The sequence below is a fragment of the Thunnus thynnus genome, chromosome 2, assembly GCF_963924715.1.
Source record: "Thunnus thynnus chromosome 2, fThuThy2.1, whole genome shotgun sequence".
Taxonomy (NCBI): domain Eukaryota; kingdom Metazoa; phylum Chordata; class Actinopteri; order Scombriformes; family Scombridae; genus Thunnus; species Thunnus thynnus.
The window spans coordinates 23,330,673-23,402,761 of record NC_089518.1 but is presented as its reverse complement, the minus strand read 5'-3'; the positions used below and the strand labels follow the sequence as shown (position 1 = coordinate 23,402,761).

Here is a 72,089-nt window from a genome sequence, read left to right as displayed (position 1 = left end):
AGCAGCTCTGCTATGAGTGTCAAGATAACTCAGGGGTACAAGAGACAGCTGAGAGTGTGTTTTTTCCCCCTTCTGAACAGCAATTTGTCACCTTTCCAAAAGGCCAAAATCTAATAAATCGTACTGATTGATTGATAGTGACTGTCAATTTTCCTGCCCTTTTCTCCCGTCCACCGTGACAAACTGACATGAGTCACAGTGACAGAGAACTCTGAAGAAGAAGCAAAGAGAGCGAAGAGAGGGAGGGGAAGAGGAAAGGAGCAGACATTCAATCTATTGAATCTATTTAGACAAATAATAATGTCAGCAAAAACATTCACAAAGATGGTAAACATGTCTGTATAATTCAGCCATGGCACTGATTGATATGTTTCATTTTAGATGTAAATCAGGTCTTTTCATATTTTTAGATAAATATGTTGAACAATCGAGCAAAACTGAGAGAGAAAAAAGAGCTTTGACACTGAGTTTGTTAAGAAAAACTTTTCTAGATAATAGCTTCTATCAAGATTTATTTAACCTTACAGTTACTGGAATATTTGACAAAATTATTGCTTTAACAGACGATGCACGGCATGGCAACGTAAGAAACATAGTTTTGGAGTGCCCCAGTAGCCCTCTGGTTAAGACACATGCCACATAACTGCAATGTCCGCGGTTCAAATCTGGCAGCGGACCTTTGTTGCATGTCGAACCCCCCCCCCTTCTTTCATGACCCCAGAGCTAGACCCCTCTGTTGAAAAGGTCAGAAATACATGATCCACATGGCCACAATTCATCTGTATTCTAAGTGCACAGAAAATGGACTTTTCATTGGTCTTTTTCCAAACACCAGATTAAATTTGGAATAACTAGTTATGCATGGCATCCAATTAAAGATGGGAAAAAAAGATTAAGGTCTCTTCTCTGTGGCTTTTCTTTTGTACTATCTCTGTGTGACGACACACAGCAACCCCCCCCTCCTCCTCCTCTTCTTCCTTCCTTTCACCCCACCTCAATAAAGCTAAGCGCCGAGGCTGTAGTCATGGCAACGGACGAAGGCAGTGGCGGTGAAGCCTCGGAGTTGTATCCAACGTTTCTCAGGAAGAAAAGTAATCAGGGAACTTCTGTTTAGTATGCCAAAGCAGTACTAGAGAAAGAGAGAGATGGAAGTGTGGGAGACCGAGGCAAGGAGGGTGGCAAAGACATGAAAGGAGAGAAAGAGCTGGAAAAGAGAGATGGAGGGAGCAGCAGGAAAGAGAGAGGGAGGGGAATAGAGTGGGAGGCCGGGGAGGGAGAAAACAAGACACGAATGAATATACAAAAAGGAGAAAAGGCAGTAATAGAGCGATAAAGGAACACACACATGCTGAGGAGGGAGAGGGCAGGTCTGGAGGCAAGGCAGCCTGTAGAGGAGACAGTGTACAGCGGAGTCAGTGAGAAACAGGCACATACTGGAGCTGCAGCTTTAGACAACCACAGAGCAGAATATCAGAGCAAGAAATGACAAAAAAAGACAGGGGTAGACAGACAGGGAGAAACAGCAAAGCAGAACAGAGGTACATGCAGGATGGTGGGAGGCAAGACACACTGATCCAGCCATGTTTCGTGTGTGTGTGCGTGTTAGGGAACCAGTCATGCTCTTGCGTCAGACAGGAGCAAAGATGACTCATAGAGGAATTGGAGCCCCCCCAGAGCTTATGTGTGTGTGTGTGTGTGTGTGTGTGTGTGTGTGTGTATGTGTGTATATGTGTGAGAAAATAGAAGCAGAGGTGTAGGACTGATGGGGCTGCGACGACGTCATCGAATCCCCCGTTACGCAATGAACCTGACAGATGATTCAGAAGAGAGACAGGATGCCTCCATTCAAACCTTGAGCCTTTCCATGCAGCCTTTTTTCAGTTTGTGTGTGTGTGTGTGTGGGCACGTGGGTGGGGCTGGACTTGCAGTTGGAGTTGGGGTAGGATGAATGCACATATACAGTATAATACAGCACATTTATGTCTTCTCCTCCTGAACAGTTTGTATGCACAAATGTGTAGGATGAAAGAGGATTTTAGTGTTTGAGCCTGCTGACACACAGACTGTGGCAGCAGGTGCTGGCAACAAAAGCAGAGCTAAACAATCTCTGCAGAGTAATTTGGCTGGCTGATGTGTGTGTGTGTGTGTGTGTGTGTGTGTGTGTGTGTGTGTGTGGTTGTTGTTTTGTTTTTTTCTTTGTTTTTTTACAATCCACCTCTGGGTCCCAACCAGCACAGACAAACAGTATCTTAATGGAGCACCTGGAGAGGCTAAAGTGGAGCAGAGCAGTTATCTGTCCAGGAGGAGTGTGCATGTGGACACACAATACGATGCTGCCAGTGCGACAAGATACACATCAACACAAAGATGATACTGGTCAACGCATATTAATATCTACCTTGTGGAGAAGCATCTCTACTCATAAGGAACTGTGAAAAAAAAATCATTTTACAAACTAACCTGATAATTCTAGATAATTCGTATCATCATATATACAGTACAGGACACACTTTCTCATTCACTTGAATTCTTACTGTGCCTTTTTAAATAATTCTATTATCATTATTATTATTATTTAAATACAAAACCATTTATCACAATTACATAAAGACACATAAACCTACCATACATAAAAGTGGACAACAAACACACAAACAAACAACCTAAATCATGATGCACATGTGACCGACATTCCACATATTCATCCATTAAATTCACATAGGCACAAGTGACATTTCACATATGAAATATAAAACTTCATAGTTAAAAACATGAATTGCAAACAAAATTCTCATATCAAGACACGTTGTCTCACAGTATCATTCTTCTGCCTTCACTATGCATGTGGATGCAGCTTTGCAGCCAGTCAACACACATCCAATAAAGGTTAAGAATGTGTCCGAAATCACTCCCTCATTCACTCATTCACTACTCGCTATGTAATAGACACTAATTTGTTTGCTCAGTAGTGAGCAGCACAGTTGCAAAACGGTAATTTTTGCAACTTAAAAATGTGGAGTATTGCATTGTGGGATTGTTAGCAGAAAGTAGTGTATAGTACATGCCATGGACACTACATTTTTCAATCTCGTGGAATTTTCTGGGCACTATATAGAGGATGATTTACACACTACTTGGATACTCACATAAAATTGCAGAGGGTACATTTATATACACTATATAGCCTAGTAAAGAGAGAATGATTTTGGACTCAGCCACAAAGTTGGTCTTTGATGTCTTTACTGGAAGTGATGTTCAGCATTGCTTCCAAAATAATATTCAGCAACAAATTTAATCATATAGCAATTAACAGAAAAAGATGCACATAAACAAGAATTAGACCAAAGTCGTTAAAAATAAACGTTAAACTAGTTGTCAAATGAGTTACTGCTGCCTTGACACTCATGCCACAAAGAAAGAAAGTAGGCCTATGATCAGAGAATTAGATCCATTCAGACAGCTAATATAATCACTAACTTGGTTAGTAGTAAACTGATTACAGGCTAACTAAATTAACAAATCACAAATCACCAATCACAAAACAGCTGTAATAAGGAGAGTTATAAGATAAAAGCCAGCTATCAATAGTTGCTTGGTCACAGAACTGATGAAAAGGCAGAATTTTACAATGTCAGTTAATCTGCTATGGAGCTGTGTCAATAGGGGTTGCTACTAGCAACTGAACACTCAACCGAAACCAAATGGCAGGATAGTTAATATCTACGTCAGAGGTGTTGCTATTTTTTTTTTTACAGTGGGCCATAGTGACAGATCTCAATCATCAGGGGGAGCGCAATGAACTGACATGACATGTATGTGTGCTGCAGATGACAAAAAACACTCCTTCAGTGTCTATGAACACCATCTTATGCTTTGAATCCATGCAATTTCGTATGTCGCTTCAGTTAATCTTTCATCTTTCATTTATTTATTGGTGTACTTTTAGTGGCAGTGTCACTTAAATAAACAACAGCACGTAGTGTAAACCTACAGTATTTGTCAACCATTTTGCTGTATCTGAACAGTAAAAGGAGAACAGGCTCATTACTCCAGGGAAAAAATAAAACCAACACACACACACGCACATGCACGCACACATACATACATACACACACACATACACCAGCATTCTTGGAAAGAGTTTTTGTTTCCATAGGAACACAGAGGGCAATTAAGGTACGATTCCTGTGTAACATAGAGTAGGCGGAGTTAGTCACATAAGCCCCGCCTACACCACATCCCATAATGCTTTCTTTTTAACTAGTCCAGTTGCCATGGATACCACAGCCTCCACGAGGTCACTACAGAGAGCCCACATCCCTCCTCTGCTTTATTGTACCTCTTTTTTTGTTGTTGTTGTTGTTAGGCTTTCCTGGAACACTCAGGCAGCGGTCTAGCTGAAATGATGCATATTTATAAGCCAGAGAGGGAGAGAGACAGACAGGCGGGCTGAGAGACAGTGAGAGAAGGTGAGAACGAGTGAGGGAGAGAGAGAGAGAAGGGTACAGCAGAGGAGACAAAGACAAAGAGGACAGAGCCACTTGACAGCAGAGAGAAAACAGAGAGAGAGAGAGAGAGCTGATGACAGAGAGAGATGCACCGTCTCTACCTCACTGAATATTTTTGAAAGTGTCAGGTGTTCAGACTGCTTCACTATAAACTTGACTGTCTTAATATTTGATGTCCTCAGGACGCAATAACATTTAATCTGAGGCTTTCATTTCTTGCTCCTCCATTCATTTTATTCCTTCTGTTTGTTTTTGGGTTGTTGTTTTTTTTTACCAAATTCTGAAAATACTGCCCCTTTCTCTTCTCCTCATTCCTTCCTCTCGTACACACTCGCTCAGATATGCACTCAGATAGCGTACACGCACACACACATCCACGGACAGTTAACAAACATTAAAAAAAAATGTAGCCCAGCAGTTCAAGAGCCCTGTATTAATATTTCAGACCATCAGGGGAAATGATCAGCCATGATGAATAAAACAAAAAGACTAATGGTTGTGAGCAGATCCAGACACATCAGTGAATAAATGCTGTCAGAAAACAAGAATAGAATACAATAGAACTTAGTAGTATAAACAATGAGTTTGCATTTGAAATCTTTAGAGATCAAAGCAAAAACATACTAATTAAGGATATCCAAACATGAAGAAAAAACACGTAATTCTGCCTGTAGGTGCACAGCTGAGCCTCAAGTGAGCCACACTTCCACTAAAGGTCGACAAACAGTTGGTCTTTACTGATTAGCAGAAGACTGATCACAGAAAAACTATATTAACAAAGCAACAATCACAAAACAACTAGTTCCAACTGAAAATACTTGATCAAGAGCATTTGGGGAGTAGATAAAAGGTGTCCGTCAGTATTTTCTTGGTCACAGATCTGGTAAAAGAACGATGTCATGGTTAAATTGGAGAAAACTGAAACTGCTATTGAATTGTCGGTAGTGGTTGCTACTAGCGACAGAACGCCCAACTGAAACCATCTATGTGTAGTAAAGCGTTACACTGTGTTTTGTGTAGTATACACAATACATAGTGTAGAAATGTGTAAACTATTTGTTTGTTTTTTATATTGCATTCTGAATGATCACTTTGTAGACCTTGTAGCACAATGCTTTTTCAACACTGTATTTCTTTATATTCATGCCGATTAAAAGCAAATGTGAATTTGAGAGAGACAGGGATAAAAAATGCAAATGAAAAGCACACAAGAGGAGGGAGACATGGTGTTACAGGGAGAAAAGCAAGGGGCTGGTTATGAAGAGTAAGAGCTGCAGAAATGAAGACAGATATGTTTCCCCAGACGTACCGGTGAACCTGATGGCTATCTGTGCGACTGTGCACATTTTATTACTCCATTAAATAACCCACTGACTAACATAGAAACAGGCCAAGTGTGGGTACCAAGACATTAATAACAGGCATAAACCACAGAAAATGGATTGCACTATCTTTGTGGAGCAATGGAGTCCAGATCACTGGGTAGATTCATGTTCAGAGAGGAAGTAAAGAGAGAGGGGAGGCACAGTGGAGGGGGCGGCAGGGTTAGGTTTCATTCACTTTCACGGCAGGTTTGACCCCTGAAAGGATGGGTTCACAATTTTTCAAGTTTGTCTTAAAGCAATAGTCAGGTGCCCAAATGGCCTTTCAAACAGAGTTTTCCTGCTGTGATCAGCCCTCCTGTTTATACTGGCCATAAAGAGATCCATTCCTAATGTACTCTCAATGTAAGTGATGGGGGACAAGTTCAGTCCTCCTTGTGTCCAAAAATGTATTTAAAAGTTTATCTGAAGCTAATTTGAAGCTTCAGCAGTCCAAATTTGTCAAATCAAGTGGATATCTTTCAAGTTAATGACTTTTTCGTGCCAAATTCACAGTTTTTGTTACTCTCCTTCCACTGCAGCTCAACAGTGGAAAAACTGTCCAGGGAAACAAGAAGAGAGAATTTTATTCTAAAAATAAGATAACTTTGGAAGGTATCCAGTAGACTTGAACAACTCAGACTGCAGAAGCCTCATATGAGCTTTTGATAAACTTTTAAGTACATTTTTGAACACAACCAGGACTGTGGATTTTGTCTCAAAACACTTACAGTGTGAGCACATATGAAAAGGATCTTTTAATAGCCAGTATTAACAGGAGGAGCGATTACAGCGAGCAAAACCTCTTTCAGTGTTCATATGGGCATCTCACTATAGTTTTAAGACACACTTAGAAGAATTGTAAATCTATCCTTCAAACCTCACTGGACTGAACCTAATTTTTAATAGTTGAGATCCAGTTTCCAAACACCAAATATATGAAGCTGCATTTTGAAAGAAATGTGCAAATGTGCATCAAGAATGTTTCCTTTTAATAAACATGAAATCCTTGGTATGAGTATTTCTAGGGCTGCAACTAATGACTATTTTCATTATCGATTAATCTGTCGATTATTGTCTCACTTACTTACTTACTCAATTCGTTATTTGATCCATAAAATGTCTGAAAATGGTGAAAAATGTTGATAATTGTCTCCCAAAAAATAAGGTGACATCTTCAAATGTCTAGTTTTGTACCGACCAACAGTTCATAACACAAAAATATTCACTTTACTGTCATAGATGACAAAAGAAACCAGAAAATTTCACATTTGAGTGGAAATTTTCTTTAAAAAAATTACTCAAAACAATGAATTCATTATCAAAATAGTTGGCAATTAATTTTAATAGTTGTCAATTAATCAATCAGTCGACTAACGGTTGCAGCTTTAAGTATTTCCCTCAGTGTAATCATCTTATAGCTTTAATTACAGTCTGAAATAAGTTGATACAAAATATATGATACTGTGTGGAATAAGGTGAATTTTCAACCATAAAGCTTCTTAGTGGGAAAGATCATCAGTTAAGGGATTAACAGAGGAACTGTTTGTTGTTATGGCTGAGTGACATTGCCAACAAATTAGCATGTGAACACATTATAGCTTTTATCCAAACATAATTACATGGCAGTGTGTGCTTGAGGACTGAGGTGCTCATTCACCTTTTGTCACTGATGAAGCATGAAAAGTTTTTCACGCTCTGACCTCTGCTGTTAGATTAACCTGCCTCTGGGCTGCAATCACGGTGAAATCGGTGAAAATCTCAGCAGAAACGAGCTGCCAGTGTATATGAGCGGTAAAAAAAAACAGAAAATGAATACAACGATCAAATAGGCTCCAAAGGCTCAGTTCAGATTAGAGCTTAATGAAATGACCAAATGTTTCTCTGAGCGCCTGGGTTCCTGTGTAGGATTAGCTGTTGATTTCTGCTCGCCAACAATTGCTGGAACTCACGGTGCTGTCTGATGCTACAATTTAAGTAATAATTAAATTATTCTTTATTCAATTAACTCTCCATCACATGGGACATCAGCAGTGTACATGTACATACTGTATCAGATATTTGCGCAAAAGACTGCTAACATTTTGCTGACTCACACAAACTGACTCATATATTATGGCATACAGGTGACTTTTTTCTGATACAGCAACTGAAAACATCACATTGATCAGCTTTTTGTGATCTGTACTCTATTGATTAGTGCGTCCCTCATGTGCTCAATGGTATACCTCCTTTATTGGAGGGAATATAAAACAACTTCTCCCCAATATACTTTTCTGTTGAAGGGGACATATTATGCATTTTGTGATTTTATGTTGGATAATGTTGGATGATGTTGGATATCTGTGTTATGTTATGTTATATCCAGGGCCTCAGCCTAACTCTGAACGCTTGGTTTCTGACATTTTTTTCTACTTTGCACATGCCCATACATGGCCGTCCGTTCCGTAGCCTTGGTTGCTAAGGTTGTTACTTAGGTTTTTCCATGTTTTGTTTACGTTGTCTGCTCTCAAATTTCGAATCCGGATTTGAGAAGTTGACATTTTGAGTAAAGAACAAGAAAAAGAAGTGGAAAAAAGTAGCCTCCATGGTGGCCAGAAGTCGGCCGTGACAGAAACTAACCAATCAGAACAGAATGGACTGGGGGGGCCTTAAAGAGACAGGAGCTGAAACAGCCTGATTCAGACAGAGGCTGAACTGAAATCAATAAGTTTTTTGTGAATCATGCAAAGATATTCCAGTAGAGCCAGAGATTAAAAATATAGACCTGGAAATGTGCATATAATGTTCCCTTTAAATCGAAGCATGCACTGATCAGGTGTGAAGTGTCCTACAGTCATGAAATGATGCAATCTACTGTGCCATACACATCAAACCTCACTCATTTAATGCCTCGGGCAGCAGTTTGGAGGAGTAAAATGTTTGCTACCTTAAAATATATTGAAATTCCTTACTGAACCTGGTGAGAAATCTGAAAAGCTGCGTGACCATGAATGCATTTGAAATGCATTATGTGCCAGAACAGAATAGAAGAGAATACAATAGAGTAGAACAGAGCTCTCTGGTGTACATGGTTGTCTGTCAGATTATGGACACCGAAGCCTACAGCTCCCTAAATCTTCATTTAATTTTCTCCTCAGTTCATTGCAATCAAAGCTGACTTTATTCTCTCTCTCTCTCCCTGCGTGTGTGTGTGTGTGTTTGTGTGTGCTTGGTGTGTTTGTGCTCAAAGGTCGGAGGTCATACCATGCTGCCAATCCGCTGGATGCCCCCTGAAAGCATCATGTACAGAAAGTTCACCACAGAGAGTGATGTTTGGAGTCTAGGGGTTGTTCTCTGGGAGATTTTCACCTATGGAAAACAGCCTTGGTACCAGCTCTCCAACAATGAGGTACGGCAATGTCATTTACATAATATAAATGTGTCTGTTTCCTCCTCTAAACACAACAACAGATAGGAGAGTTATGCTGTGAACAGGCGTCAACCTTGTGAAGGTAATTGATCCATCACATTGGAGTAATAGTCAAAAGTTCAAAGCTTTATGTTACTTTATATACAGTAAATGTTAGAAGCACCTTCAGCTTAATAAGTGATAACAAACAAGATCTTGCAGCCCTGAGATATGAGAAAACAGCCCTTCAGTTAAAAGTGAAACTAAATATTTGATCAGTTTTGTGTGTATATTTCCCACAGGCATACATTTTCTGAATTCTTTGGCCAGAGTCATCTCATTATACAAAGCTAAGGCAAATCACTTACAAACTCAATAAGTTGTTTATCATTTCATTGTGTCTTGAATTAATGGTGAGGCGGGGAACTCTGAGCAAGCTGTGCTTTATTCACAAGTGAAAAAAGAAGCATGACTGCAATGGAAGCTTTTGCTAGACTGCTGTGCTGGTTTTGCTCTGCACGCCATTCACAGTCTGGCAGGAGGGAAGATGCTTCTGTCAGGGCATCACCGTCAGAATGGTACAGGGGCAGATGTGTCTTTTTTTATTTTTCTAGAGGAGAGCAATTTGAAAACCCCTCAAAATATCCTGTATTTTTGTCGTGGATCAGACTGAATGTAGTAGTGGTGGCAACAATACAACAAAATATCCTGCTCTTTACTACCCTGTCTTCAGAGATACAATCAATAGATTCACTCTAAATAAGGATTTATACCAAGAATAAATGCTGCAACTCATGGTTGTTTCCATTATCAATTAATCCAAATATTATTTTCTCAATTACCTTTGTTGTTTTTTTTTAAAAAATCCTCAAGCCCTCACATTGTTTATTTTGTCCAACAAACCAAATGATACTCAGTTTGAAATCATCTAAAACAGAAAAAAACTGGGAATCATCACATTTTAGAGGCAACTGGAACCAGCAAATTTTCAGCATGACTGAATTGACTATTTAGAGTCTAAGAATAGAGGATGCTGTATACTGTACAGATCAGCCAACCCTGAATATTATTGGATCATGTGCGTGTAGCCTGTATCAGCAAAACATACACACAAAAAAACAAGTAAGCAAATAAATAAGTAAGTAAACAATTGGCTGTGTCTTCTGAATAATTAATAACTCTTACAAATCATCCCTGTACTAAGGGCTTGACCCAGTTTCCGGAAAACGCTGCTGTGTAGGAGCCCTTCAACCTTTCACCTCAACCTTAAACTCAACCACATTACGACCTCAACTCTGCTTACAGATTTCCTTTTTTCTCCAACTCACTCTGGTTACACCCAAAATTAACCTTTAGCCTCTTTTCTTTCCCATTTACATTTATTAAATCTCTCGTGAATTGCAGTTCACTCACCTCTTGACCAAAAGCTCAGATATCGTCTTAACAGGATATAGAGGTTTGTTCTAAAATGAGATATCTGTTATTTGTCTACTCTCACAAACTGATTGCTATCACGGAGTGAGAAAGTGTAGGCAACTGCTCGATTGGCATAATGATGACACTCTTACAGACTTGATACTTAATTATATAGAGATTGAATGATAATCTGCATGTATTGCATTTTCTTAAAGGACCAGTGTGTAAGATTTAGTGGCGTCTAGCAGTAAGGTTGCAGATTGCAACCAAATGACTATGCCTCTCCTCACCCTCCACTTTCAAGTATGTAGGAGAATCTACGGTGGCTGTGAAAAGCGCAAAAGGCCCTTGTTACGGCTGTGTGTGTTCCCTGTGCTGTTTGTCCTTTTTCCTCTCCTATCTCTTGCTCCGCCCAGATCTTCTACACCTGATCAGTCCTCAAAGAGGTGCACCTGGTCCAGGAAAAGAAGTGAATAAATGCTCCAGGTTCCTGTTGCAGGGAGAGGCTTCTGGTTTTTGGGCTGCAGGTCTTGCTGCCTCTCAGCCTGGGATTTTATTTAGTGTTGCTGTTGTCTTTTGAATGTCGTTTGTAGTCTTAATTTAGTGGCTTGGTTGTTTTGTATGTCTTTATGTTAATAAATCCCATGGTTTGGGTATTTTAAAAGGTGTTGTTAGAGTTTAACTTTCGGTCAAAGGTGGAGTGTTGTTCATCCCATAGGCCGACTAAGGTTGGGGTGTAACAGCCTTCTCTAGAGCCAGTGTTTAGTTTGTCCATTCTGGGCTACTGTAGAAACATGGCAGTGCAACATGTTTCCATAGAAGGGCACCCACTCCCCATGTAGATATAAAGGGCTCGTTCTAAGATAATGAAAACACAACAATTCTTATTTTCATAGGTATGTTTTAATTATACACTTATTAAAACATCCTGAATATTATATTCCATTTCTGCCACGTCCGTTCCGCTAGATGCCACTAAATTCTACACACTGGACCTTTAAATGGCTATAAAGCTATTTAGAAGACACAATTGTTTTTTGAAGCTTAATAGCAGCCATTAGTTCATTAATTAGCATTCCTTCTATGCACACAGCAGGGTGTATTTTAACGATTGAGGAAATTGTAAAAAGCTTAATTATTTTACAGGCTAATAATAGTATAGATATTCTCCAAACCGTTGTCAGAGAATGATAAGGGCTCCTTGTACTGACACCTGAGGGGAGCTCTCTTATGAATACAGTAGTTTAGGTTTCAAAAAGTCTCCTCTCCTTGATCCTCGTCCTCATCCTAAAGTAGATTTAAAGCTGAAATCTTTGCTTTACAAATTGACTGAGTGTGCTGAAACACTAAATTAATTGTATGGGTAGGTAAATGTATAGCTGGAGACTTTCCTCTTACACTGCTATCGAGAAATGTGTCAGATTTGTCTGGTTGACAGATCCAATGTTGCCCAACTTCATCACTTCAGTAAATAATTTATTCACAGTGACATTTTTATTGTATGCTGCTGCAGTGAGGTGAAGCAACTTTACTGAGCAGATGCTTCATCATCTTCGCTGGAGCTTGAAAGTGCAGAAAGTTGCCAATTTAAGCTTGGATTGATGGAGATGTTCCTGTTTCTTTGTTCTGCAACCTCTGACGGTTCATTTGATTTTCTGTCTTTCTTTCTGTTTCTTCCACTCCAGGTGATAGAGTGTATAACCCAGGGCAGGGTGCTGCAGCGCCCTAGGACCTGTCCTAAAGAAGTGTACGACCTGATGCTGGGCTGCTGGCAGAGAGAGCCGCACATGAGACTCAACATCAAAGAAATCCACGGTCTGCTCCTCAACCTGGCCAAAGCCTCGCCTGTGTACCTGGATATACTTGGCTGAACACCGGAGGAGGATGGAGGGGAGTTTTCGGACGTGTGTATGATGTCTGAGTCTGGATTGTATTGTATGTAAGCGTGTATGTGCATGGGTGTGTGTGTACAAGGACGGACCTGGTGATGAGGTGTGTGTGCGTGCGCTGTACAGGATGTGAAGCTATTATCAAACTCTTAAAGGCAATCAAAAAATTCCTCAACACATCCCCAACTCGCCTCTATCCCTTTCTCCTCCCAATTTCCTCTCCTTTGTGCATCTCTACTCCTTCCCCCTTCCGTCCCGAAGAGACATTTACTAAGAGTAATTTAACTTTGGAGAAAAAAGGCTTCTCTCTTCTTTTCAAATGCTTTAAACTGACTGGGGCTCAATTGATCAAACCTGATTAACAGGAATTTAGTGACTCATCGTGAGGACCGAGCAGTGGTTCCCTCCCTCGCTGCCTGTCGGACAACAAGACTCTTTTGAACATCCGGAAATTTCACCAGAGTAAACATGGAGACGCAGCTTGGGGAGGATTTCTGGAAGCTTCGATCCTTTGCGTGTAAATATGAGACTGTGCAACAGTGAGACGTTTCAGAGGAAATGGCTCTGTATGATGTCGAGCCATAAAGACACTGTGTTTTCCCCCTCTCACCCTGTCTGTCTATTTATCTGTCCGTCTGTCTTTCTGTCTGTCTCTCAGAACTGTACATGAATATTAATGTCAGCATTCATCCAACACAGCTTGTGGAAAAGACTGGACAGGTGATGATTAACACTAGACTAATGACCCCAAAAAATAGAGGGAAAGTAAACACAATCTGGTTTTCTTGCCTGTCAGATGAAATTAGGAGGTGGAGGTGACAAAAGAGGATTTCTGGTTGGCCAATTTCACAAACAATAGGGTGCCAACTGAGGCTGAACTGAACTGCTGTGATGAAAAAATAATTATCATGAGTGTTAAGGAAGAAGGCTGACTTGTGAATGCCGAAATGTAAAAAAAAAAAAAGCTTGATCTATCTGGCGCTGATCTACGATATATCAGATCATAATATGGATATATGCACTCATATCTACATACTACATTTCACCACTTTTTTCTGTTACATATTTACGTCATACAGCACAGGGTAACATGATGACTGCGTTTTTTTCCTCCTCAAAGTGACAGATGCTTCACTTGTGATGTCAAGCGATCATGTCAGAGGTCAATTGATCCATTTGTCCGCAGCTGTCTGACAATTGTGAGATCTTGGTGTTGGGGGGGGGGGGTGTAAAGGTTACTAAGGGATGCTGGGTTTTGAGTGGTCAGATCACGGTCAGATGTGTGGGCGGCGGCGCAGTAGAAGGTGTGGTTCATTTGGTAAACCCATATTAAATCATCAAGGCTCTCAGCACTCAGACATCCTTGAAAACCACATCTGTGCTGGAGGGGATGCATAAGAGAAACACACACACACACACACACACACACACACACACACACACACTTACACACTGTATACCTTATCCCGTCATGCTTCCATCTCCATACACACACACGCACTGAAAGACACTCAAAACGGTCCGAGAAGGAAATTGAATTGTGCATGTTTTATTATTTGAGCGGTGCAGTGCTTTAGCCAGGCCCTGTCCTCTGTAATGGTGTAATGTATATTTCATTACAGCCTAATGGGCTCCATTAGCGCAGTCTCCTCACAGACATTCAAGACTTATTGTTTTATGGCTGAGAAGGAAGGATGGAGGGATGGAGAGGAGAAGAAAACAGAGAGACAGAGGGGGGACTGGAATGAGTAGAGGAGCAGTGGAGAGGAGAGAAATAAGAGGAGAGGTAATAATGCATATTGGGTAGAAATGGAGAGAAAGGGAGAGAGTTCAGAACGGATGCAATGGAGTAGAAAGGAGAGGAAGGCGACGGGAGCGAAAAGGTACGAATGGGTTCATGTGGAGAAAGATGACAGAGGAAGAGAAGATTGTGGGGCCGGAGGGAGAAACTGAGGAGGTGTGAATGTCCTCAGGGAGAAAGTAAGAGTGAACATCCATCATTACTGTGGCCTGCAGATGTTCTGTAAGCCACAACTTCAACTTCACACTCCCATCACATTCCTACGGCTGCCCTCAACCACATACACACACAGACACATAAACACGCATTTTACTGGCAATCCACCGACAGATTACACCGAAAAATAAACTCAATAATGCACCAGACATCCCCATTATTGAGAACCACTTCACTCACTTACAGCTCACATACTGTATCTGGTAAAACGCTTACCGACATTTTGTATATACAACAGCTCACATGCATGCAAGGAGACACATTTAATGTTTTGTTTTTGCATTTTTACTGGGGCATATTTTACTATTTACAGACATATTAAAAGAACAAAAGTCATAATCACTGCGGTTCTCACTAACAGCCATTTTATTTAGATGTCCATATGAGAATATGATCTGGAATTATAAGTCTTACTTGTTTATTAACAACAGCACTTGATGGTATTGATGTTTGTGTACTTGAAAATTTTTGATTTTGTTGATTTATAGTCATTTAATTTATAAATTAAAAAGCATTTTGTACATTTCTTTCTATATCTAAGGTTGCCTTTTGCAACAACAAACTGAACTTGGTTTAATTATGTTTAAGCAAATGTGTAAGATAAGTATTTTTATGTCAGGCTCCCTCTTAACAGCTACTTAGCCTGTCCTCATGTACTGTACAGTGGACTCTACAACAGGGATGGATGTTTTTTACCAGTCTGTCACATTTGTAGATTTAGTTTGGCATATTGCATTATTGTCACCTGTCAGAACATGAACGCCAGGCTAATGGCTGCAGTATTGAAAGGGCAGGCTAACAGTTATCAAAATCCATCCCTGCTGTATAGCCAAGTAGAGTTTGCACTGAGTGAGCTCACTCAACTCGATTTCATAACTTTGCCACACAATAACTCTGTGCAATAACAGAGGGCAGGGTGTGTGAGGGCCTGTGTGTACGCTGGAAAAAACTGTGAGACACAAACACAGTGCATACGAACGCCTCAGATGTCAAAAGAGTAGAGTACGTTGAAGAAGCAACATCTCAGCTGGCTGCACTGTGTGTGTGCGTACCTGCTGTGTGTTTTTTTTTTTTCTTTTTTTAATTATGAACTGTGTCAAGCTGGACAGCGGTGATGTTTTGACAGTTATAGGAAGAGGATGTTAGAGGGATGCTTGTGATGAAGACATGTCGGCGCAACGCAGGAGCGTTCTGTGAAACTTTAATGTGACTGGCAAAAAAAAAAACAGCTGTCTTCGCGTTGATGCCTCAGATCAAAGAAACTGGTCAAACGAAGAAAAAGATGAGGACAAACAACAACTGCTGTATGAACGGGCACCTCAGAAAAAGGAGGGACTGACAATCACAGACTTCTCTCTTTCTCTCTCTTATTCAAGTGACCTACTGTAACATAGACTATTCAACCAACTTTCCTCTTCTATGCTGCCTATACTGTATGTGATAGTCTTAAACTTTGGTCTCTAGAAGTGCTACTTTTTCTTTTCTTTTTTTTGTAAAATGAAATAACATTGAGAGGAATGAACAAAAATACATGTACAAATGTGAATAAGCTGCTGAAAGAAATAAGCGTCGCTAACTGCTGTGTCCGAGACTGTGACAGTATCTAGATTGTACTTTTTTCTTCTTTTGTCTTAGAAGTGGAGGGCAGAGAAACTGGGTGGCTGCATTGGACTCACAAATACACAGAATGACATACAGCAGCCCCCGGGATGCAGAGCGGTATTTGCTCATACTCCCAGCTGTGTGTTTGTGTGTGTGTGTGTGTGTGTGTGTGTGTGTGTGTGTGTGTGTGACGAAGGCTGATTGATGCCAGAGTGAGTCAGAAGGGATGGGTAGGCCGCAGACTCTAGCCAAAATCCTAGTTCAAATGCAACGAGATTCAACAGAGGAATCAGGAATTGATTTGTTGTTGCAGTTCACCAATTCATGATAAATGACTTTACCCGGACTGAGGTCAGTATTATGGCAGCTAAGACTTATGGAATCACTCAATTGCTTTATTTATGACTCCAAAATCAGCTTTCTTTGCTATACAACTTACTAAAACCTGAGTTTTACAGAAGTATATCAGCAATATTAACAGATATTTTCCTTTGCCTATAGCCTCGCCACGAAATAAATATTGGGCTGAGTTTGGGCTAAACCATGTGACTCAGTGGACTGAAGCATATCCCACATACAGACAGATACACATCATGACTTTGAGTGTGTTATGATCCATATCACACTTAATCCCCTATTGCTCACAACCCTTACATCACAGGCTAAACTAATAGAGCTGAAATATCATAAAGGTCATCTTTAAGATTACCTTTGTGCTTGGACCCTTCTGGAGTCCCTTCGTCCTGAAGAATGTAATACCACAAAAACTGCTTCTCTGTTAAAAAAAAAAAAAAAAAGGAAAAATGAAATTGTGATTTGCTATATGCAGTCTCTTTGTTTTTCAGTATTTAAGTATGGTTCTGTGCTATTTGTCTCTGTGTTTTGAGGGATTCGCTGCTGCCACCCTGGTAGAAAAAAGGAGGCTTTTTGGATGTTTTGTGGATGTTTGGAATGTAAGAAGCTTAAAATAGGACAGAGAACAAAAAACGCTGTATGGTCTCACAACCCATTTATAAGGTTTCTGTTTGAAAGAGATGTTAAAATGTTTTTTCTCGGCCTCAAAAACGCTCTTGAAATTGTAAGAAAAACATCTGCATTGCAAAACACACAAGGTAATAAAAAGCTTAATGTCTGTCTTTGCAAGCAGGTTGTTATTCGGTGCCACAAAAGTTTTGACGCCACCCATCTGTGCTCTGCTGGTGGGTGAGACACACACACACGCACACACAGACCAGAGAGAACTTGTACAGTCATACAGTGCGTGGTGGAAATTATCATAGTGAGTCATGATGGTAATGATGATGATGAAATGATTTCTCTCTGAATGTGGACCAGTCTGTCGTGATACAATGTAATTAATAAAAAGTGTTATGTCACATCAAAGCTCCTCCAACTGAATATACTGAATGGTTAAGCATAAGTGTGTGTTTGTGTGTGTGTGTGAGTGTGTGTTTGTGTATAAACCGATGAAGTGCTCAGGCATGCTCAGGGCGGTGTGAAAAACAGACAAATATGCTAAATTGAATTGAGTGATAAAATTGGAGTGCTTGAGTGATGCTACGTCTCTCCCATTTCTATTAATACCAATATAAATCCAGTGTCTTTTAAGGTGGGAAAAAAAAACAAAAAAAAAACACTTGCTTGGTTTGCAGATTAGGAGCAGGCTGAGGGGTTTTGCGGGGAACTGTACGAGCAAATTGGACAGGAGAGTATGCCTAAATCCCTGATGTAATTAAGCAACAGCTGAATTAATAAGTTCTTTTTAAACAGAGCTCTGTCTACAATTTATCTTTTAATAAAAACGTCACTGGAAAGGAAATGAGAAATGCACATTGCGGCACAAAATTCACCTTGGTGTAAGAGTGTGTGTTAGAGTGTGTGTGTGTGTGTTTGTTTGTGTGGGTGTGTGGAAGAAGGGAAAGTAACTAGACTCAGCATATACTGTATGTGTGTTTGTGTTTGTATGTGTAAGAGTGAACAGAAAGTGAGTAGTAGTAGTTGTGCCCTTCTTGGTGTACAGTGGAGAATTCCTGTACTCAGCACTTCAACCTCATAAATAACACTGTTAATCAACTGACACACACACACACACACACACACACACACACACACACACACAGTTGTAAGGATGAGGGAGGCTATAAAAGCTGATCTACAGTATGGTGTGTCATGACAGGAAACAAACATAGACGAACCGCTTTCACTCTTGTAAGACTGAGGGGCATCTTGGCGTTTCATTTGGGGAAGTTTTAAATCCAGCTTTGTGACATCACCTCCTTTCCCCTCTGCCTGAAGACAATACCCAACACCCTTGATCTTAATTAATACATGCTTAACCTCAATATTTGTGGTCTAAAACTGTATTTCAAAAAGAAAAAAAAAGCAGGCCAGCACTTACTGTGTAGTAGGCCCCGACAACCAGAGGACACCACAAAATACAGTATATAAGTAATGTCCTGGAGTCGTTTTAATTAAGTGGAACTAATTTGCTTTTTGAGCAATAGTAATTTGCTTTTTTGGCAAGTTGTTCTGGCAGCTTGTAAAGGGTGAGTTTGGGGTTTAGAGAGCCTGTGCTTGACTTAAGTTAACGTCAAAGCTCACTCTACAGTAATTCTGACACTTCAAAACATGGACATACATCTATTTTGCATAACATTTTAAACAAATATATTGTAAAACTTATTGGAGGCATTTCCTCCCTGTCATTTCTTAATTGCATCTGTTAAGACGTCAAGTTTATTCATAAAGCACTTAATCAAGTGTAAATGACAATCCCAGCTTACATCCTTTATAGGAAGAGTTGATGCACTCCTACGAAGCCTTATCATAGAAAAGACAGAACAGACCTTTACTGACAGGGATCCCACCTTCTGGATGGTCAACAGCAGGAAAAGAAGGAATAAACATTTACAACTGAAGGAAACAAACCAAACACACAGAATAAACACAATGGAAATGCCCAGTTGGACATCATCAACGCTGACTTGGTCAATATTGTCGTCAACAAGGCCATCACAGGGATGTGAACTCAGCTGGTGCAGAGACATCCAAGAGAGGGATGAAAGGTTATCACAAAGGATGCTGACAATGCTTAATCTGATATGATAGCTGGAGAAAATATTGAAGAAGCAAAAAGCAGACATCATGTTTACTGTAAATGATCTTGGTTGAAGGTGATGCACAGGAGGAAAGGAAACTGTGTGATGCAATACCGGCAGTTAAAGTCCCCCTCCACTCAAAAATGTGTTTTTCTTCTTGGTACTTCAGTTGGATGTTTGAACTTCATTGTGTAGAATGATGTATGTGCAGAATTTGATGTTAGAAGGCTGTTTTCACATTTATCTGCTGAAGGGGGTAAGTTTCTCTGTGCTCATTAAAAATCAAGATTTTTGGAGGCGGGCCTATGAGCAGGATTTGTGACATCATGACTAGTTTGGAGCCAGTTATGGTCCAACACTGAGAAGGGACTTTACAGTAAAGTAGGAGACATCTTGTGTCCAACATTTAAACTTTTGTAATATTCATCGATTTTGGATTTTTCAATGAGGAGATTCTTTTTAAGGACTTTAATGAGGTAATTTGGCTTTTTTTTGTACAAAAAACATATAAGACACAAAGTATTATTCCAAGCAGAATATTTTTATATATTTTAAAACATGTGTGGAGGAGATGTTTAATCAATGTGGCCAATCAGTGCACTGATAAGCAGCAGTGACTTTAATCAAAATGTGATCACTGGCAGCCAAGATATTGTCCAATATACTGTAGGCTGAAAAAGGGCAAAAAAATTTTGAGAAAAAATATTAGGCAGAAATTTCTAATTTTGTCACTGAAATCTAATAGTTCTTTCTTTTAGCTGTGTATTCTGACAACAAAAAGCTTGAAAATGGTACCTTGAAGATGAAGTTCAAAGCCAGACAAAGCCTATCCGATGATTGGTGAAACATCCTAAAGGCTACATACAAAGTCGAGTTACTTTACTGCTGTAAGACATCAGCTGACCATGATGACTGAAACCCTAAGACCCTGACACCTTTCAACATTTTCCAGCCAAGGAAAAACCAAGCCAAGGCTCTATCAAGCATGCCGTACATCAAAGCCTCAATGATGCTGTTACTAACTATAGCCTGTCTCTGCCTTAATACTATATTATTTGCAGTGGCCTCATCCCCAAAGATCCAGAAGCAGCAGAGAAGAGCAAATGTTGCTTGGAGGAAATGTGTGATTATTACAGAAACACAGGCTTACAGAGAAAACACACAACAGAACAATGATTCAGTGGAGACAAAGACGTGGCAAGCCAAAGCTGCTTTGTAATGACGTGGACCAATTAGATATTTTTAAAGGAATGACAGCCAGTCATTAGTGGTTAATCCCTCGCTGCTGCACCTGGGTGGTGACATCATCACCACCAAAAGAAGGATGTGTTTCCCTATGAATGCGTGCATGTACATGTGAGTGAATTATGGTTGTTTTCAGCTACAAATAGCATTAACAAGCATAATGATGTGTTTTAAATGAACCTTTGTTCCTTCTAAATAGTATTATTTTGTTTTAAAAGAACCCTTACGTTTACTACTTTAACGTGAAAGTGTAAATACATTAAGCGAGAAATGTAATACCACCAGACTATATTTAATCAACATAATGAGGAAAAGTTTTTGATGGACGCATTTGCAAAACATTGACTGACAATGGTTTAACCAACAATATCTACTGGTAGAAAGTGAAGCATGATTAATGGTTTTTATGGTTATGTTTATGCACTTAGTTAAGGACGATGGAGTCTAAAATCTTTCTCTGTTGCTAACCTCAACAAATATTGTTATGCACTTCCAATCCATGTCTTCTTATTGAATGAAGGTTTAAATGAAACCAGATTTTTTTCCTAACCTGAATCAAGTGCTAACGACATGCTGGACTCGGGATGCGAACCAGGATCAAAGGCTAGCAGTGTGTACCCACCATCCACTCAGATCACCTCCCTACTACTAAAAACACAGCACTTCCTTCATTTGAAAAAACAATGCAGCTGAACATAATCATGGCAGTAATTACGTTTACTGTAAAACATCTTTGGCAAAACTTTTGTGAACGATTATTTATTATTATTTAAGTTTTAACAGTACATAACAGAATGCAAACATGAGAGATAAAGTGGAAATTGACAAATAAATTAATAAAAGAAAAGAATCCAAATTGAATAACAGACGCATATCATATGAAACAGAAATATACAACCAAAAGAAGCAAATAAATAAACAGTAAAAATGTTGTTTGTGAGGAAAGCATGTGTTGGTAATTAAAAAAGTAAAGACCAATTAATTGAAGTACAATTGTCTTAATTTTCCTTGACACACAGCTGCAGTTCGAACATTTTGGGCATTTTTACACTGACATACTGAAAAACACAATTTCCACTGTAATGGACCTTTAAGAAAAAGTGGAAAGAAAAAAAGAAAAAAACACAGCTATTAAAGTAAGAGCTGTATGTTAGTACAACCTAGGAATATAAGCAATAGCATGAGACCAGGTGGATAATGTCTCAAGTTTTGCACCATTAACCTTGGCTGATATCATAGAAGAAGTGCAGCCCAGACTCTATTCAAAGCAATACTCGGTTCAAACCCTTTTGAAACTTTTAACAATAGTCTTTTTGCAGCTGTTGAGGCAGCAAGAATTATTCGTTTCACTACATATGATAATGTAATGTTTGGGTTATGACCAAAAAGCCAGAAGGAATAGAAGCTATTTATCAAGTAAATTTACTCATGGTTCAACAACAGAGAGATTTCATGGTTAAAGAATCCTGAAACATATGCTTAAAGATTAGAAACACCTGTCGCATAGATCACTATCAGTAAGTTTCATTCTAAATCTGCACTCCAGTGTAAAGTAGACTGATGAGCAACGTTCTTGGAGGAGGAGAAAACATTACTCCATATCTTAGGCCAATCCATTTCAAATCTGAGCTCGTCAAGGTCTCTATCCCAGACCGATGTAACAGGTAGGGGGTTTAATGTTGTGTCTTGATAATCTACCATATATGAAGGATACAAACCCAGACATAAAAGCAGAGTGAAAAAGTTTTACAATGGGTGGATGCGTAACAGTGGGAGAGTCCCAAGGTACTCCATACGTCTTGAGGGCAGCACAAAGTTCGAGGTAGAAGAACCACAAGGAGCCTGGTAAAGAATAATACTCTTCAGCATCTGCAGAGCTGGAGAGGACAGAGTCGACTGATTCAGATGTATACTGGAAAGAGTTTTCTGAAAGAACGCCATCAACAGAAGATGTTTCCAGCTTCTTATCGTCCTCAATTGAAGTGGGCGATGGAGTGGAATTTCATCTTATTTTTGTTTCTTTTAGTCGAGGTATACATTTGATTTCATATCAGTGCCTTTAAAAAACATAACTCAAGAAACACTGTAGACTGTGTTGTAAAAGTTTGCAGAAGCAAGAGCTGAACCCCTGTTCCACCATGCTGCTCAGTGACATAGATGTTTCTAGTTGGCAAAACTAATTAGAAGTATATAAATATAATTTTGAAGAGACAGTGTTGTTTGCTGTCGGTGCCATATTAGAGAAAAGTTTGCTTTTTCACAGGTTTTGTGTTGGATAGTTTATTTACAGGTTCACGCATGAGGTTGTTGGAAAGCGACAAGACATAATGGCTCTCTTAAGACAAAAACAAATCTGATTAGAAACAGTTACAAATATTTGGAGCAAATACAAATACAATATTTGGACTAATACAAATGCAGATATGATTACAAACACCTCTGCAGATCCCTCGGATTAATTTCTGTGTAAATAATGAGCGGAAAAGCTGCTTTTAATACGCAAGAATGTTCTCTCCCAGAGGACACCATCAAAACAGCAAACACAGAAAAACAGGACAACCTTGTGAACAAGAGCCATATTCCTCATCTTCTGTCTCCTGCTGCTCCTGCAAGAGTTTCCTGTTCCACCGAAACGGAACAGCCAGTGGCTTTATCAAGATTTATGAGCTAAATCATCATTGGAAATATAAGACACTTGTTGGGGCACAAGGGGAGATGGGAGAGGAGGGGGAGCAGGTGAAGAGAGAGCGAGATGGTGCCGGCTGGGAAAATAAAGGAAAGAGGAGACAGAATGAGTGAAAACAAGACAGATAGACAAAGACAAAGAGAGAAAGACAAACACAGAGAGATAGGAGGATTTTGGTAAGAACAGATGTCTAGACTTGATCCAAAAACCATCCTCAGTACTATCTTTTATGCTCCTGCTGTTTTCCTCTCTAAATGTGCTGACATCCCATTTGAAAGCTGTTATCGAGTGAAACACTCTAAAAACAAGCAGAAGTGCAGCAGAGATAAAGGACTGGAGACAAATGGAAAATGAGGTGAATCTCAAAGTCCATCAGCCACAGTTGTTATATTAAACCACCCCTTCAGGTGATGCTCTTATTTGTCTTACTTCAGATATATTTTTTTTTTCTTCTGCAGGGAGAGAACAATAACACACATGAAAGACAGAGAGCTCAGACAGTAAATAGCACATAAATCATATAGGCTCTATTACACGTTTAGTTGGGTCAAAAGGCTCAGGAGCAGGAGTAAATTAAGCTTTTCAAATGTAGTGCGGCCTGGTATAAGGACTGGAAACTGCTAGCCTGGCTCTGTCTGCAGAAATATAAAAACAACAATTTTTGATTCTAGAGGGAGATATGTATTACAGATTGCAAAAACAGAATTTATTGTGTCACTTTATGAGCATTGAAGCTGTTCGTAGGCAACTTTGGACAGCACCAGGAGAGCTTTTATCGCTGTCAAACTGTGTGTTCAGAGAGAAAGCAAAGCAAATTTTAGAGGCAGATTGCAATCTGTAAACGGAAAGACGCATATTCGTCCGAGGTGGCACAAACTGATGCAAATACGTTTTCAAAAAATGTGTGTGTATGGTGCGGCTTTAAGAACCTGCTTCATAAATGTACAGAAGGGAAAAGAAAGAACCGAAGTTTCTGGTGAGTGCAGAGTTCAGTTTCAGTCAAACGGTCCAGGGTGGCGAACATTCACTTCCCTTTCTGTCTGAAGACGCAGTAAGTCTTCATGCTAAGCTAGGCTAACGGCGTCCTGACTCCAACCCTGAACTGAAACAACAACTTACTTACAACTTCTTACCTTGCTGCACTCATGTAGAAGTATACTCCAGGTTGTGGTCAGTACTCTTTCCATCTGCTAATAATACTCCCCTCCCATCCACAGTGCTCCGTCCTCCACCACATGATCGAGGTCATCAATCGCCATCATCGAGGATTTTCCAATCTCTTTAACGTGTCTCACAGCAGACAAGGAGCGAGGTGAGAGTAACTTCCAGGAGAGCTTAGAGCGAAGAACCACAGGTGTATGCACAAGTTTTTTACCAGTATAACAGCACCAACAATATGCGTAATGTAAAAATATTCCTTTGATGTATTATGTACAACAAAGATACAATTTATACATAATGCACAGACAGTTAACCAAACTCATTTCATCTAATTTGTCAAAATTAACTAATATTTGGGCAGTGCAGTCTGTTTCCATCCCTCATTTAAACCTTAAATCCTAAACCATCTGTCCTATAGGGATCTGCTGAACAATCAATTGAAATGATGTGGAAAAAAAACAACTTTAATCAAAATTCAAACTGTGAAGTGCTTGATAAATGCCAGCCCTCATTATTTTGCAGCCTGTCCCACCTTTAATGAGTTTAGCATCTGTCCACTGAACAACACTATAAAATGACTGCTGAGCTGTGTGCTTCTGCAAATTAGATCAAGTATGTCTGCAACTTAGTTTAGTTTCAGTTTATTCTCAAATCAATTAAAATATAAGTACAATCGTATAAGATATAGTGGAGATATGTGAAATGGGACACCCTGATAAGCTATCTGAAGCTTGAGAATAGGGCCCCAGACACTAAGCAGATAGTATTTAAAATATATGTTTACTAGATTTTAAAAAGTGCATGTATCATACAGTAACATTTACAATAAGTGGAAAGTGGAAAAAACAGTAGAATTTAAATGGATTTCAGTAAGTCTTCAGTACAGTAACTAGTTTAGAAGACCCTTGTTATTAAAGGCATTCAGGCTTTAACATATTCTGGCAACTGCTGCCTTAAGCTCTTTTTGAACACAGACGCAGATAATGACATTTTTATGGTGTTATCAAACTCATTCCACATCTGTGGACCTCTGCAAAACACACTAAAGCTCACACATTTAAGTTTATGTTTCTTACCCTTTGTAAGATTCTTTTTTTCTTGTCTTATATGTATATGAGGGAGGGTAAGTTGGAAAACTTACAACTGCCTGATTTTCATATGATTGACTAATGAATTTATGTTAGTGACGCAAACTAAACGAAATCAGTTTCATTTGCCCTTTCTGAGATTTTAATGATAACTGCTTATATATTTCCTGTTGTACACAGAGACGTGGGATTTTAGAGGTGGCGTAGGATGGCGGTGGTGATAAGGAGAAAGAGATTGTGGGTGGTAACTAAAAAAATGTAAGTAAATCATTTGCTTATAGGTTACAATAAATATACTGATGACAGAAGGACAAAAAAGGGGCAACAAAGAGAGAGAGGATGATCAGTCAAATAAAGGACAAATAGCAAAAGAGCAATAATAAGCAGAATGAAACAATGGGTTCAAACCAGGTGCAGACAGTGCAATTGAGCATCAGGAGACAACAAGAGAAAACACTTGGGAGCATGATGCAGAGAGAGCGATTGAGCCAGCAGCAGAAGAGAGCCAGTGAACGAGGGATGGGCTTTTGATGGAGTCTCATCTGGAGTGTTTATGACGAGGCAGCGCCAGCAACGTAATGAGTTGACTGATCAATCTCTCCTCCTTGCCCCGCTGGATCAATAGCACTGTTTTGACATCCTACATTAAGCTCTAACTAATTGCCAGATTGCTAAATGCTTTTAAGAAGGAGGGAAAAAAAACATATCCAGGGCAATCAATAACGCAATCACACCAGTGACTCTCCTGTACTGGCAAGGGAGGAGGGAGGTGCTGGTGTGTGTGTGTGTGTGTGTCTGTGTGTGTGTTTGTGTGTTAAAGGCCAAACTGTTACCTGGTTCATGAATTGTAGGACGTGTAGATGTATTTTATTTGGTTGTGTGTGGGTGTAATGGTGTTGGGGCAGCTGGGAGTTGTGGTCAGGTGATAAGAGCAGAGCAAAGCGGTGGTGTATTTGGGGTTCGAACCTCGGTGGCCTCAGCGGGACAGTTAGTTGGCTTGGCTCACAGCTCCGTGGCTAAACCGCCAAGACTTTAAACAGTGCTTATTGACAGGGAGATATGAGCGTTAATGGCTTTATCTAATGAAGGCTTTGTGTGAATACATGCTGAACAATCTTCAATCTTTACAAAGAAAAACTGTCAAACTACAGAGATATTTTTAGAATTTTACTTAAATAAGCGATCATAACTAGTTTCTGTGGCTCAATGCAATCTCTCATTGAGGGATTCATTCATTTTCCTACTATTTCTACTATGCATATTATAAGATAAATGAGCATCTACAACTGCATTTTCTATTAGAATTAGATCTGTGATTGTATTAGCTTACAAAACAGCTCCCATTACATTTACCAGCACAGCAGTGATTAAAAATATGTTGCTACATGATATCCATGAACACTCTCCTCTAATGTCATCTTTCCAACTTTTTAGTTTTTGTCTCTTCTGTCTAAAAATGTCTCCCTGATCTGTGATTGTTACATCCATGTTTGGGTTAACCACACCTGAACTGGTTGACCTACACATGTCTTGGGTTTGCAGGAAATGTTCTTAGTTAAAGGGGAACTCCACCCTGATTTTACACATCAAAGTCTGTTTACAGGTGTTGATTTGTACAATTGCATATGTGAAAAAAAAAAATTGCATAAATTTGTGGCTGTGCAAAGTCTGATAAATTGCCTCAAGTAACATCGCTGGAGTCAGCGTCAGTTGAGGTTTAAGACTACAAGTTTGAAAATGAAAATAATCTGGGAGTATGGAGTTAGAAAGACGTGATATTACCAGACCCTTACAGAAGCCCGCTCCTCATCTTTGCTTGAGGCTAGCATTTCAAGGCTACATTAGCCATTAGCTAGCAATAATACACCCAAATCTGTAAAGTCGAGCGAATCAAGATGAGTTGCATTGTGGCTAATGCAGGTGCAAGGTTTTGACAAGCAAGAGGAATGTGTGCGATAAAAAACAGAATATCTCTGGTTCTGCTGCATCGATTATCATCTTTAAAAAACAAAAAAAACCCAAAAAGAAACAGCAGTCATGAACTTGATAGTGTTATTATAGGAGCATAATGCTAAATTGGTGCAATATTCTTTTATTGCAGCTAGAACATTAAATAATCTCTCACTCTACTGGACAACTGCAGCAAGTCAAGGTCAAAATTAACCAGGAAAGTCTTCAAACAGTTAGATTTTTGGATGGATGGATGGTTTGGATAATAATTTTACCATTAACCTTTGTTTTCCCTTCCAAATCAATTTGACCAACGTGGAGGTTTGTTTAAAACCTGTCTGAGCTGTCTGACATCTTTTTGTTGTGTTTCCAAATCAGAGCAATACCTTTAGTGATAGACAACATGGCCCAAACTACGAAAATAAATGTTCACGCCCAAAAGACAGACATCTCTTCTCCCTTCTCTCTTTGTTTTTAGGACGACTACATGAGGAGTTGATAACACAGAGAGCAATGGGGTGAATCAGCACACAGTTTCTTTTGGCTATGTTTATACATACCTGTATGTGTGTGTGTGTGTGTGTGTGCTTAAAGGCTGTTTTTGTCCAGGACTAAAGGGGTCAGGGATGCACCGGTTGACGACACTGGATGCCAATATCCTCTTCTTATCCTCCTCCACAAAACAACGGGGGATAAAAACCTTTTTCATGAATTTTTCAGAGAAGCGGTGCTTCTCAGACTGGAGAGCCTCTCCTGTACAGTCGGTTCATGCATTTTTAACAAGGAGAAACACACCGGACAAAATGCCACAGATTTAAAGTGCAGGTATAAGGGTGGCTGACCTGGTGTCTAACTATTTTCACAATTCACATAATCCTTCTCACACAGCCTGTCTGAGGAGCCATTAATCATCAGAAGAATTCAAATGGAAGCCCGAAAGACAAGAACAAAGGACAAAACTGAGGATGCATACATACAGTATGTTCTATTCAGTATAAACAGCTATGAAGGATAAAAGATAATGATCAAAATAGCTATTTGAGAGCATATTGGTTTGGTAAAATTACACGGAAACAGCCAGTGCCTGTAATGATTTCCGTGCACTCCCCGACTTGAACTTTAAGCCATGTTGACATTAATTTCAGGGGTGCTGATTGTCAAATACTGAAGCAGATGCTAATTGCATGCAGATGATATCATGATGACAGCGTGATTAGGCACCATGGCTCTAATTGCTAAACAACTTAGTTTGATTTTTTAAATATCACTAATGAAGCGAATCCAAATTTCTATGCCAAAGAATGTATACTGATACATATGCATATAGAGCAGAAACAATTAGTTTATAAACTGATTACTTGACTGAAATCTTGATTTTCAAGCAAAAACACAGACCTTTCACTTGTTCCACCTTCTCCAAAGTAATGGTTTTCTGCTTTTGTCTGTTATAAATAATTGTAAACTGAATATTTTGGGGTCTTGACAAAACAAGATGTATGGACAAGTCACCATCATTAACTATTATCTGACATTTTATAGACCAAACAATTCAATCTAGTAGCTGAGAAAATAATTTGCAGACTATTCAATAATGAAATGATTCATAAGTTTTAGTCAGATGCATTATTTACCTAAACTTCATATTTTTTAAAATCATTTTTGTGATGTCTTCAGCTCATGTTTTTGCTGCTGCTCTGAGGCAAATTATATTCTTTTGACTGAGAATCAATCACAAATTTTCTCACAACTCCCAGCAGTGAAGCAGCTCCACTGAAACGCCTGAGGGAGAAGTGACTTGCTCAAGGGAACATCAGCGGCAGATGTTGTAAAAGGGATTATAATTTGTCTCTCATCGTCTCCATCCAGAGTTTAAGTCTGGGGATTTCTTTCAGCCTCCACAGGCTCATTTTTATTCTGTGCTCACTCCTCATCTACTCCCTGTTCTTCTTCTCCTTCTCCATTACGTCATCTCCATTTATCCCTCTTCCTCCTCCTCCTCCTCCTCCTCTGGCTCCACCCCTTTCCCTGACTATTCATCACCTCCCCTGCTTCCATATCTCTGCTATTAAAACAACTAAATTATTAAACCTATAGTGATAATCAATCGATACCACTCTTTCTTAGAGGGATAGACCGCTTAATAATTGACTATTCCTGAGGGGACCTCTGCCCTCCGTGAGTGTGTGTGTGTCTTTGTGAGTACGCATGCGTACACCCGGTGAACGGCCCTTGCCATTTGCATTTGTGTGCACCTGCATGTGCTTATTGTTCCCTTTGATTGAGACGAGTGTTATTGAGGTAGACTGGCTCTGATGAGGGTCATGGTGGACTAATTAAACCCTTAACTCTCATTTCTGGAGAAGCAGGAGAAGAAAGCCATCAATGGATATAATTAGAATGACTAAGCCACAGGTGCAAAAGGGCAAACAAACACACTGCATGCTACATCACACGACTCCAGTAGACTCTTATGGAAACAGTTTGGTGATTCATACAGTATATCTTTAAATCATCAAACTTTTATTTCACATATGTAGTATGAGTATGAAGGAATAAAGGAATCCCCGCAGGCATGCACGTCTCTCTGGATATTCCTGCTCTCTTCCTCTGTCTCTCCATCCAAAACTGTTTCTACTGTATATCAACCTCCAACAACACTGTCCTTATTTGACCTGTTAGTATGGAAACACAAATCTGACCTGCTTATTAAAGATTGCGCAAGCTACATCTGTTAAGTGAAAACAAACTTTCCAGATCTTGACCCATGACAGATGGAAGTCCTTTATGTGATGGAACTGATTGTATAATTTATCACTGATTGTATCATTTATTTTAATGTGCTGTTTCATTTGCAGCATGTGGTTTTATTGCCTGAGTTTGACCTGTTGAGAGATGAACAACTTTTTTTTTCAGGTGAATAGTTGCTGAGATTTATAGCTTATAAAACTAACTTTTACTTGGCACTTTTGTTGATAAACAACATGCATTCTCATGCTGTTACTATATTTTTTATGGACCTTTCAAATAAACTAAATAAATAAATAATAAATTTTATTATTGTGGACCAAAACTTTCATGTGCAATGGCTTGTAAATAAAGTAATTAAATTATGATCCAACTCTATGGAGACTTAAAATATTCAAAACTAAATGATTCCATAAGAATGTATGAGATAAAAATAAATTAAAAAATCAAAATTTTAATTAAATACAAAAATACCATACAACTGTGAAATAAAACAATACAATACTATAAACTCTGCTCATTATCGTGAATGTCATCCTGCTAATTTTAACAATAACAGAGTTTGTTGCAGGTGATTTTTAGTTCATTAAACCAGTTTTTTATTTCAAAATGTCCCTTTTCCAAAGTCTGTTTCGATTTCACAAAGCCATTTTTCACAAAAATCTTTTTATCACATTACGCTACTTATCACTAATCGGTCTTTTTCTTTCAGCTAAGACAAACAGCACCTAAAAACTGTTAGAATTAAAGCTGGAGTGCGGGACTTTTGTCCCCCCCGCCTCTGTCAGTGAGAGTAATTATAAAAACACTGCGGACACGTGATTACGTCATAGGCTCCACAGTAGCCTTCTCCATCGCTACTGTTGCAGCTGTAAAATTGTGGATAAATTGTTTTGAGTGTCACACAGAAATCATTTCACTATCAGAAATTGATCCATTTAGTCCGATGACATTTGGGAATTTTGGAAGTGCTGCATTATTAAATTATTTCATCCACATTCAAGTTAGCAGAGAGCTAAGTGGCCATCACGGGAATGTCAAACCCAACACCAGATTAAAAACTCCAGTATACTGTGAGATACAGAGAGATTTATCTGGCTGTGATAGGTTTAATCAGCATTGTGTGAACTTGTCTGGCAAGGGCTTGAATGTAACAGATGTTCATTTATATGTATAAGTTCCACACTGTAGGTTTAAATGAAAATGAACAATGTTATTGTGAATTTAATAACTATGAGCTGAGTTTTAAAAATGTTGTGAGATTATTTAACACACATTTTATGGTTACATCACATATTTTGTCTGTATTCATTCATATGATTATTTATTTCATGTCTTATTTATTCAACATTGAACATTTTAGGCTTCCATACAGCTCTGGATGTGTTGTTGTCAGGTTCATGTATTGTATTTCATGTTCAGTGGAGCTTGCTGTATGACACACACCCTGATGTATTTTGGCTATTGAGAGTCTTTGCTCTTAACATTCCAAAGAGCTTTGAAGCCAAGCTCTTTCAGTCAGGAATTCACCCCTCATCCCATCTCTGCCTTCTGCATCGATAACAACTCTCCTGTCAATTGCAACAGCCAAGTACCAGCTGCCTGTCCCAATCCTTAAATTACCTTCTAAATCTTGGAGGAGGGTCACACAACCACTCTTTCTTTGCTGATGGAATTGGAGACTACCTATTACCTTGACACGTGGCTCAACATTCGCTCAGTCAACTTTCGGGGTCATGCAGGAGGTCACATATTTTAGCCTTTGGTGGATTGTAGATGTTTTGATTGGCAGCTAATCGGAGAAGACATAGCATTAGCAGAAATGATATCATGTATCCCCATTGTTTGAAGAAAAACACAGGAGGAAACCATAATGTAACTACAGAACACCCACGTTAAAAAATCTGAAGAAAAAAAAAAACATGTGTTAAGACTTTGAAAAGCTGTTTTTGATTGATGTCAGGTCAGGGATGCTCAGGTCTTAAATAAGCCTGTCTGTCACCTGTCACACACCTGAATTGCCAGCAGTCTCCTTGTTGCAGCCTAACTATTGCCTGTTTAAGATTCCTACATTATCCATCTCTCCTTTGATAATTACCTATGTCAATTGAAGTAAGAGATGCATGTGTGTGCAAAAAAGGTAAAGGATGTTGTGAAAAGTACAATTCTAGGTTGTTTTTTTTAAATTGTTTGCACTACCGATGCAATTTCTTTAATCGACAGTTGACTGTGTTTATACGCAAGATCAAGTAATCATTAATCATTTATGAAATGCAGCGGTTATTCCTCCATAATATTATTTTGTCTAGTGATATGCTGCAAAATCATTCAGAGTATAGAGAACAGATTAAGTAAACACCAAGTTACTTGAATTATAAATTAAATAGCACAAAATAAGGACTCATTTAAAATTTCGGAGGTCTTGTCTGTCACTATTCAGGCATTGGCTTGACAAAATCAATATTATTAAACAATAAACAGCTGCACAACTTAAAGCTTCATTAGAGGATATAAATCAAATCAGACTAGATATGTTGGATATATCAAACAAAAGCGTTGCAGCCTTCAACGGTATAATAATCTGTAACTGTGTCAAGTAAATATAAAACAGGTCAAACCAATCTCCCCAATGGACTTCAGTCTTACTGGTTTTATATAAAATAATACACACACCTTATCTACATGATGGAATAATGTGCGTTGACTATAGCTAATGCTAGTCCAGCTGCTGGAAACAGCTGCCCAGCTGGGATAGATGTCCCATGGATGCACAAATCTCTTCTCCTGTGTTCTCCTTTGAGAAAAAATCAGAAACCAAAAGGGAGAAATTTAGATTTTAAATTCTTTGATTTCATGAATGTACCCCCTAGTTTTACATTATTTAAATTAAATACTGTTCTGTCGTGCTGACGTAGCTGGAGTCCTTATTTCAATACAGTGATAACGTGGCGTTCAATCAGCGGCAGAGCAAACAGTCACACTGAGCCTGATAGCATCCTGCTACCCAACACAAGAGCCAGCACATTAAACAGCATGTAAACGTACCTCAAAATGGCACTTTGGTCCAGTTAGACGCTGGTTTGGTTGTTGCTTTTCAAAATCCTGTTAGTGACACATTGTCTGTCCATGACTTGTGGCCAAGGGGGTAGGTCCCGTCTGAAAAATGAAGCCAATGTGGAAATACCTTAAACATGCATTCTCTCTAATGGCCAGCAGGGGGCGACCCCAATGGTTGGAAAAAGAAGTTAGATTTTATGGAAGTCTATGAGAAAATTATGCTACTTCTCACTTGATTTATTACCTCGGTAAAAACTTTCCTAATGAGTTCATGGTCTCAAACACTAGTTTCAAGCCTTCTTTGATACAGCATGATGTTCATTTCGTAAATTATGGTCCCATTTAGAGTAAAATAGACAATAAAGCAGGGTGTGCTTTAGGGCGTGGCTACCTCGTGATTGACAAGTCACTACCACAGCAAAGTTAATTACGTAAAGTAACCGTGGTGTAACTCCAGATTCACAGAGTATAGGCGTAGCTGTCACTATTTTCAAATTCAAGATGGCAACGGTCAAATCGCCAAACTCAAGGCTTCAAAACAGCAGTCCACAAACCAATGAGTGATGTTACAGTGACTACATCCATGTTTATTTTTTTTACAGTTTATGCTTGTAGCTATAGCAGTATGTTTACTTTGTCTCTGTTCTGTACAATGTAACACCAGTAGCCTGCCAGCTAACTGCAATCAAACAAGACTCCAATATGCCCCCCTCCAGCTGGCTAAGACAAAATTCTGATATTTCCCCGAAGACCTTTTTTCTTCCTTCTAATAACACAGAATTAACAAAAAGCCTGCATTTAAAAAAACATGATATTTTTGACTGCAAAGAGACGATTAAATGTGATTTCAGTTGGACTTGTACATGTGCACAATAGAGAGATGCATACAGTAAAGAGGTAAAACCTCTACACTCATTTCTATGGTGGACGTACATTAACTTACATATTAATTACACTCCTGAGACAGTGTGTGTGCCAGTCTGTCTGTGTGTTTCTCTCTCTAGATCTATCATCACTACTCACTCTCTGTTTCACCACGTTCATTATGTGTACTACTCTGTCTCTCCTCTGGCATCCCGTGAATTCATGAACATGCTGCTTGTCTTTTTATATTAAGTGTGTCTATGTGTTTTACGCATTTATCCAAATAGCTTATGTGTATGTGTGTAGTGTGTGTAGTAGGTCAATGTGTTAACCTGAAGGTTATAGGCTGTTCCTGACCTTCCTGGCGTCCATCCATTGACATCGCCTTGGTCTGGGGTCTGACTGGACGCTGACACAGGACTATCAGAGCTCAGTGTCTCTTCGTCTTTCTTTCCTTTAGTCTTCTCTCTCTTTGACAGAAAGCTGACACAATAGAACTCCTGTCGCTGTTCTCCATTCAACCTTCTAAATGTCCGATTCTTTATCTTCCCATTATTCCCCCTCTTTCCTCTCCACATTTTTTTCTGATATTTTTACACATGGATCTCTCTTTTATCCTCTTGTGTTTGTGTAATCAATCTTGCTATATTTTCTTCTGTTGTGCCATTAATTTTCAACAAAATTCTCAAGATTTAAATTAACAGTTGGGTCTTCAATGTGTGTTTGGCACAACACTACGGTTTACTATTGGGAGAGAGAAACATATTTCTTTGAACACACACTAAATTATTGAAAAGACTTTTGCAAGCTGGTCCTACATTTTATATATATTTCCACACTGTACAGAACAGTATGTTTGTTTGTTTTTTTCCATAGTTTGAATTAGAGATGTAATTATCACTGAGGTATTGCATTTCATTCAATCCTGTGTCTTTTTACCTCTGAATCTGATTCTCTCTATAATTGATATGCTGCTCTGGAGCTCCGACATACTTCTCTTTGCAGGAAGACAACACTTGTGCTCCAAAACAGAGAGAGCATTTGATCATCTATCTCCAGAGTTCTGTCTATGGGGCAATATATACTTCCTGTTTCCTGCTTTGTTGGCCAATGATAACCTGATACACCCTGGAGAGGACTGTGGGGGCGGCAAGGGGGGATGTTGGGGTAAGGGTTAGATTGGAAAGGAGGGAAGGATGGAAAGAAGTGGACAGGGACAGGGAAATGAAGCAATGCTGTTTTGGGGTTTCAAGTAAAGAAAAGAGTCAACCTATACAGATGAAATCATTAAAACAGTCTCTACTGTGCTGATAAAACACACACATAAGCAGGAGCTAATTTCCACCACAAGAAAAGAAACTAATTTAGATTTTTAGATCCCTTGCTTCACTGTCAGAAGTAAATTATACAGGCATTGTAACTGCTTAGATGTTGTGTCAGTGGGTCTCAGCCACTATCTGTGTCCAACTGCGGAGGACACAATGCTGTTCGTTATTCAATTCTTTTTAATTGGTTTCAAGTCTGCCTCGTTTGCATATGCATGCTAAGAGGGCATCTTATTGGTGGAGAGGTGGGAATGGAAATGGGTTGAAAAGCACCCAGAGAGAGAAGGAGAGCGTTGTATAAAGAACGGCTAAAAGGAGGAATGAATGAACAAACAAAGTGAATAACAGACGGGATGTGAGTAAGTGCTTCTAGAAAAATCAGTCTCTCTGGTTACCATGGCAACGAGAGGTGCAAGTTGGCTTTGCTCCCTACGTAACCAATTATGTGTGTGTGTGTGTGTGTGTGTGTGTGTGTGTTAGTGAGTGTGTATCTACTATCTGGCTCTATTGATATGCAAAAGAGAAAGTGGGTCCATGCGAGCTTCTGTGAAATGTTTGCAGGGCATTTGATTTGAACATAGTGTGTTTGCATCTGTTATTTGTGTCAAGCATTGACTGTATATAAAGATGAACGACGCGTCTCCACGTCCTACCACTGTGCAAGTGAAGCCAAAATATCTTGTTTCCAGGAGCTGCCATCTTGCTTGTGTGATGTCATTTGGAGCCAGTCTGTGCAGTAGAGTCGGGTGGTGGGATGTCGAGAAAGGTCTTTCTGCAGTCTTGCAGACCTACACGATACACCCCCCCATGTTGTCACCATAAGGGCATGCTACACGACACACACCCCTGACCCCTAACCATAGACTGTAAAAAATATGGACATTGTCACCGTGATGTCAACCATTGGTCAACGAACTGCCGTTTTAAAGCCTTGAGTTTAGCGATTTGACCATCACCATCTTAGATTTGACCATCTCCATGTTTGATTTTCGGAGCCAGAAGTGACCATATTTGGACAAGACCATATTTGTCCCATCCGCTAACATGGAGAGAGCAGGATTTATGACCTATACTGCAGCCAGCCACTAGGGGGGCGATCATGATATTTTGGCTTCACTTTTGGGGAGCTGTGATGTTGTCCACTTCAGATAAAGTCAATGGTGTCAAGCTGTCTTCTGTCAGTTTATCACCAGCCACAATTTCTGTCCTCTGCACGCACACACACACACACACACACACACACACACACACACACACACAGCGAAGAAAATGTTGTGTTCCCACTGTTGTGTTCATAGATTGTTTATAAAAACCTTTACAGGAACACAATCAGTGGTGGTTATAGTGACAGATACCTGTTACCTTGAAGTTATAGATTTTTATTCCAACCAGTGTCAATTTCTGCATTAATTACAGTGCAGCTAGGCAGAAAGCATTGATTAAAAACACCAGGAATTAGTTGGATCATTGAATGTTTTGATCAGCCATGCTCACCCTGCCATCGACAGGCATTTGACTCCTTTAATGAGAGTAATTGTTAAGTTAAATACATATTAACATATCACATAACTGCCATTTTAGCCTCTTTGCAATTGTTTCCAGTTGATTTTAGAATTGATTTTGAGGCTTTGTTGAAACTTATCTTACTACCTCAGTGATCTCCTTTGAATCTTAACTATATCTTCGCTCTTTATTAATTATATATCATTTTGCCGTTTTTCGTCGTCTAACTAGTCCTAAACAATCTGTCGTATCAACTTCATTTCAATGTCAAATTGTACATCCCCACAAGGAGATGTATGCGATTACTTTTCTCAGCTCTAACATGTTCCATTGATTTTATATATTTTTTAAAGCATTAAAATGTATAATGAAAAGTCAATGGGAGCAATGTTTGAAGGCTCATATCTCAAAAACTAAAAGAGCTAAAGTCTTCAAACTTGATTGACTGGTGGCCAATGTGGAAATACGTAACATATTTCAAAATGGGATTCATAGCGCCACCATGTGGTCAGTTATTACGTGTTTTACGTTTTGGCTTATAACTCATAAACCGTGAGGCCTATCCAAACAATTTTGCACAGTGTATTCCTTGGGTTGTACCAAGTAGACTGATATAGGCCACGCCCATTTGCGCCTAGAATATTTTCCGCTATTTTGAATTTTTTCAAAAACACATTTTTTGCTTCTTTTGGCACATTTCATCCAATCTTCACCAAACTTGGTACATACTATGTTTAGATGATCCTGAACAGAGCTTTTATCTTCATTTTTTGGTATCACTTACCGCTTGTCTGTAATTGGTTACCAAACTTTTAAGGCGTGGCCCGATGCATTTAACGAGCCATAACTTTTCAATGCTAATTTGAATCGACACTAAATTTGAGAATCTTGCACATATAATGACAGTGCACCATTATGTAAAATTTGATACAATTCTACACACAGGGGGCGCTACTGTAATATTATAACATGATATTTCTACAGTTCTGTAGTCTTCAGTGAAATGAAACTTGGTACACAAGTTCTCCATGTCAATGTGTACAAAATAGTGAAACACGGTGCTAATAGCTCCACCTTGTGGCCATTAGTGAAACACCACCATATTACTTATTAAGTTAAATATCTTTTAAATTCAACAATCCATGGTGACCAAATTCAGCAAAATTATACAAACGGGGATGTTTAAGAAGTGTGTGGTATTTGATACAATTTCACCTGTAGGTGGCACTAAAAAAATTTGAATAATAACTGCTGAAGCAGAAATTTGCAGCAACAGTAGCAATAACAGGAGTGGCAGCAGCCGGCAGCTGGCAGCGGCAGCGGTTTGCAGCTCCCACACGCAATTTCTTTAGAAATTGCAGACTTTTCTAGTATAAACTATTATTGTGGTCTTTCCGAGCATTGTCTCTTTTAACTTTAATGTTTAATTTGGGTCAATTGAACCGCTTCTTTGCTTTGTCCCAATAACATCTTTTATTATATTATTTTGACATGTGGTTTTGGGGAGTTGGGTGAAAAAAGCTTTTAAATACAATGAACAGAAGTATTAGCCAGAGATTTTGGTGAATGTAAGTCATTCGTAGTTAGATGTTTTCTAAATTTATTTAGAAACTCATTTATGCATCTTAACTGGATATTGTCTGCACTCTTTTGTAGCATGTGGCAGTTATATTAGTCTTTTTATGTTGTTTATGTTTATGTATGTTATGTTGTATTTATTGTTGTAGCTGAAAAAAGAGATTTTAATCTCAATGAGACTTTTAAATGGTTAATTATGAAGGGGAAAATTAAAAAAGAGAGAATGTTTTCTGGTAAAGCACTTTATAACTTAGTTTTGAAACATGCTATACAAACACAGCTTATTATAAGGAAAAACATATTGTAGGATTAGATGAAAATAAATACTGTGGTGGTTGTTGGGGTGAAATACCATGTGTGGGTTTGAATTTGGTACCTTCAGTGTTAGTGGCACCGTTTTTAACCATTCAACCATCTTCAGAACCACTTCTCCCAAAATCAAAATGTGTAACAGCTTATATTGCTTAACCCTTTATTGAGGACTTTTGATGATGAATGACAATGAGATCAAGCACACACACACATACACATACACACACACACAGGGTTACTCCAGCCTTGTGTGCTGCTGTGACATGCAGCCTATACACACACGTCTTTGTCAGGCCGTTCTTTGTGGACTTGTACCTTTTCAGAGGAGCCATTCTGTCCCTCAGTGGGACCACCAGTGAGTTAGACAAGCAGCCAAGTCGGACTCTGGCACTAATTGGCTACGCTATTAGAGGCCCACACAGCCACACTTAGACTACAGAAATAAGAGTCAGTGTGAGGATGGAAGCTGGGCACGGTGCCTGCGTGAATGCGTGAGACACAGAGAGACACACAGAGAGAGACGGAGAGAGATTCTAATTAGGGGTCTCTGATGAACATGAGAAACCTACAGAAGCAGTTCAAAACCCTTCACCCTGCAACACACACACAAACACACACACACACACACACACACTTTCTGACCAGAGCAGTTAATTGGTTGGTTGGTGCTGGTGTTTGTGGTGGTGGTTGGAGGTGTGTGTGTGTGTGTGTGTGTGTGTTGAGGGTTGTGGGGGGTGGGGTGGGGGGGTTGTCTTTTGTCTGATGCACTTCAGCTGATTGACAGCGGGGACAGGAAGTGAGGGCGTGGGGCTTAGAGAGGAAAAGAGCTTTTCTCAGCGCTGCCTTCCTCAGATTAACATTCTCCTCCACATCTGCAAATTCTTCTCTGCTTTTCTTCCGCTCTTTTTATTCCCTGCCATGTCTTACTCTCCTCCTCCTCCTCCTCCTCTGCATCCTTCTGTCCATTTATATCCATTCAGCATCATACAATATTTCTTTCAAAGACATTTGCGCTGGCTTTTTGTTGCCCCCTTCTCGCCTTGTTCATTTCCTCAGTTGCAAAAGATTAGGTTACATGGGGCACTCAAGCAACAGAGGTACATTGCTAAACAAATGCTTATACAACTGTGCCACTGACATGAGGTGATTGAGTGTCTACTTATGCTCTATTAGCCCAGAAATAAATCAAATCAAACTCAGTGGTTTTTTGGGGGTTTTTTTTACACTTAACCAGGTAGTGGTGCTGATAACGGAGATGTTGCACAGTGTTTCCAGGCCAAATTAACCTAGCTGTTGTAAGGTTCGTGTCATAGTGTTGATAGAAACTCAAAGAAGATAGATTTACCACTACTGATGTCTTCTGCGACAAAAATGCAATCATTTTTTTTAGCCCGCAAGACTTATTAGATTGAGAGCTGCTGCGCTTCAAGAGGTTGATTGAGGACAGACTTCCTCAGATTTTTAAGCTTCTCAAACTGTTGTATATATTTAAAACACTTCTTAAAACACAGTGCAATAGTTTTCCACATCTATATAAGAGGAACCTCTGGTGTTACTTCATGCATTTCCACATACATGATAACATCTAGATAGATAGATAACAGCAAGATAACATCTCGCAGCCTGACAAATCTAATCTGCGGTGAGTCGGTCATAAACAAGCCGTGTCATAGTAACAGTCAGGGATGGGCTGTAAAACTGGCTGCAGCAGGAATATCGTTTGTTGTTGCCCACCACAGATCTGAGAACTGATAGGCAGGCAAATAGGTGGAGTCCTTCAAGGCTGCCAGGAGAGGATTACCTGAATAAGTGTACTCTAAAATGACTATAGGCTTTGTTCACATCTTTTAACACTAAAGTTTAAGCACCAGCTGATAAAGGTTTTAGAGAAGAATAAGAATAAAACAAAACAATAAACATTATAATAATAAAAGAATTGCGGCACAATAGAAGAGGAGAGGTGGGTCTTCAGCAGCAGCTTAAAAGTTTCTAGGGTCTGAACAGTTCTTATATGAATAGGTAAGCTGTTCTACAGATTAGAGGCAGCCACCACAAAGACCTGGTCGCCTCTATTTTTGTGCCTGGATCTCAGAACATCAAAGAGCATCTGACTGGACAACCTCAGCGCTTAACTTAAAGTATGATGATGCAAGAGTTTTGCTAGATAAGGTGGCGCCAGCTCATTTAAAACCTTAAAAACAAGCAATAAAATCTTAAAATCAATCCTGAAACGGACAGGAAGCCAGTGGAGAGAGGCCAATACCGGTGTTGTGATCATGTTTTCATCTTCCAGTTAGAAGACGAGCAGCTGCATTTTGTACGAACTGCAGACGACATTCAAAGAATTACAATAGTCTAACCGAGAAGTTATAAAAGCATGAATAGCTCTCAAAATCTTTTGGAGAGAGAGAGGGCGTTATCTTGGCTAAAAGTCTTAACTGAAAATCTAGTTTTGAACTGAACTAATCCATTTATCAAATTAGAAGGAGCTGTCAAAAATCACACCAAGATTCTTCACAAAAGATTGGCTAAAGGGCCAAGATAACCATCAGACTCATCCAGGTCAGGTCATCCAAACATAATGATCTCAGTCTTATTTTCAGTAAGTTTAAATCCACCCAAGTTTTGATATCTTTTACGCAGTTCAGCCAAGGCTCCATTGAATCTTTTTGTTTTTATAGGCAGATAAATTTGTACATCATCAGCAAAACAATGAAAAGTAATATGATGATTCTTGAAAATAAACCCCAAGAGCAGCATATAAAATGAAGAGGAATATGTTCAAGAAGTGTGTTCAATGTTGATCTAGGAATAAAAAATTAAAAAGCAAGAAATAATGACAGACATGTTTCTTACTCCCTTCATCTCACTTATACTCTTCCCAGTTATATTTTTCTCACAAGATTACACGGCAACTACAGCCTTACAATATGAGCAATCAGGGTTTAACCTCAACCCAATTATCTAACATCTAGCATCTAGAAGGGAAATTGAAGGTGAAAAGAAATAAGACTGCTTACAGTTACTAGAGAAGGTTGAGAGGAAAGGTCTTCATGAGGACAAACATGGGCTGCTAATGTACAAGCGGTCAAGACTTATTGCAGTCTAAGTGTGACAAAGCACATAATCTCCTGTACTCTACAGTGCAGGTAAAACAAACAAACAAACAAACAAAAACAACTACAGCAGACAGTTTACCACATTCACATTTTATTTCCTTTATCTTCACTCTTAGCTTCAATTCTCAGCGTTACAATCAACTTAAAATGGGTTTCTATCTCTGCTTGTTTGCCCCCAAACAAAAATAAAACATAAGTAGCCCAGCATTGTGTTGACATTAACTGCTACGGACTAACATAGATACAACCACAACCACACACACACACTTCTCATATGGTATGGACATTATTTCACATACATTACACACATGTGCCCAGTACAGTGACCTCCCTGGGTTTTTAAGATGTTCATGAGTGACATTTAAAAGGAAGCAGAACCAAGAGAAAGATAGAAAAAGTGTGAATGAAAGAGGTTTTAGAGAGAAGGAGAAAGAGAGAGAAATGATTGGGGAGAGTGAAAGAGAGTGAGAGGGGATAATCAAATTTGAAAGAAGGAGCACACTGTAAGAGCATTAGCTGAGCTGAATAATGGAATAACTTAAACTTGTGCACGCACGCACGCACACACACACACACACCCATACACACACTTGCCTCATATACAAACTGGTTGCATCCCAGAAACAATACTTAATAAATTACAAAATAAAAAAGCCATGCGCTAGCTGCACAAATGCAACAGAAATGTACCATCTCTATAACCAGAGAAAGAAAATAGTTACTCTCAATACAAAGCACCATCTGTTTTTTTTTTAATGCATGGGTCTCTTCTAAGCAAATCCACAAAACGTACACACAGACTGGAGAATAAAAAGGAAAAAAGAAAAAGAAAAAAAAATTCCAGTATAATTTTTTAAAACATCACAGCAACATCACCATCAGCTTTGGGCTGGGCTCTGAGAACTTTAAAACTAATGAGGTGATTTAAGTTGAGGTTTGCAAACTGTGACATATAGTGATGTTTCTCTTTGTTTTGTGTGTATAGTGTATATCCAAAGTGCAAAAAGAGTTTTCTGCTCTCTGCAGCTCATGCTTTTTTTTGTTCATCACTGCTATACTTGCTAACATTATAATACTGTCTATCATTAAAAACAATGAAAACACCGACAGTGCGTGTGGATATTTTACATTCCATCTTTATGTTTTACTGCCGCACGTGACCCAAGAAACTCAAACCGGACTGTGTTAGTTTGTGGTGTGTTTATAACTGCATGTCATGTAGTGTACGCGGTTTGTCTTTATAAAGACGTGAACATTCTATATTTATGTGATATAAATAGTTTTGGATAAAGCAAGGCAAACAGCACTTGGACAGACTGGCCATGTGCACTACGGCCGAAGACAGAGGGGTTACAGAGTAGAGGAAGAGAGGTTATAACTCAAATGTAGTTAAATCTGAGGTTGCACTACATAGGATGCTTTGGGTGACCGATGTTAACCCACAGCTGATATAAGATAAGGACATATCTGGTCATCCTGGCATCCCATGTAGACACCGCTATCTTGGCTTGTCAGAAAGAAGGAAGGAGGCAGGGAAGGCCCAAAATGACAACAAAAGGAGTAAAAAGTTAAAGTGCAGCACAAGACTAGAGAAAGGGAAGAAAGGAAATATGAAGGCAGGTTGGTTAGATCTTTAAGTTGGTCATTTTGGGAGATCCAGTTTCCCTCAGGCCCCAAAATTTATTAGGGAAAACAGTACCTACACAGGCCACTAGCTCTAACACACTACCACAGCCTAGTCAGATAGCTGTGAAAGATGAGCAAGTGGGCGAGGGTTCAAGTTAAGGATCGGCGGTGCCTGCTGTTTGCTGCTCTGGCTAGCTATGTGAATCTCAGAGGCTATATGGTGTCTGAGGTCAAGGGTTACAGTTCATAGTTCATGAAGGTTATTGTGTGACAGTGATTTTTAGGTGAAAACATTCATTGAATTCCAATCTGTTTCTTACTGAAGGCTTATTTCTGAAGTGAAAGGAGGCAGGTGGAGTATGCACCTTCAGGGGCAGCACAGATGGCTCCAGTGGGCCAACAAAATCAATTTATCTGGGAAAAAAAGCACCCGAATGGTGCCATTTAAGCTACATACCATCATTTAGTGTGTATTTGATAGATTCAGGTGTATCTCTAAGCTATTTACTCACCAGTCTGAGTGAGAAGTGTAGGCTCTAAATGTTTACTATTTCACTGATTTTTTTTTAAAATTTAGGATCAGGTAGCAATTCAAGCATTGGCTGATTATATGCTCAAACTGCCTGATATGTACGAGATAAAGACCTCCGCTGTTAGTCCCTGTGATTTGTCTCAGAGTCAGACAGCTGCTCGAGGTGATCAGGATTCTCGTGGACTTCGCCGCTGTGCTCGTTCTCAGGTTCGGCGTCCTCATCGTTGCTCTCCGCACTGTAGTCTATCGCCTCCAGAAAGGACGGCTCATCCTCCTCCATCACATAGGTGGTGCAGCAGCTGCTGGATAACAAAATAGAGTATCATTAACATGGGAGCCATGGATGACGGACATTTCTCTGTAAGTCAATGATGTGAATAAGGCTGTCACAGCAAAGAGTGTGCATCTCCATTAAAGGACAGGTTCACAATTTTTCCAAATTGTCCTAAAACAATATTCAGGTGCATGAGGAATTCATACAAAATGCAGGATTTAGAGCTGCAAGGATTAGTTGATAATAGGCGATCGACAGAAAATTAATCTACAACTATTTTGGCAATCGAACAATCGTTTGTCATTTTTTTAAGCAAAAATGCCAAAAGTCAGTTTCTCAAATGTGATGATTTCATGCTTTTCTTTGTCGTACATGATGGTAAACTGAATATCTTTGAGTTTTTTGGACAGGTGGTCAGACAAAAACAGGGACATCTGAAGATGTCACCTTTGAATTTGTAACAATCATGTTTCACCATTTTATAGACCAAACAATTAATTAAAGAAATAATTGGCAGATTAATTCATATTGAAAATAATTGTTAGTTGCAGTCATAGTAGGATTATTATTATTATTATTGTGATTATGATTATGATTATGATTATTATTATTTTTTTAATTATTTATTTGGATTCTATATTTGGTTACTTTTTTGATCTGGTATTTAGATTTAAATGACAAGTTTGTAGTATTGCAATCTGCCATGTTTTGTGTAATTTGAATGTTATAATAGCAAAATGCAAAAAACATTTTCTAGATTAAAAATATAATATTTTAAAATCATAATCAAATAGCAGCTGCAATCAAATGGTGATTGTGTGCTCTGACTGGTGAGGCTGTTTTTTTTCCTGTGGGTCTTAATGGTTAAATGGTTGCTGGTTCTTTGAGGTTTTAGTGGCTTTAGTGGGTTTTTAATGGTGTTAATGGTCTGAAATGTGATCCCAGGGAGACAGTCGATCAGGGGGGCTCAGACAATGATCTCCCACCAAGCTCTCCAGTGTGTGAGTGCAAGAAAGAGAGAGAGAGAGAGAGAGAGAGAGATTGTGCATCAGTATATGTACAGTAAATGTGTATGTGTGTGATAATGTTTCTGTGTGTGTGTGTGTGTGTGTGTAATGATCTGGATGGACAGACTGTTGTCCAAACAGATAATGAGAGTTGTGAGTAAACGATTACAAGCCATTACAGAAATATCCCATCTCCCCTTTCTTTGGGTTACATTTTCTGTTCCCAACTACTGCAGTCATCTGTACCAATCCACACACAGTATGTACATCAAAACACTGACATTCACATATGGATAAACCTCCACTTCTCCAACCCTTACATAAACACCATCCCTCTCTGTCTTTCCTACACACACACACACAAACACACACACACACACAAATGCACCCATGTCCGTATCCACCCTTTTACACACTCCGAGACACTCACTTATTTGCAGACGCCTCCCAATGGCCACAATATCATTGTTGTGATGACCTATTAAATGGTAAGTGGTACCATACCAAGCCCCACGCATAAAACCATAAACCCTGGATGAGAGCAATCTCAAAGGATGCTCTCGCAAACACAAGCACCAGAACACTTTTGGAGTCCCTTAATGATCAAAGACATGAATGATGAATGAATATATCAATATGAGAGTAGAGCAGGTTATAGTAGGAGAGAGACCAGTAGAGACAGGGAGAGTAAGACACAGACAGAGGTGAGCATTAAGTGGTTTTGAGTATAAAGCCATTCTTCCTAATCAGCTGCTTTAACAAATCTTCGGAGGAAAGAACGCTGATGTTAAAAAAAAAAAAAAAGAAAAAAAAAAAAGAAAGAAACAACTTTGGTGGTCACAGCTTGGGTTTGGCCAAGTTTAATCATTTATTTGCGGTGTTGAAATGAAGTACAGTGTAATCTGTGTGGACCTCATATATCTGAACAGGGAATTTTAATAGAGGTGATTAAAGCCATGTGACCATTTGTTAGGATGTAGAAGAGAATAGAGCTGGCTCATGGTTTGAAGCCATTTCTTAAATTATGAAGAATAAAGTCTCAAAATTGACTTCAGTGCCACAACCATTTTTTGAGTAAGTCTTTATTCTAATTTGGTTCAGGACTTTTGAGTTGAAAACCTCCTTATCATCATCCTTTAACTGTTATGTATGTTCAAGGTCCTGGTGATCAGAGGCCTGATTTCACTGGAAAAGAGGCGGGTGATGACTTCACTACTTTTCCATTTATTGGATTCTTATAAGGTCAGAAGAAAATGAAAAACATATTTGAAGAAGGGCTTAAAAATGAGGAACTTATAAAAAAAAAAAAAAAAAACCTTATAAAAAAAATGTAATAGTCTGATCTAATAGTTTAATTGTTTCGTCTGTAAGTGTCAGAAAATAGGGAAAAATGTTGATCACAATTTCCCAACGCCCAAGAGGACGTCTTCAAATGTCTTATCTTATCCAAACCACAGTCTGAAACACCAAAATATTCAATCTACAGTCATACAAACCAAAGAAAAGCAGCAAATCCTCGTATCAGAGAAGCTAAAAGATTAACACATCAGCACTAATTTAGAAAGGAAAACATTGGCTGATTTTGCAGTTATTATTATTTTTACATATATAGCACAGGGGTCTGTTGGACCCCAACAATGAGGAAATAAATATAAAGTTAATTTTGGTTAGAGTAGGAGTTGTTTATGTGAATGCCAATACAGAGAAAACAGAGAGAGAGAGCAGAGCATTAAGTTGTGAACTCCAAGACAATAATCAAAGTGAAAGCAGTAATGAATCACAGCTGATAGTCTTGGACAAAGCAAAAGATGGGACAGGAAACAAAACGGGGACTATAAACACTGATAAAACTATAGTACTGGTTTAGCTAGGAGCAAGTCCAGTGAGATTTGGGTTTTTCACAGCTTAACAGATTCATGTCTGCCATTTCTTCTCTTCTTTCTCTGATATATTAAAGCTACAAGCGACTGTGCAGAATAGCACTAGTCTGTAGGTTTCATGTGCAGTCAAGCCACACGGTACCGTCCTGTACCATCGACTGCACACTGTGGCGCTGAAAAGCCCCACCGTGCAGGTGTAAGCAGTTTCAACAAAAACAGAAATCTTCTGGCTATTTTACGCTCCATCTTAGAGAAATAATGACACTGCTGACAATTATTCATACCCATTCTTCCCTCACTCCAGAGCTTTCATTATATTCATCACACATGATCATTGATAGAATTTCAATGATGCTCGCGGCAGCCCTGCATAAACGCCGGCCTTTATTTGTTTCTTGAGTAGTGCTTCACAGGAGGGCCAGAGTGACAGTCACACCGTTAAGTATTAGTTCCTAAGGGGCATCGTATCTGGCAGTAATGAGGTTGTTTTGTGCAGATAAAAAAAAGAAAAACAACGTCTGTAACAATTTTACTAATTTCCTGAATAGAATAGAAATTTGTTGAAAGTTGAAAAAACAGATATATGACAGCTGTAGTGTCAGCCTGGATTCTTGTTTCTATGAGATCACAGACTATATTCCTTAACTGTGCACTGAGGTTTGTTTATGAGCTGTGTTTCTGTAGAGATCACTCTAAAGCAACACTCTCCATCTCTTCTAAATATGTGTGTTTCTAACCTGGCCACTTTAGTATGTGTCCCAATGATATCGCTCTCCAGATCCAGAAGGTGTTGGTGGTTGCGGAGCCCCGTCAGCCTCTTCAGCCTCAGCAGGGCCACACAGAACTGGGCTCCCATCTCTTCTAGCTCTCTGGTGCCAATCTGAAGACCCTGGAGAGAGCATGGGCAAGGGCATGAAAGAGAAATAAAAAGGGTTTAGCAGAAGAAACTGTCACACATAAAAATGTTCATGACAGCTCAACTTGTATCACAAATACATGTATGAGAGCTCTTCCAATATACAGATATATTCAAAAAAAAAAAAAAAAATTTCAAAAGGCCAACATAAACTTTAAAATGGCTGCTGTGGTTTTTTTTATAGCTGCTCTGGAGCCTGGGGATGGAGCTGCTGTCCATCTTCAAACGCCCCAATTCTCAATGCTGGAAAGCACTTACTGACGAAACATTTCATGTAGGAAGAGGATAATGTATTTCATTTGCAGGAAGCACATATTCAAACACATATGCAATCTCATATGCAACCCTGACAATGTCTCCACAGAACTGTTCAATCATGAAAGTAAATGAACACTTGTGCAAAGACTCTCATACACAGCCGACCCTGACCCCGACCCAATCAAAAAAAAACTTTCATGTTCCTTTTTCCCCTGAGCAGAGCTAGGAACATCTAAGCTTGGCCTGGCCGCCGTGATATGCAGCCACAATTCAGTAGACATTAGTTCCTGCACATATGGACAAATACTTTTCCACAAATCAGTGGGGGAGCTGTTCAGTGCCAAAATGGCATCACAAGACTGCCTCTGGATTTGTTAGATGTTGATATTGGCAGAATTTAGGAGAAAGGAAATCAGATGGGGTGAAATGACAGAGAGAGAAGAAGAAAGGGGGGTAATGGGGTCAATAGAGAGGATGGGAAAGACAGAGGCAAAGCAAAAGGAGAGAGATGAAAGGACTGCTGTGCCACCTGGTGGACATTTGGAGGTCTATGGGGGCACCTCCCTCTCACTTACAGGGGGGTGGACACAATAAAAACATAATATAATGAAATCAGACACATCAAGCAATAAGTGAATGCATCATTTGTGAAGCGTAGTGCATAATGTGACTTGTTTGTTGAGATTCTGACAGGAAATAGATTTCTTCTGTTCGAATTTTGGCCCTTTTCTTCGACCCAATTACCTATAACACAAATTATGGCTTATAAGACGTGAACGATAAACACTGTCTTGACTCAATCTCAACAAAAGAACTAACATTAGAAGCTCCACAAAAGGTAGCATTTGATTGCAGGGCATGTTTTTTTTGTTTCTCCACACCCTGTAAAAACACACACCTTATATTTGCCCTGGTCACAGCCACAGAGTGTGCTCTCCATTGTATAGCTGCGTTGTACTCCGATCTCTCTCCAAACAACCACGCGGGCGGTAGACTCTTTGGAGCGCTCCACAACAAAACTGCAGCTGCCCATGCTGAAGGCTGGGGCAATCTGGGAGAGGATCTTAGGAAGCGCCTGAAAAACAAGGAAAATGTTTAGGATGTCTGAGGGTGTGCGTGCAGTGCATCGGGAGTGGGGGGGTGGACGACAAAGAACATTTTGTAGTAGGGACAAATAATTGTGTCCAACAAAGACTCACTTATGTATAGAGCAGTTGCTTGGTAAAGCTGCGGTATTGACTGCTGTAATCCAAACTGTTTGCTGAGGGCTTGTAGCCCGAAGCTACGTGTCCACTAGGATACTCTGTATTTCACTGGCCTCTTTATTAGCATTCCTCTCAGAGAAAACTTTTTTTTTTTTTTCATTCCCAAATGCAGAGAGAAACAACACACTGATCTTCACCTGACAAGCTCGACTGATGAATGGAGATAAAAAGGTTTTTCTACCACTGTTAAGTAAAATTCAAGGTGAATTATTGAAATTAAAGTCAAACATATATGAGCATGTTTTTCAAATAATCTGTTATTAGGCGAGGAGCAGGAATTGAATTTCAATGCGTATACTGGATACACGCGTACTGATATAACCTGCAATCTCTTGACTGAGGCTTTCCGCCTGAGTATAATTTAATAAAGGTGATCTCATTGAATTCAATGCAATTAATATTCACTGATGTGAGAATAGTAATTTAAAACATAGGAGAAGACAGAGAGTAGTAAGGAGGAGAGTCTGTTCATTTACTTATGTGTGTGTTACAGGCACAGTTTGTGTGTGTGTGCTCACCCTGTATCCAAGGTCCTCCTGTAGGTCACTGGATGTAGCACTGATACTAGACTGCCAGACTGTCTCCTTCACGCTGCAGCCGTACATGAACACATTCTTCTTTCTGGAATGACCGTGGTAGTCGCAAAACACCTGTGTATTCGCACACAAAACACAGACACACACACACACACACACACACACACACACACACACACAATTACGTACATAGAAAGTAAGTAGAGGGAGAAAGGAAAGCGTTTATGATGTATTCTGAAAATTTGCCCTCTCTCCTTTTCCAAACTGGTTTACTGAAGCAGTAAATATAATCAATAAAAATAATATGCTAAAATAATAAATACATAAAACACAATCAGGAGACACTTATCAGGAACAGTTAAAGTGGCTCCAATCAGTTTGTTCGTGCCATCATCAATTAAAACTAAAATTGTTGAATTTAATATTTAATTGCTGTAATAAATGACACAGTGTCGTGATGACTGTCTGATAGACTCGTGTCAGCGGAAGTATTCCTCAAAAGACATTTTCTGTGTGAACTTTAGGTCTGTTTGCAGAGGAAGAATTGCTGCCTCACTCTGCTTTGTGCCTTTAAGCTGTCACCCTTTTGCACAGTAAACAAATCTTCCACAAAAGGAATATCCCATTATATTAACTTGCTGACACAGTGTAGTACAGAGGCCAGCAGAGGCCGTTGTTTATTGTAACTGCGTTAATGTGTTAAATCTAATGTAGTGATTTATTGACGTGAAATTTAGTGGACTGTGGTGAACATGCAGTCAAATATAATGTGCAGCTGAAAAGGCAAAAATGGAGCCAGCATTAACAAGAAGTTAGGAAAAGATTCTATAGATTTTCTAAATGATGAAGCGTAAGTTATTGATGTCCAGTTAATTAGAGGTCATACCAGTGGTGCCCTTTGTATGTGTGCAAGGTACTGCAGCAGGCTCTTAGTGTGGAAGATGGTGGGGTGGAGCTCAGGATTGGGGTTCTGCCACTGGCGATTCAAATCCTCTCCACTCAGAGAACAACGATGACTACAGCAGAAAGGAGGAGGCGGAGGAGGGGAAGGATACAGAGAAGAGGAGAACAGAGCTAGAGAATCAAGAGTGTGTTTTAATACATGTAAAGCTGTGACCATCGTGCAGGCCCACGTTTAGCTGATGTGTGGTCGAAAGCTGTGAATGTGTGTGTTTTCATTTCTGCCCATCTCTCGACTCTTTTTACTCACCTTCCATTTATAACTCCATCAGGGTTGAGCATGGGGACTATCTTGAAGATGTAGGCCTCTCTAAGGCTGGCTGCCAGTGGACTGGTGCCCATCAGAAACTCCAGTGTGCCCTTCATTACCCAGCTGGCGTTGGTCTCCCCTGGGTGCACTCTGGCCGACAGGAAGATCAATGGACGATTCCCTAAAGAGGGAGAGTACAGTGCCAACGCAAATACAAGAAAAAAAAAGATTCTTCAATTTAAAGTTTTTCACAGATGAGAAACAGCATCAGTGAACTACAGAGAACTGTAAACCTATTTGGGAAGAACTGGCATGTCCTGATCCCCCAGGGTTGTTTTCATGTTGTACTATTCTCCTTAATGTTCTTGTGAATATAAGCGAAGAAGACTGTGGATGCAGTTGAAAGCTCTGAAAAGACTATATTAACCTTTAATCTTAAGATTATTTTGTTACATTTAGAGTTACCAAAGGTCAAGAATGAACTTCCAAGATCAAAACAACAGATTAGATTTGTCAGAAAGTCTGTTTGTCTAAGATGACAACACACCCGGCTGAAAGCTGCCAGCTGTTTTTAAAAACACATTTTGACACCTACGTGAGTTTTCATAACAATGTGATCATGATTTTGTTGCACAGTCACCAATTCTTCAGGACAACTGAAAGTTTTCTGGGACATTTAAGCCAATTTTGTATAATTTTCATCATTTTGCACTTAGTTCCAGTACTGATTTAAAGGGAGTCCTCGGTATATAACAAACAAAACATATCAAGCAGTAATAGTATACAGTCTGTCAATCAGTTGTACTATTGTTCAGATTTTAGTTTAAATTTAAAAGCCTGAGGATTAGTTTGTTCCCTTGTAGACATGTCCAGCTGATTCCAGATGGTGGCACTATGATTGGAGAAGCTTAATCAATATTTTTTCCATTTTTTCAAGATGTATGAGAACCCCACAGATGAGATTGTTCTGTGCCAGTATGAGCAAAAAAGATATATGCAGACAGACATTAAGGTATACTTACTAAACTGACAGATATGATCATTGGAGTTGGACTCTGGCATGGCGGTGATGGTGAGAAGGGGGCAGCTGTTTCCCCCCAGGGTTTCACACAAAACGTCCTGTCTCAGGTAGATCTGAGGGGTCCTCAGAGCCTCCAGCTTAGACAGGTGCATCTAAGGGGACAATAACAATGACTTCCATTTGAGCCCCATTCCTCTTGAGTTGTCAATACATTATTGTTGTATTGTTATACTGGCTGCTTACTAGGTCACTTGTGACTGAGTAATTCAGACATTGGCCTTTCCTATTGTTGCCTGTATTATAAACAATTTCTGCATAGTCACTCGAGATAAAGGGAGACAAAATGTAATTAGAATAATATAACGATTGACTTTATGAGTGTATAAAAGTTTGAGAGCACAGTAGATATCAGAGCTCATATAGATTACAAAACAGTGGAGTTAATCAAGAGGCAGGTGTCTCTGGGGTCACACTGGGGGTGTGGGAGGTGTAGCAATAGGAGAATAGAGTAATTATTACTGCAGGAACGCATGCAAATGTACAGGATGAAGTACTGCAGCACCAAAACAACAGTTAAACATTCTGTTTAAGAGCATAATAAAAATATTATTACTACATAGTGGGTATCATGAGAATTTATAGGACAGAACAAAAGCACAACAACTAGACAACATGGTCAAGAGAGTGGATAAAATCTAGAAACATGTACATTACTAAATGCTAATATTGTCTAGAGCAGTGGTTCTCAAATTTTTTCCACATCAAGGACCCCTAAACTGACACAAATTAGTCCTGCATCTGAAAAGATGCAAAATTGTTTTCATTCATTCTGTCACTGTGTCACTTATGGATGGAATTATAGTAAAAATAAATTGTTCCTCGTTTTGCTGGGGACCGCTGGAACCCCACTATGAGAACCACTGATCTAAACGACAACAACCCGTGATAATGTAATACTACCTTAAGAGAAGAGTATGTATATGGGTAGTGGTAGGCAAAGTAGCAGACATCATCCTTATGGCTGAAGTTTGTACTGAAGGTCAGTGTATAATAGGACTTCCCTTTCTGACCACCAGCTGCAATGGAGCTCCTGGCAAAATGGTTCCTGTGAGGAAGGACGAACACTTCATGAGAACATGCTTTTTTTTTTTTTTTTTTAAACTTTTGGTGTTGTTATGTGTCACCCTTTCTCCCATAAAGAATGCTTTTAAAAAAATCGAACAGTGCTAAGTACATTAATGTGATCTCAAAACCACTTCACTTCGGTGGAGCAATCTGTAAAGTACTTTGTAGAGAGTACTTGTCTTATATGTCTTTTACATTTAAACTCCTTCAACTGTAGCTGTAACACACATTCAAATTGTTAATCATGCTTTTCACATTAATATATCCCCCAGGTGCGGTGCAATCTGAGAACTGGTGAGTCTACTTACTTGTAGTAACAGATGTCTGTTCCTGTTCTGACCCAGCGAGGCCTGCCACTGATCGCTTCCTGCACAGAGTACATCAGCACCTGCATGCCTGCACATAGACACACACACACACGCACACGCACACACACACACGCACGCACACACACACACACACACACACACACACACACACACACAAACATACACAAACACACACACAAATGCTAAGAATGTTTGAGACTTTGTCTAATTTAATGTAATAGTTACAAAAAATACAAATTTTCTGTAGCTCAGACAGAGAATGAAAAACTGTGGGTCTTTCTTTTGGTTTTCATCTGATGTTCTGTAATCTCACCGTAGTTGAACTGGCTGTTGGACTTCTCACAGTTGATGATGTTGAAACGATAGGACGTTCCCACACGCATGCCGCTCACTTCAAAGTAGAACCACTGGTGGTAGTGATTACTGTTAATGTCCGAGTTCAGCACGAGGTCATACTCATATCTGGAAAAATACCACAATACCACAACTTTTTATCTTATTTCTAATTTAGGTAAGAGGTTGGTTAAATCTTGCAAGACTACTTCACTACAGCCTTAACTGTTGATACAATTAAAGCTGTTTTATTACAACTCTACATCTAATTTTGGAGCATCTATTAATTCCAGTGCAACTGATGTGACAATAAATGCTTACTTTCTAACTTGAACTGCCTTTCTGAGGTTGCCAGACTCGAACTGAGAGTTGAACTTCAGTGATTCGCCATCATCTTCAATTACAGGACAACTGAAACGCAACACAAAATACAATATTTAGGAGGGACAAATAAGTCATTGCCATTTATGTAAATGCTGAATAATATGAATGATGAGTTGAGCTAATCTGCTTTGTGAATGTCACAGCTTTCAACATTTTCAGAAAAAGGACAAACTATAGTTTTGGTCATTGGGGTAGCACTTTAACAAAAATGCTGAATCACCAGTGAGGGCTTCTTCCTGATAAATGCAATGCTTTACATTAGTAGATCTGATCAGAAGGACTCACCTGGGAATGTCCAGATCATAAACTACTTTATCCAAGATGTCGTTAGGGTGAATCAGCCTCTCAATATCCTGGAATATCTTAGACCTGCGAGGTTAGAAGTGCAGGACAAGCTAATGGTTAACACAAAGGATGGAAAAGATGGTCGACAAATGGAAGTTTTTCCTCCCACACTGTAGATCACATTCTGTGGCCAAGGCTCACCGACTGCATAGTGACTTTTGATTGTCTTGCAGCACCTCAGAATGAGACCACATGATAGCAATTTGTAAATTTATGCAAATAATGCCTGACAATTCTAAAACCTACTTATTAAAAAGGTCTGTCTGGAGCCCTGAAAGTCAAGTTTTAAATAGTGCAGCTAAAAAATCTTGTACAGCTTCAAACTATTCCAAATACAAAATATTTTCACTAAATCTGGTTATATATATATATATTTTCTGGCATGGAAAAAATGGTAATACATTGTAGTTTATTCCCTTTTTCAGTTTTATTCTCTTCCTTTTAAAGGTTCTATATATAAGAATTGTGAAGCAATTTACATGTATTAATTGTTTTTCATTGCCAGTGAGTGAACGGGTAACATAACTTAAAAAATGACACCTTCCCCGACTTTCTCAGTTGCCTATGTCAGCCTGTGGAATAATTTCTATGTGAGGGACTCTGGACTTTTTGTTCATGAAAATCCAAAGGATGTGAAGTTTTTGCATGCTCCCGAGTGCCTTGCCTCTCTCCCGCTAATGTCAACAAACGACTGGCAACCACAACAAAAACTGTGTTAACTTATCCGACTAGAAACACCCTGCAGATATTGGCTCTCCAGCTCTGTTACCCACCAGGTTGGATGGTGGCTAGCCGCCTAACCATGCCAGCTACAGTACCTTGTTTTTTGGGAAGTTGAGATGGCTCGCTGCCTCCGTCGACCACCACACATTTCACAACAAAATGGCAGCGTGTTGCTCCCTGGGCCACAGCATGCTGAGCCTACCAGTGCTTAGTAAACACAGTTGGTGGTTTGTGGGTCAGGTCTGAGTGGTTGATTAACGCATATTTTTGCAGGTTGGGTGGTGCGGATTGGCTCTCATAATGCGTCGGGTGGGTGCGGGTATTAAAAAACCCTGACCGCATCACTACTGGCCAGTGGCCACAGCACAGCAGGAGCCTCTGTGTGAGTGTTGGTGTGTGAGCCAGTGTGTGCACGTACAGCAGGGGGGAGGGACTGACTGGTACATTTTTACTCAGAAAAATCATGTTACCATGTGCATCCCTAATAATAATAATAATTATGATTCTTATATATAGAACCTTTAAATGCATGATTGCTGATTTACAGCTAACATTACTATAATCTGTATATCTTTTTCAATTTGCACACTTTAAATGACTTTTGCTAAGAATGTCTCACCTCTGTACACCATAAACTCTCTCAAGAAGGTGTTCTCTAAATGTTGGGGCCACATGGCCAAAGTAATCTGGGTAAGCCACTTCAGCATACTGGGGTACAGAATGTGTTCCCTTCACCATCTCCACGTAAAGGTCAGGGTCATGCAGCGGGAGGAGCAGGGCCGTGTCTGGTACCTCCAAAACTGCTCCTTCCCCTCCCTCATCCTCAGGACCCTCCGAACCACAATCTGAACCCCAGGTACTGCTGCCTCCTCCTCCTCCCACACGACGGTTAGCGATACCTCCCAAAAGCAGAGGAGACTGTATGTGTCTTGTAGCATTGACTGGAGATCCTTCTTGTTTGACTCCTTTTACTTCTTCTGCGTTTAGAGGTCCCTCCCCTTCTAGAGAGACACACTCCAACACATGTGCTAGTTCCTGATCTATCCTCTGCCCTTGGGGAGGAGGCCTGCCGAGGGAGGACAAGGTCGAATGTGTTTCTGGGGAAGGAATGTGGGCCTCCTCTTTTTTGTCTTGGTCCTTGGTGAGGTGGATTGTGTCCAGTTCTAAAGGTGTTAGAGGAGCAGGGGGAGTAGGAGGAGTAGGAGCTGGAGCAGAGGGAGGCGGCTGCGTTTGTTGTCCTTTGGTTGGTTTGCAATCCTCCTGAGAGCTTGGTGTGGGGACATGCTTTGGGGACAGGGCTTGAGCTGTGGGCACTATGATTGGCCGAGTGGATCGAGTTGAGGCTGATGATGAGGAGAAGGATGATGATGAGGATGTGGTGGAGGCACTCCTGGAGCATTCAAAGTTATACCCCTGTAAGAATCAGATACACTGATGTAAGATACGTTGATAGTTTTTCTTTTACATGTGGTCGTGTTGTAGACAATGTCTGTTTCATACTTATTTATTCTTACACACTGACACACAAGAATACTGATTGTGAGCCAAAAAGATTTTATCAGTACACATTATATGTTACAACTATACCAACAAAGCTGACGCTTTTCTCCTAGTAAACTAATACTTTGAAAAGACCAAACTGCCTTATGCTGATAATGAACCAATAGGCTGTAGTCAGCTTGAATTCATATTGGTTTAAATGGATGTTTTGGTACATTTTTCAACAGAAAAATCATGTTACCATGTGCTCAAAATGCTGACCTGGAAGTCTTCAGATAGCTCCAAGAAGAATCGCTCATAGACCCTCAACTCCTCAAAAGGACGGCTGGGGCTCTTTTTGGGATGCAGCTTGTTTAAGTCTGTCTCTATGTCATCATTCTGATGGAAAGGACACAAAGGAGCAAACACATTTGTTTAAATGCAAACTTCAGACAGTGTGTTCTGTGGTTCTGCTCAAGTCTGCTGGTCTGATGATTTTAAGATGGAGGATAAAAGGAAAAAAGAACTACAGCTAATGAGAAAATTGTAAATCTTGTGTAAAAAAACCCACCAAAACACACTTATTTTGCATGACTTGAAATCAGCATCAGTATTTTGTGTTTATTCTGGGGGGGGATTTTGTAAACCCTGAAAATTTCTTGAGCGGAAAAGTCCCTTTCTTACTCATAATCTGTTCGGACAGAACAGTGTTTTGATTATATCAGTAATGGCCTCGTGTCAGACACTGTTGGCGTGTTTGGCATAGTGTTTGTTTGGCACTAGTTGGTGGTTTGTGGTTGGTGAGTTATGACTGCCCTCTGTTGGAAAGTTAGAGTAGTGCAACTGGACTATATCAATATCAGCTCCAGATAAAATCCTGACACATATAAGTTCAATCATTAAATGACAATCTCTGGAGATTCAATCTTGTATAATGAAAAAGCCCTCAAATATCAATAACAGAAACATAACGGCTGAGGTTTTTCATCAAATGGTCTACTAATGAATTAATGTCCTTTAGCCGATTAGGGACAATTACATTACGTATATATCACAACTCTGAGTTTGATCTTAAATCTATACTCTTCACTGTTTCTGTTTAACACCTACAACAACGTACAGAGAAAAGACACTCAACATTTTAAAGTTTTTTAAGTAAGTTCAACCCATAATGCATTACCGCAGCGCAATGGTCCTTTTCATCCTCTTCATTCTCAGTGTCATTCTCTGTGTCTGCCTCCATCTCCTCGTTATCGTCACTGTCATCCACCACATCATCCACTGGGTACACACACACACACACACACACACACACACACACACACACACACACACACACACACACACACACACACACAACTTATTAGGTGAACTGTCCTTAAAACTGACATACCTTACATTTGGCTTTTTTGTCACCCACAAATGTATTATTTCTGTGTAGAACTGACAGATAACCAGTTTAATAGAACTCAGCTGATTTTGCTCACTGAGTTTCATTTCTGTGCCGGGAACAGAGAAAATGTTAACAAAAAGATGTGAGCAGCCATGATCAAGAGATGAGTGAGAGATTTAGAGGACAGAAGAAATGTTGAGTATATTTCTTCAAATACACTGAGCTGGTGATCTCACCGACAAGTTGATGTAACAGCAGTAGCTTACAACGTTTCGCTGTTGTGCACGGCTAGGTTCACTGACACCACTGATATTTTTTGGAAATAATATACACAGATTCAGCAATAGGACATTGTGCTGAGGCTGAGGCAGTTACTGGCCAATTATAGCTGTCAAAAAATTATATGCTATATATCACTATGATTTGCTATGATTTTGCACTCCGAAAAAACACAAAGGGGGGAAAATCAATAAAATAAAATATGTGGACACCTACACCATCAAGCAGGATCCCCTGAGCATAGTGCTACATGAACAAGATTTTGATTGGACATTTTTTAGTTTCAGATACGATTCAGTGAGGACAAAAGGTGTTATTTCACCAGACTGCCTGTGGACACAATGTAGGAAGCAAATTAGTCGAGTACAGTGCAAGTACACAAGTCTACTAGTGAGCAAGCAAGCACTACATGATGTACACTACACATCGTCAATCCAATGATGTGTTAGTTTAGTGACAGTAGAGTATGAGAGCGAGGCGAATGAGAAAGCAGTACGGAGTGAGTCTATGTATTCTGAGCATGGAGTCGTGTCTTACGTACGTCTTACCCTTCTTTAAGGGCTTGTTGCAGAGCTGATGACTTGGTCTTCCTGTAAGGCACATTGTGTGTAGCAGTGTCAAAAGCATCGCCATTAACAATTTAGTCCGTCCAGCGATTATAAGCACTACTTGTGTGTGTCTGTGTGTGTGTGTATGCAGGATTGGATTTGTATGTTTGTGTCTGTCTACGCTGTGTAATAATCGATGAAGGACGTGCACATACACAGTGATCAGCTGAGGCACACTCTAGTGATGTGTGTGTGTGTGTGTGTGTGTGTTTCTGTGTATATGTCTGTGTTCTCACCCCCAGGAGGCTGGCTATACAGTTGTGCCACAGGCCCTACAGCAGGAACATGTGGCAGCTGGTAATGGAAGGCTGATTTGATGGTGGGCAGAGGCAGACGGTTCTTAGGAAAACACTTCCTCATGATTAGACTTGAAGTGTTGACCAGAGGATCCAGAGTTCGCACAGGGAGGCACTCCTATGGAGAAAAAAAAAAAAAAAAAACACAAGTGGAAAGTAGAGTGCAGGCGAGATTGTGTTTGTGCCTGTGTGCTTTAATTGCTTATCATGTGCATGTAACATTCTCACTCACGGTGGATGAGTTGTAGAGGATCCTCATGCCATCAGCCTCTACGAATGCTTTCCTGCCGAGCTTGATGTTGGTGATGTTCCTGAGGCAGACCAGCAGCCCTTTGCGAATTAGCATGTGGCGATGCCGCGTGTCATTGCGATGCCAATCCAGGTACAGTGCTAATAAGATGGGCACATGGCCGCCATCCACTGCACGGCGAGCGTTAGTTTCTGCATGTGGGAGTGGAAGAAGGAGCAGAGAAAGCAATGAGAAAGAGCATCTTACACCTGTAGCCTTGAATGAGGAGAAGCATGGGAGAGGTAAAAAAGGAAAGCAAAGTATAGCAAGGGGGATGTTGGGGGTCAGGTAATTTGAAATCCATGTTGAATGATCAATTACTGTCTTTTCTTCCAAGGCAGAACAGAAAATCAGTCAGACAGACAAGGGGTTAATAATGATGGAGGTGAGATGAGGCAGAAAGGAGCTTTCCTGCATGGACGATCACTATGCTACACTACATAAGAGTCAAAAGTCAATGCTACAAAGCAAATTACTCACTGGATTTGAGCAATGCTCCCAGTGCGTCCAGAGCTACCCTGTTGATTTAGACACAAGGCAAATGGGTTACATGGTCTGCTGAACAAACGTCAATGACAGATGTTAAAAAAAAACTCTGTCAGAAAGAGATCAAGGAGATATAGCTTGTAGATGTCACTAGTTTGTTATTACACAACATTCATGCTGACCCATTAACGGAGTCAACTGCTTACTTGAGTAGGCTGGTGTTCTTCTTGCTGTACGGCGCAACAATCTTGAGCATAAGTTCCACCACTCCATTCTTGCCCATTGAAATAGCATTCACCGCTTTACAGACAAATAAATGAGGAGATATCAGGCAAAAGTAAAAAAATAAACATCCAATATCACCTACTGGGTAACAACACCAGTATATATTTACAGGATTTTTACCAATTTGCTGTCTGCAGTACCATTAACATAGTATTTTTGGATAATGACCTGCTTGAACTCAAAGAGAGAAAGGTGACATTTTGAGAAGTATAGAGTATTTCAAAGTTTAAAATGACTTACAGTTGGCAGAGTAAACCCTGAGAACCTGCAGACAGGGCAGAAGCAGCTTGGCATTTTGTAGGTTCTGTTTTACTAAGTTGACTGTGACGTTCAGAGCCCCGCTCAGACGTGCCTTCACTCCAAACTTTCTGTCTGAAAACACAGAGGCTCAAAAGGTCAGTATGATTTCCAACCTTTTTTTTTGCAAAACATTAAATAACAATGCAGTTTTATCAACATAGACCTGAATTAATCTGGTATTCTGAACATATAACATAGCAAAACAATTAGAAAAGACATGAAAGCAAACATACATACAGACATTAAATCTACCTTTTGGGCCAACTTTGGCCAGCAGTGAATGAAGCTGCAGCATGAGTTCCTCACTGGGAGGCAAATCTTTACTGGCAGTGATCAGAATCTGGAATAATATTCCCGTTCCTCCTTTGGACACAAATACTCCCACCCTTCGACCTCTGCCTAACACAGAAAACAACCAATAAAAAAAACATTAGATGTGAGAAAACATAGATGAAATGGGGTCAGAATAACTGGGTCAGTAGAAAGTATTGGCTGAAGGCAGGTAGCCAGGAATTTGCAATGGAAATTAGAGAAAACACAAACAGTAACATATTACATTATCAGTCCCACCTGAAGTTATTATTTATTTCACATCACTATTAACTAGAATTGCAAATTGAGTCACACAAGCCATTAGAATATGTTTACCACTCCTCTACAGTGATTAAATTAGCAAATGACAAGTGCCCACCAGGTGATTATCCAGCAAAGGAGTAAATATTGCAATCAGCTCTCAAAATCAGGATATGACATTCTACTCACCCACAGTCATCAGTTCACTGAGAATGCACAGGATGTTCAGGGTCGTCTGGACATCCCGGGTATTCTGTCAAAGTCACACACAATACAATAAACAATATACATTGTTAGTTACAAAAGTGTGTGCAGTTGCCTCACAATCAAACACACTGATCAATCTGACATCAGTAGCAGCTGTTCATACAAATGCTTTTTTTTTATATCTTTGCATGCCATGTGAAACAAAGAGCTTATTCTGGCAAAGCTCACAACATGGATGTCTATATGATCAAGAAGACGCCTCAAAGGGAAGGAAGTACATCTTCTAAAGAACTGACTGTTTCATATTTTGTGCAAATTATCCTAAAAATACAAAGTAGATACAAAATCCTAATAATTACAGCACATGCATGCAATGATTTGAGTGCCTTTTTGCCCTCAGATGAGCCTCCTGGGCTGCATGTCCTCTTAGGCTGTTCACTGCCCTCAAAAAGCTCCACCTGGAGTTTGACTGACTCCAGATGAGTTAGGAAAAATACTGTGTGGGTTTTAAGCGTTGCTATGTACAGATCTGCACCACCATGGAAAGTTGTGTTGATGAGTGGGCTCACCTCCAGTGAAGCCAGGATAACCTCCATGCCACTGGAGCCTTTGGACATCACCTCCTTTCCACTCTTCTCTGTAACACATGAGGTAAAAGCATCAGAAATGTGAAGATAAACATGCATCTGTGCAGAACTTCTCACACAAGCGTAGTGAGGTCTGTTCTTGGTACTGCAAGTTGTCCTGCACTGTCCACTGTGCATGGCTGTCTGTATCTATTGCATCAGAGGAACACATTGTTACATTGTGTCAAACGTTAGTTTCTGCACATATGAGCTTTGCCATTCTCCTCTTGCAAACTGTCCTTGTCAACAACATGTGAAGTAAAAAGATTTCTCTACAACCTATTCTGCCTGTTTTAGCTTCCTTTCAACACTTCCGCACTTCTTTAAACCATACCCTTTGTTTGCCCTGTAATTTAGGAGCTGACAGATTCCTGTCCTCTTTGAAGAGGTGTCAGTGAGTGGTCCTGTCCTGTACTTTCATGAAGCAAATGCAACCACAAACACAAACACAGGATGGGAACAGACACTGAATTCCTTCAACCTTTTCAAAAATGTCCTCTTGAGACCAACAGCAAAGTTTATAGATAAGAGGACAAAAAATATTTTCTAAAAAAATAAACAAAATCTAGAAAGGCCAGATAGAAATACAAACACACTGTCAGATATTTTCCATGGCAAGAAACTCCTGCAATGTGCTCAGTTCATATCAAATAACCTAGCTGGAAAGTTGCATCACTTGAAGTTGATCTTACACACGTATAGGTTTTGAGTGTCTGGCGTTACTGATTAGGGGCACACTTTGACGGTGCAGGTGCAGGTGAATATGGAAGTGAAAAGTTTCAAGTATTGAGCCTTCACGATTTCTGAACTTTCACCGTAAAAGCATGCGAAAGTTCAATTATAGACCAGAAACACAACTGATGTGAGTACACACGCCCACATTTTCCACAAACACACTCGCACAACTATGTGCATGGGTGTGTGAACACATACACACATGTCAGAGACTTGGAGAGCAGTAAACCTGTAACACATTTCTGCCATGCCAGACTTTTTAAAGCTCTTCAAAACAGAATGGCATTTCAACACTAATCATCAAAAACAAAACAAGGAGAGGATACCCAAAGAAGCATTACTGAAAAATATTTAATAATAATGATAAGTAATGATTATTTGCTGCAATTCTAACCATTTTCATATTGGGCATTTAGAGTGTGCATGAATAGTGCTTAAAAAATTACAGCTTAATTCAGAGTGACAAAAAAGTAGAAATCACCATTCAAAAGTAAAGAAGATCTGCACAATAACCATTAGATTGTAATAACTGTAGTGATAATTTAACTCATTACCCATCACTTATTACTTTTCTTGTGATTGCAGCTATTAGTCAACTAAGGCTGATTGCTAAAAAGGGCTGCACATAAATAACAGAGCTGTAGCATAGAGCTGTTCTAATTTCCACTCCCAGTCCTCACCTGACCCGAGGAAAATAAAATATCTGAAGTATTTGAAAACAAAAAGTGCCCCTTGAATTTGCATGGATTTTCACAAAAGCATTACATTATCTCTATTTTCGACAAGTTAAATATAGCCTACCTCAAGCTATTCTTGTATCTTTCATCATTTTGAATCCTACCTGGTGAGTCCGGGTAGACCACAGATTGAGAGTATTTCCTGGTGTAGCGGTGCTCCATTTCATAGGTAAATAACTCAAAGTTTATCAGAGCCTTTTTTCCCAAATTCCCAACTTCTTTGCCTTTGGAGACCCAAAACTGTGCAATGATTGTCTGCAGTGTGAATCTAAACGTTTGACTGTTTGATAATCTACATGAAACCAAAAGGCAAATCACTCTCAAATATTTCACTGGTATTCCTCTGTCCTTCTGAGACTAGTTCATCTACTCCATCTTCCAGCTCCAAAACACTGAGCTATGAGGGCAGGAATCTATGAACCTAGTAATCAGCACCTCCCCTAGCACGCCACCAGAAACTAAACCACCAAACTGATAACTGTATACCTCTCATGCCTGCTCTGCTCTTTCTCTTGCCTCTCCCTTTCTCCTACACAGCACTGGGTGGAAAAACTAGAGCTGCCATACTCCAAAATGAAAACTGACACTGAATTTCTGATAGCACATGAGAGTGAAAAAAAGAGAAACGCTGCCTCTAAAACTGAACTGATTCTCCACTAAACTAAACCAAAACACAATTCTTTTGTATCTTTTCTTTTATCTTTTCATCAGATGTAGATCCACCCACAACTCGTGACTTTCCTTTCTTTCCATCATCCTTGTTCTTTCTCTTGATATCCCTCGACTGCCCACTAACCTCCAAAGACTCTGAACATGAGACAGTACAGCAAAGCCCCTCCTGGGGTGTAAAATTACTGCGAAGGGTCATAGACCCCCCGCTTCAGCCTAAACGTCAAACTCATACACATCTCAAGTTGAGGCTGCAGACAGAGTGTGACATACAGCCGAGCAGCTGATGAGAGAGGAACAGCTGATATATCATGATTGAAAGGGTCACAGACAGAAGCCTTTCCACTGTGCCCATCAGTCATGATGGATTAACCGCTAGTCTCCTTTGAAGGGGGAGGAAGGAATGGATTGTAGGAAGAGGAATGACGAAATTCAGGAAAAGTGAGAGGGAAGCAATTCAAAGCACAATGTTTAGGATGCCTCTAGGCTCAAAATACAACGTAATTATTCAACAGAATTCTTCATTCACACTGTAGCTTCCACTACAGATTGACTCAAGTGATTATAAGTGCCCTTTAAAAAAATCCACACTGAAAATGCTTTAGTGCCACTACCTTGAGTCTAAGTTAATCTATGAGCGACAACTATAAGTATGGAGTTTGTGGTTTAACATCCTCATGGGGAAACATACAGTTCTTGTAGCAAACATTTTTCATCATTTTTCCTGAGTTCCAGCAGTTATTCTTCCTTTGAGTAAAAAATAACTACTCAATGGACTTTGATTAATGAGTAAGTCTGTAACTAACAATTACTTTCATTACTGATTATTCTGTCAATTATTTGATTATTCTTTCCATTAACCCTTCCAGTTCCAGCCTAACGTCCACATGTGTCTCACAATCTGTCAACATATCAATAGTTATGATCCTTATGAGCAAAATTAGCTATCATACTTGGTTGTGATTCCTCCCGTATTGTTATTGGATCCAAGCAACAAATATGCATAACAGTTTGGTTGTGTCCCATTCTCATTAATGGGGGCTTTAAAGAGTTTACTAAACAGTGCCTGTGTTATTTTATTGGTTATAATGCTTTAGTAAGTTATTCACATCATAGGTGTTGAGCCTTGAGCCCTGTGAAGTCAAAGAGATTACTGTAGTGACATGGATTGACTTGAGTAAAAGTTACTCTGAGTAAATGTTTGTTATTGTACTTTTACAGCTATGAGCCTGTTCTGAGCCCATCATTTCTTTTAGTTACACCAACAAGCTTGCATATTTCCCTGATTAGTTGGATTACTGTTCTGCAAATGAGCCATCATATTTGACACTTCAAGAATTCTAAGAATATGCATTTTTATCAAAGAACGTAATGCAGTTTTTGGCCTGAGATTGAAAGGAGTAATTAATCAATGAATAAAATAGTAAAAACGCGAAGTAACAATGTCCCACAGTACAAGGTGACATATTTAAATTGTTTGTTTTGTCTGACCAACAGTACAGAACCCAAAGATTTTCAATGTACAATTATAATAACCTGAGAAAAGCAGCAACCTCACATTTCATAGGTTGGAACCAGAGAAAGTTTTGTATTTTTCCTTGACTATTTACTTAAAAGATTCTCAAAAGTGTTAAAAATTTTCAGTCAGTTGACTAATCAATTAATTGACTAACTGATTTAGCACTAGATGTCACTTGTATCAAAGATTTTTAATCATCCCAGCAGAGAGGCACCCTGTTAACACACTCATGTTTCAGTCTGTTCTACACAGTGATGCGAAACAATGCCTTCTTCTGCTATGAGATCTTCTTGTTCGCTCTCCTTTCAAAAGAGTAATCAGAGAACCAGTTCAGGGGACACTCTGTCAATCCATCCACACGTTGACTACCGGTGCTCTGACCCATCTCTATTTACACAGCAACTGCACTGGACACGTTTTCAGTAAGCCCCTCCAGCAAACTACGATTGCAAATTCTACCAATCTCTACAATATTTGCAGGCTTGCAATTTTGCAAAATTCCTGCAATTTCTGTGCATTAAAAGGTGATACTAGAAGATGCTGACATTCAGTTCAATTCAATTCAGTTTTATTTATATAGTGCCAAATCATAACAAAAGTCATCTCAGAGCAGGTCTAGACCATACTCTTAAATTTACTGAAACCCAACAATTCCCCCGTGAGCAAGCACTTGCAAACAGCAGCAAGGAAAAACTCCCCTTTAACGGGTAGAAACCTCAAGCAGAACCGGGCTCTAGGTGGGCAGCCATCTGCTTTGACCGGTTGGGTTGAGAGAGAAAGAAAGAGGGGGAGGGCATCAATATATCATTATAAATTTAATGTCCATACCTTGTGATGAGAATGAAAGACAATTGCAATGAGTCCATCAATATCCTCTATTTTCTATTGATATTGTGTGCGACCAGGTCGGATTCACAGAGATTTGTTTAAGCCATTACGGCACAAAGTAAGCCTTTCCAAACAAAACTTGCTTTATTAACTCCTCATTTACAGTTAGCAAGGCTCTTCAACCTCTCCTCTCATCATCAAAACAAACTCCAAGCCATTGACTGGAAAAAACAGCAAAACAGGAAGCGGTGGGGTTTATGGGAAATTTGGCCTTATCATGAGAATCAGGCTACCAAAGGGGGGAAAAAAATTGCAACTTTTTTATGCATAAGTTTACGGCTTAATGACATTTTAACAGGCATATTATTAAAAAAAATTCATCTCCCATACTCTTGTCATGAAAGGGGAGATTAGCTACAGAGACCAAAACTGTTTTTTGTACCAGGCTGTAAACATGTTTATTTCTGCTGTAAAGTTGGGGGTTTTAACATGGGAGTCTACGGGGATTGACTCGCTTTTGGAGCCTCAAGTGGCCATTCAAGAAACTGCATATAAATTATAAATTAATATAAATCATATAAAACTTTGCATCACAATTTTTGAGAAAAGCCACTGCAAAATCAAGCATTTTTGATCGCAACAATCACAAAGAAACTCTGCAAAATCCTGGAGGGACTGTTCAGTTTATTAATCAACTCGACCAGACTAGTTTAAGCTTTGCATCAAGACACTTTAAATCAACATGCTGACTATGTGTAGGTTTTTGTGCTGAATGCCAGTTAGCGTGGCCAATAATATAAATCACAAGACCTGAAATGATTATTGCTTTGACCAAACACTGTGATGGAGTATATGGGTGTTGGTCATGCCACATTTATTGGAGATGTGTGGAGGTGAAGTATTAGTGTCTATCTAACTTTCTATTGTATTATATATTGCATATATGATGGCAAAACAAACCAAGAGAGCGTTTTTATCCATAAATCCACCTTATTGTTTTAGAAAATGTATTATAATCCATGAGCATAATGCAGAAATTGTATCACACTTAGTTAAAGATATCACTGCTTTGTCTATGAACAAATAAATTGATTAACTTAGGCTAATGTCTATTGTTGCAGTTTGAAAACAGGAGATTGCAGGTTATTTTGTGTGTGTGTGTGTCGGTGGTTTGCTCTCACCTTGTGTCTGTATGAGATGAAGTATCTTTGCAGTGACCTGTCGTGCCATCTCAGCATCCCTCCCCATGGCCTCTCCATTCATCCTCTCCAGTTGACCCAGGAGCATGAGTACCCTGGAGTTACTGGGGACACTGGCAACACATATACAGACACACATGGTACCTTTAGAGAGAATTTATGTAACAGGATGATTTTAATTCTAAATGAATTCCTGTATAGGTATTTGGACAAAGGATAATAAATAAGGAAGTTGCACATTTAAGTCCATGTGGAGGGAACGGAGATCAGTCTGAGCAACATGATGCATCATTTACAATAAAATGAGTGGATGCTATAACGCATGAGCTACAAAACATGTGCTCTTTGTCTAGGACTATAAGAGAACAATGAGTCAGTGTTATCATACAAGTGTTTCAAAGTAGTTCAGACTGAGAGACAAACATATAGCATGTGCTAAGAAGTCATATTTAGTCAAATGTTTTATTTATAGAAACATCCAACAAAAAAAAAAACAGTCCTCTCTGTAAAAAAGCACACTGTTAAGATGATGGCAGACCATGTTTAAACACAGCTGAAGTTCCCCTTTATGAACTCTGTTCCATTATTCATTACAAAACTGACTGTTAAGGCCGTCTCCTTCTGCTTCACTACTTGTGGGATAGTGACCCATCCTATAAAATTAGCTCAGTGGCGGTCAGCTGGAAACACGAGGTTAGAGGTCAGTTGTTGGTACAGCAACGGCAAACATGGGGGGAAGAGAATGAAAACTCTGTGATTGTACCCAGTGGAGCGGAGTTTCTCCTATGTCCTTATAAAGACACATAAATAAGGAGAGAGGGGAGGCCAAGGAGAGACAGAAAAAGAAAAACGGAAAAATGTAAAGAATGATGAAAAAAGTGATGCAAGTATGAACAAAGTAAAACACTGAGAGAGAGGTACAGCCTAAATAAACACATTGCATCAGTCACATAGATGAACAGAGATTAACTACAGAATGAACAAAGTATAAATATTGACAGTTGATAGGACAAATACACTGAGAGGTTTTTCCAAGTCTATTGGCTCTGCATTTATGACAAGTGTTATTACTTTAGTCATCATGACAAGTACTTAAGGATGTTTTAAGCAAGACGATGTAATTATCTGCACACAGTGCTGTGTTGCAGGAACACGCTCTCTCAACAAGAAGACAAACAGCATGGAGAAACACTAGTGCAAAGGGAGTTAAAAGTTAAAATAGTGCAAGAGCAGAATCCCTTCAAAGAGGGAGGGTGGGACAGAGAGAGAGAGAGAGAGAGAGAGAGAGAGAGACAATTATTGTATATTTGCATTGCAAAATATTGTTAACATGGTTGTTGTTTTTGAACTATAATGTTAACATAATGCTTTATTGTTTGTATGTTAAAACCTGTTTGCCCTGATTGTATTACCTTATACAATGTGCTTTGGCAATACTGTACTTCAATATGGTCATGCCAATAAAGCCTCATTGAATTGAGAGAGAGAGAGAGAGAGAGAGAGAGAGAGAGAGAGAGAGAGAGAGAGAGAGAGAGAGAGAGAGAGAGAGAGACCAGATGGTTGTGACAGAGGACATCCTGCATGTGTCTGTATGCATATGAAATTGCATTTGTTTGCTGCTGAATGGCAAATCAACTCACCCTTTCTCTGTGGCCATTTTGGGTTTGTTCATTTTTACTACATCAACATTTCATGTCGTCTGCAAGAGAGAGAAAATAAAGACAAAAAAAAAAGCACAAGCGTAAACATGCTGTACAATTTTAGAAATGAGTATAATCAACCTTTGCTCTGTGTGCCAAATGAAATCCAAGTGAACTCACTCTGTTTTAGTCTCAGGCTTTAGTCAGCCCTGCAGCTATGCCAAAATCAGATGTCAAGAAATCCAAACTAGCTGTGAATGTGTGGGTCTGCCCATCTGTGTAAGCCAGGGTGTACCCTGCCCAGCAGTGGGTGCTGAGATAGACTGCAGCTACAGATAAATGACTCATATCCACTGTACCAGGACACAACTACAATCAGATACCTCCTGACTGATTTAAAGAAAACAAAGGGGGCTACCCTACATGTTGTAGATCTCAGATGTCTAGAAACAAAAGAGCTGCATACAAGGTAATTTGAACACGAGGTTTAGAAAGGAATACAGCAGCATTCAGCAAGAAAGCGCAGCAAGTGACATAAGCAACAGTTTAATGCATTACATAATTACATGTCTTCCAACAGTTTTAGATTAGGTCAGACAAGTGAATACAGGAGCATTTATGAGCTGAGGTAAAGAGAAATAAAAGCAAAAAGCAACACAGCAGTCATATTTAAAGCTATCAATTCAGTACACAGCTACTAGCACCAGATAAAAAATACAAGTTTGTTTATATAGCATTTTTACAATGATAAAATTTTATAATGAAAGTGATGATATTAAAACGATTTAACCCAAAAATAAAAAATAAAAAAAAACGCTAGAAACAGCACCACACAACAGAAAGATGTTTCCAATTTAAAATAAAGCTTTCAATTAAGCAATTTAAATCTGAGCTTAGCTGCTCAGTAAAGCTTTTCCAAAACCCTGCAGGCTCTCCCTAGACAGGTACAACCAGATGACCGCATCTGAGGAATTTAAGGTAACGCCGTAGATAAGATGTCAGACCACAATGAGCCTTCATTGTGTTAGGAATAATCTATTTGATGTTATCTTCAAAACTGTAAATTGCCAGGGGTCATGTTGTGGAGGCCAGCTTAAACAGGACAGATGGTAAGTTAGCCTGTCTCCTTCCACAAACCACAATCCTAAATCCATTTAAGAAAGACGGCAGCTACAGTCATAACGGGAATTTAGTGAATGCTATTGTTAGCAAAGTAAAAAGCAAGCCAAGACTATTTTATTTGCTAAGTTAGGTAACCTAGCTGAGGCTGGTGCCCGCTGCACCTGCTGGACTAGTCACTCATTAGTTAACGGCCGCCTGTCTGCGACAAGAGCAGGCTAGCTAACGGCTAACAGTGCAGCTAAATAAAGAGTAACTAGGTGACGTTAGCTACAGCAGACGGTCTCTATAATACTTACAAGACAGAGGATTTTGCAAACCTGCATGGAAAGGAGCTGTCGTCCTGTTTAGGGTGGGCCAAATTCTGGGTAAGGGGGTCTGCTACTGTCTGAAACGCCCTGATGATGTTGTGATGAGATCAGCCCCAACTGTCACAAAGCATCGCGAGAATACGTTTCTCCCCGAGGTTTTAGGCACACAAAAGACGAGATTTACAGCCTCAGTGTAAAGTAAATGCACCCTAGACTTCTTCACCAAATTCAACACTAATATTGTTGTACTGCCACATTGGCAGGATTTTAAGCTGTAAGCCTTTTAGTGGGGCTAGTAAGAACTGTCTTTTTTTAATTTTCTTTATCTACAGTCCAAAAAATGTTAAAGGTCCTCTCCTGACATGTTTTAAGACATATAAAAACACTGCTTTGAATAATAATTTGTGTCTGACGTGTTTTTCCAAAAACAAAAGTTAATTCACCTGGTTAGAATTTTTCACAATGGCATATACTCCTTCCTCCTTATTAAAAAATTCAGAATCTCTGAATGTCATTTTCAGAAGTTTAACTGCTGGACACAAGATGTCTCCTACTTCACTGTAAAGTCCATTCTCAGTGTATGTGCACTGGAGGATTCAAGGTTCCACATTACATTTGTGAAAGTTGAATATTGAACCAGGGTTGGCATCCAAAATAGTTCAATCCTGCTCAAAGGTACACCCCTGTAACTTAGATTTTCAAAGAACACAGAGAAACTTTCCACCTTCAGCAGGTGAATGCAAAAACAGCCTTGTAGTGTCAAACTCTACACATACATCATTCTGCATGAAGCTCAAACATCCAACTGTAGGAACAAGAAGAAAAACATATT

General features: G+C 39.5%; 2 protein-coding genes across 8 annotated transcripts in view; one reads left to right on the top strand and one right to left on the bottom strand.

The window, feature by feature from the left end:
• ntrk2a (neurotrophic tyrosine kinase, receptor, type 2a) overlaps positions 1-16,954 on the top strand; it is an 89,055-nt gene extending 72,101 nt beyond the window's left edge. Inside the window, exons 19-20 of the mRNA XM_067611718.1 lie at positions 9,102-9,260; positions 12,362-16,954. Coding sequence (XP_067467819.1) covers positions 9,102-9,260; positions 12,362-12,547 — 345 coding nt within the window. The 3' untranslated portion in view covers positions 12,548-16,954. The remainder of the gene's footprint in view (positions 1-9,101; positions 9,261-12,361) is intronic.
• A 25,035-nt stretch (positions 16,955-41,989) lies between these two features.
• Positions 41,990-71,396, bottom strand: agtpbp1 (ATP/GTP binding carboxypeptidase 1). 7 transcript variants are annotated; one of them, XM_067611668.1, is made up of 27 exons: positions 71,267-71,396; positions 69,828-69,886; positions 68,170-68,300; positions 62,444-62,511; positions 61,857-61,920; positions 61,347-61,493; positions 61,035-61,166; positions 60,716-60,809; positions 60,504-60,541; positions 59,967-60,175; positions 59,675-59,852; positions 59,379-59,420; positions 58,339-58,439; positions 57,441-57,557; positions 56,299-57,092; positions 54,897-54,980; positions 54,549-54,638; positions 54,208-54,356; positions 53,874-53,961; positions 53,401-53,545; positions 52,442-52,592; positions 51,420-51,600; positions 51,096-51,225; positions 50,192-50,323; positions 49,307-49,483; positions 47,972-48,123; positions 41,990-44,375 (listed from the first exon to the last, which is right to left on the bottom strand). In XM_067611668.1, the coding sequence occupies exons 2-27, from the start codon at positions 69,857-69,859 to the stop codon at positions 44,195-44,197; spliced, it is 3,807 nt and encodes a 1,268-aa protein (XP_067467769.1). In that variant the 5' UTR covers positions 69,860-69,886; positions 71,267-71,396; the 3' UTR covers positions 41,990-44,194. The 7 variants fall into 7 exon arrangements, 6 of the variants coding, with proteins under 6 accessions (XP_067467769.1, XP_067467763.1, XP_067467777.1 ...); XM_067611662.1 differs by having other exon boundaries at positions 71,246-71,390; XM_067611676.1 differs by having other exon boundaries at positions 41,990-44,372; positions 71,246-71,390.
• Positions 71,397-72,089: the final 693 nt, after the last annotated feature.

Bases quoted from the DNA above. Each gene is read 5' to 3' on its own strand.
- agtpbp1 (XM_067611668.1), bottom strand. From the start codon at position 69,859: ATGAACAAACCCAAAATGGCCACAGAGAAAGG. The intron at 59,853-59,966 runs GTGAGTGAGAAT...TTTTCTCCATAG, and splicing joins TCCTCTACAACTCATCCACC to GAGTGCCTCCCTGTGCGAAC. The intron at 54,981-56,298 runs GTGAGACATTCT...CTAACCTCGCAG, and splicing joins AGAGTTTATGGTGTACAGAG to GTCTAAGATATTCCAGGATA.